Raw genomic sequence first — 72,089 nt, 5'->3', positions numbered from 1 at the left:
GGAACATGTACAGTGGATACAGCCAAAGGTGATGGCTAGTGGCCCGGTATTTCTTTAAAATGTACAGTGGGCACGGATGAAGGCCGTGGCCATGGCCAAAGATCATGGCCAGTGGCCCATAAAAAAAAGATGGTATAACAAAACCCTTGAAATTTACAGAAAAAACGTTAGTTAAAGTGAAGTTAGGTTGACTAGATTTAACACAACAAACCCTTGAAATTCAGCATATGTGGGAAGTCATGGCAGGCTTAACTCGGAATGTTACCATTTTAAAGTCCATGAGCACATACATATTATAAGACAAGCGATTCTCAATCACAAATGAAATGGAATTATGGGGGATATAGCATTATGGGAACATCAACGGGGAATGTGCTGAGTTAAGTTGGCCCTGAGTTTCCACATCCACTGAATTTCAAGGGTTTTGTTGCATTAAATATGGTCATCTTAACTGCATGTTAAGGAAGGATTTTTGTCAGTGTCTATTTAGATGTACATCATAGGGTGCTGATAGACACACTATATTTAAGGTGAGTCGGACTCCCCTAGGAACCCCTTAATTTTCTATTGTTAATAACCTTTGATTCAAGTAACGGATTTGACAGAAATTTTTAAAGTGATTAGGGACTCGCGGGTCCCCCCAGACTGCACAGTTTCATAAAGATAAGTTGAAAAATAAAGAAATTTTCCCATAGACAAAGAAGCTACATTTTTGCCAAAGTAGACAGTCCAAACCGCTGGACGGATTTTGGACTAGGTCCAAAACAACTTGCGCACGAAGCGTTAACTTGTGATCCATGCTTGGTTTTGGGTTATTCTGCGCAGTAGGTATTTAAATATTTGACGGAGAAGGGGGTGCCCCTTTCTCAAAAACAGATACCTATATCTTGGGGATCTACCCAAAACTGGATATTTTTAGAAATGAAACAGCCGCCATCTTGTTTTTCTTTCAATGCGAGATATGTTTAAGGTTATAGCCGAGGATATGGGTAAACGAAATGTTGCAAAAAGCCATTTGCAGGTCAAAAAGCATGCACATGCCATCAGGTTAAAGGTGGGGGGTGGCAATAGGGCACCAATTGAAATTTGGGAGTTGGAGGGAGTCTAGGGACCGAGTTTGCAACACAAAGCTTTATGTAGCCTCTCCTATAGTCGCAAATAGTCTACATCTCAAAGCAAACTGCATCACAGAAACAGTGTTTGTTGTGGGGGGAAGGGGAGAAGGCAGGGGAGGTGGGACAGCCATCTGGGGAGTGGAGGGGGCTGGCACAGCTGAGGGGCGCACTTGGTCAGGGGAAAGCATTTTTTATTCCAGCCACATTTCATATATTGGTGTCTGTGAAGGACGACGGAAAGCCGGGTGTATGTGCAGTTTAGTACCAGCAGTTGCCTTTTTTTTAAAGATACTTTTACAGCTACAGTAACAGATCCCGCTTAGCTTCAAAGTGAGGAAGGGACCAGCCTCCTCAGGCCATGTTGCCAATAAACAGGCCAAAGTTACAAGACCACTTAGCGAAACTGGCCGGCCCATTCCTTGCTTTGAAGTTTAATAGGATCAGTCTTGCTTCAGAGCTAAGTAGGATCAGTCCCGGTTACTGGCCATCCAAATTTTATATTTTTTTAAACTGTGTTACTGTCAGTCCTTGAAAGGTTTGCACTCAGAGACCAATATTTGCCTTTGGCTGAATTGCATTCTGACATTTCTAGTGTCCCAGTCAAGATAGGGGGAATAATGCTACAATTGTATACTTTATGCCTTGCATAGTTCTATGAGAATGAGTACATTTCAGTGACACTGTGGTATGTGTACTTTTCAAGGTAGCTTTATAAAGCAGAGTACTGCTCAAAGCCAGACATGGGGGTGAGGAGGGGAAATGATGAGAGGTCATGTAAGTCATGAGTATTTGCCCACAATGTGGCAAGAGAGTTTGCAATCCTGGACACTGGTGCAATTATTTTCCCCTGATTGTGGCTGTTTATAAAGGCACCAGTAAAGGACACATGTGGGTGGACATTGTAACTTTTTTTAAGGGGGTCAGACGCAACCCGTTGTTTTTTGTTTAGGTTGGCAAGCTTGCTCATGTATTTGGTTACCATGATGTTACTCAGTTCTGCCATGTTCCCAGTGCAGACACCTAACCAGAAGACAACAAGCACTTGTTTGTATTGGGATTTTGTTTTCCATGGAGTATTTCACGACAGATTGCTGGGTTTAAAAGGTGAGTTCCTTTAATACTTTACCAGCATATTCATTGGAGGATTTCCTCTTTCAGGTTATTTTTCTGGTGTTCATTACTGTAAGTCCAATGCTATTTTGTCTTGCGCACTTTCTTCTAAGGAGAAGGTCAATATACCTTAGTATATTTCACTTTAAAATATGTGGTCACTTACTGTGCATATATTCATGTGTGTTATCTTTTGATTTTCGCTATGGGGGCAAAAGTACCTGGGCATATATTACTCTTGCAGCTGATCACTTTTTTTACCCTATACCGTGCTGCTTAAATGCGGTTAGTTGGGGTTGTTTGATGTATCACAACAGTCACCAAGAGACCAGCCATAAAATAAGGGGCTTGTAGCACACTGCTTAACCAAAGTGTATGATCTTCGGCAAATAATTTAATCTCACTGCGCATTGACTAAACACATTGTGAGTTCTCAAAGCCTGCAATCCTTTATACATAATAAAAAAAATAATACATATGTTTCAGTTACAGTGGGTTTACCATTCGTGCAGTAATCAGGACCAACCCTGCTTAGTTTAAAAGTAATGAAGGGGTCAGCCCCCTCAGGCCATGTTTCCTAATAAATGAGCGCTCCTTACAAGGCCACTTAGAGCATAATGGCCTGAGAGGGCTGGCTCCTTCCTCAATTTGAAGCTAAGCAGGTTCAGTTCCAGTTACTGCATGGATGGGAGACAGTCCACAGTCCTGAATGCCGTGTGTTTTCCAAGTTAGAAATATCTCATAACACCCGACATGTGCATTATTTTTTTTTTACTGTGCTACTGTCAGTCCCTGAAGGTTTTGCACTCAGAGATGATTGTTTTGCCTTTTGCTGAATTGCATTCTGGTATTTGTAGTCTCCCAGTCAAGATGGGGGCAACAATGCTACAATTGTACACTTTTTACCTAACATAGTTCTATAACGAGTTATATATTTGATTGACACTATGGTATGTTTAATTTTCCAGTTATCATTATAAAGCAGACAACTGTGAAAGGCAGACATTGGGGGGGTGGGAGGAATGATGAGATGGCAAGTAAGTTATGAGTATTTGCCCTGGATGTGGCGAGAGAGTTTGGAATCCTGGGCACTGGTGCATTTATTTTCCCGTAATTGTGACTGCTTTTCTGGGCACAGGTAAAGGACACAATTGTGTGGACAGAGTAACATTTCTTCAGAGGGCGGACGCAACCCCTTGTTTTTTTGAGGTTGTCAAGCTTGCTCAAGGATTATACACAGGTTGTCGTGTTCCCAGTGCTGACTACTACTCACAAGACCACAAACACTTGTTTCGTATTGGGATTTAGTTTCCAGGGAATATTTCATGACAGATTTCGGGGTTTAAAAGGTGAGCTCAATTTATAGTTTTACAGCATATTTACTGGATCATTTCCTCTCTCGTTTTTTTTTTTCTAGTGTTCATTACATTTTTTTAAAGTCCATTGCTAGTTAGTCTTGCTTACTTTCGTCTAAGGAGGGCTTAGAACTACAATTGTATGTTTCACTTTAAAATCACTTACTGTGCATATATTCATGGGTGCCAGCTTTCGGTTTAAGATACTTGAGACCAAACCCTAAGGAAAGTACTTTAAGAACATACAAGATGGTTAAGATCTAGATATATAACACATTTTCAATGTTCATATTCTGGAGGTCAGTGACGTAGATATGTCAGTGAACAAAAATAAGTGGCCCCGATATGTGATGTCAGCAGTGATGTCATCAATTACATTTCTGTTGTCATCTGTGATGTCCTAGGTCTTAGTCTTAGCAGTGCACAGTGGTGGCACAAGTTATTGTTGCTTAGCTTACCATAACTGGTGAATTTCTAAGGTTTTTCAGTTTTACCTTTAACCATAACGTCCCTTTAACAAAGTTTTTTAATTGACTTGCATAGGTTTTTATCATTGTAACTTAACCATAACATCTCTTTAACAACGTTTTTTCAGTGAATGTCATGGGTTTGTATTAGTGCAACCTAACCATAATGCCCCTTTAACAACGTTTTTCCAGTTAATTTAATAGGTTTTTATTGGTTCAACTTAACCATAATGCCCCTGTAACAAGGTTTTGTTCAATGAATTTCAGGGTTTTTACCAGTGCATGCTAATTTCCTGCACATTAGTAATATCATACTTACCTAAATATAGCAACATGTTTGTCCAATTTGCAAAGTGTCACATTAAAACTGCAATGTCCCACCTTCTAGCATCATTTTTAACACTACTGTACACTTTTTGCAACTTTTTCCACAGTTTTTGCATCCATCGACAGCCACAAATGTCTGATGTCATTTCAGACTTTTCCGACAGGGTCAAATGACAACACGTGCGCACGAACAGCATGATGATGTGGCCGCTAATGCGTCCATACTTTGTGAACGGGGCTGTTCTTCAAGAACAATTTAGAACTGCTTTTTCTGCTGATCTAAGAAGTTTCAAACTCCAAACATACCCTTGCACAGCTCCTACACCTATTCGTATTCATTGTCCATTAACATTCTAGCACAGAGCAAATACTTGGAAGAATATTGGCAAAACTGCTATTTATCTTAAAATTGGCATCAGCTATTGCCATCCCTCCTCCTCAAGAGCCACCACCATCACCAGCACGAGGATCTACACAAAAGAAAAAGCACAGTACTTCCAAAGACAATGAAGAGAACCAAGAAGATGAGGTGGAGGAAGTGCCTACCTTTATCAGGCAGAGAGAATCATGGGTGTGGCAGTTTTTTACCACTGTTGGGAATGTACCAAAGGCTAAAGCTACCAAAGTGAAATGCACTGAGTGCAACATTAGTTGCAGACTACCTGGATAGTACTCCTATGGGACCACCTCCATGCACTGCCACACTAAATCCAACCACTGCAATGCTCTCAGAAAGGCTGTTCCTTTCTGAGCAAGTAGTAGGCTGTCTTCCTCCAGCTCATCTTCCTCAACCAATACTGTAACCAGACAGCCTACTTCTGTTGGACACAAAATCCCACCAGCTACCTTGCAAGCGATAAAATAGGCTGTTGATTCATATCTTTCGACGACAACAGTCATCTGTATATATTGCAACACACCACTCTGCAGGGGCGAGCAATTTCGAAGTGCTTTTGAAACTGTAATCAAGGAGCATGAGAAACATTTCCCCCTATCTTAGAAACAACACACGTGCAACATCTTCCGCTGTTCACCTGCCCCTCCATATTAGTGCTTAGTGCCTCTTCCCACATTTACCTCCCCACCTTACTTTCTGTGCTCTCAGGCAAAAAAAAAGAAAAACAAGCAACAAAAAAAAAGAAAAACAAAAAAGGTTCCTTTAGGAACCACCTTTCACAGTTAAAAAATAGAACTAAAAAAAAATATCTTATAGACTCCATCTACTTTACAATTCTCAGTAAAGTAGATAGACTCAATAAGATTTTCCAACATTTCCATTAGCATTTTGTGGTATGCTAATGGGAATAATGTGGTGTTTTTATCCCCCATTCCAGGGGCAGAAATAGGGGATAACGTCCTTGCAGCCCAATCTATCAGCCCAAGGACTCTGGACCGTTATTCCCCATCCCAGCCCCTGCAATGAGGGATGAAGGCCATTAGCACCCATGTTCCCAAAGCGATAACATGGGGTGCTAATAAAAGGATTTTCCTTCCTACAGCAAGACGTTTTCCAAGATGGTCACCATGGAAAGGGAAGGCAGGGCTCCGTAGAGAGCCCCTCTTCCCTTTCCATGGTGGCCTGCGGGAGGCAAAGAGAAGGAGCGAATGCAGCAGCGGCACCTGCTGCCGGCAAAATATGGTAAGTATGGGAGGTGGTGGGTGAAAATAAAAAATAATGGGACGGAGGGTGGGGAGGAAGATGAATGCAGGGGGAGCCAGCCATCAGGTGACTTGGAACGCGGGCTTCAACCCACGGTTCAAGCCTGCCTTCCTAGCCACCCGATTGGCTGGATCCCCTGCCCAGAGTGCTAATGTACTATTGTATATTAGAAAAAAATATAAAATGACAGAAACAATTTTCTGTCCCAAATACTTTTCCCTAGCATACAATAAGGACCATAATTGATGGACCTTTATAACTATCCACAGTCTCCACAGACCCTTTCCACACCGTGGGCCTCATTATGAGTCCGGTGGTAACCTGCCGTTTTTTCCGGCTCAGTTACCGCCGGACTCGTATTACCATTCCGCCTCTGTGATTTCCAGAATTGCCGGGGCATTACAACCCCAGTGACCCAGGAATTCCGGAGGTGGGACTCAATGGGAATGGGGATTTACCGAATTCCCATACTCTGAAAAGTGCTAAGTGCATAGTTCCTGACTCAGTGTTCAGACAGTACTGCCAGAATTCCATACATTTAATTTTATCGTATTGGTGTACGTATTAATAAAATAAGGTCATGTAAACAGACCCTAAGCAAGGACATTCTGTAAGCACATGTCTGACAGTTTCAATGTTGTTAACATTTTTGCACATGCAACATGTTCTTTGATCAGTGGCCAGCTGCCACTTACCATCACATAGGGCACGAACTGGAAGTTGGTGCGCATTAGCAGCCTAAACTTTCATACTGCTGGGTCAGGACAAATAACTAGGTAAATTTGGGGGCTGAGATAGGAATGCACTATGGCTTCTATGTGGAAAAAATTGTGTAATTCACTTAAGTGGGTATAGTTGTTGACCCAATACCACTTCTTAACCTTGTGAGTGAATGCTTTTTAAGATTTGGCATAATTACCCAGCAAACAGGGCTTGGCGTCCAATTAACTTCAGTGAGGTCTTTGCCAATTGATCGTCCATATCCATCTGGGTTTTTGTTGTTATTGCTGATGTTAGTTATTGCACCCACAATCCGGAGCACTGGGGATAATGGATGTGTTAATGCTTTTAGGTATAGAAGGCCACGACACAGTGCAAACATGGCTTTAAGAGAGGTTAGTCCAAGTTCCAACCTCACATAATAATAATAATTAGGCATTCATATAGCACTACAAACCCTTAGGTATCTGAGCGCTGCTTATTATTACCCATGGTGTGTGGTGCTCATTTATCGACATCGGAAGGATAAAAGGCTGAGTTTGGCCCCGCCGGGATTTGAACCTGCGTTAACAGGCTCTGCACAGATTACAAAGCGAGCGCTCTACTCGCTGTGCCACTTGACCAGCTCAGCTGTTTTATATTGGATAGAACAGTTATGGGGCTGGTTAAGAACAGTGTGCCAGAAAAAAAACTTCAATTCTGTCGATCCACCTCAGCTCAGTAATGGCAAGTGCTTCCAGCCCGTGGGCAATGACTGGTATAAACCATTGTTTGTATAGTATCACTATACCAGCCAATGAGTATCCAGTATGTCCTGTAACAAATCCACGTAGCATCATGGTAATTTGCTTTTATATTTGTAACACTTCCTTAAATGCCTGCTTTTAAACAGTCACACATCCATACACCAATCACTTCCAAAAACTGTACATATAACCACACGGCCATAGTAAGCTTCCACACACCAACTGCCACTTAACAATCTTTTACAAATCTTTTGCATCTGCATTTCCCTTACTTATACAAAAATATTGTCCACAATGCTGCTATAAATGCACTTATGCATTGTGCAGTGGGAGAAGTGCATAAATAGAAGAGGTAGTACGGATGGACAAGTGCTCATGACAACCCAGGTGGCAAATGCCAGGGTATGCCAAGGTGGGACGCCACTGGGTAACTACTGGAGTAGAGGAGTCCTCAGGGTGGGATCTATCTTAACCATAGCATCCCTTTCCCAAAGATTTTCTGTCAATTTAATAGATTTTTATACGTGGAAATGTTTCATGGTGTTACATCACTGTATATAAGTCATTATTAAGTCCACTTTTCATATATATAAGAAAGAACTATAAACCTCCTTTAAGAAACATATTTTTTGCAACATATACTTATGTCTGTCGTTATCAGCAGTGCATGTTAGGGATGGAAATAATTGTTCAGCTGCCTACGGCATAAGGCTCCACCATGACCCCAGACGAACCAAACCAACCCTCTTATTCACTGCACCCTAGCTAAGCGACTGCTATTCCCTAATAATGTATCCAATGGCCTGTGCTCATGGCTTGCAGCCATGGCCAGTCTCCAAATCCATGGAGTACAGGCTTTGGCTATGCAGCATTCCCCAATGATCAAATCAGAGTAAACATTTGCCTTTGCCGAGAGCCAGGCCGACTACCCAGACACCAGATGAATATCACTAGTTTTTCTACTTACATTCTTACACTTTCAAAAAATAAAACATAAGGCATGTTTCCCAAAACATGCTTTCAGGTTCTTGCTAATGCTCATTGCGCAACTTTGTTGAAATCTGATCCACGACTTCAGGCTATAACAGCAAGCTGAATATTTGTTCCCATTCAAACGTACTGCTTCGGCCATGCCACATGCCCCAATAAGCAAATTACAGTACACATTTCTCCTTGCTCACGGCCAGGCCCATTGCCCAGACAACAATGTTATATCACTGTGTTGGGTACTTATATTTTACACTTAAAAAAAAGCAACAAAGGACATATTTACAAAACTACGCTTTCCAGTTCTTGCTGACCCTCCTCATACATATTTGCTGCAATCCCATCCAGCACTTCAACCTGTACCCACGAGTAAAGGTATATCACAATTCTTTATACCTACATTATGGCACGTTTCAAAAAATAAAACGCGAACACATTTGCAAAACCATGCTTTCAGGTCCTTGACACCAAATATATATCACTAGTTTTCTACTTACATGCTTACACTTTTGAAAAATAAAACACAAGACATATTTCCCAAAAATGCTTTCAAGTCCTTGCTAATGCTCATTGTGCAAGTTTGTTGTAATCAAGTCCCCACTTCAGGCTGTAACCGTAAGCAGAACATATTTTCCTATTCAATCGTACCGTTTCGGCCATGCTGCATGCTCCAATAAGCAAATTACAGTACACATTTCTCTTTGCTGACAGCCAGGCCCATTGCCCAGACACCAATAGTACTTCACTGTGTTGTGTACTTGCATTTTACACTTAAAAAATAATGCTTTCCAGTTCTTCCTGACCCTCCTTGTGCATATTTTCTGCAATTCCATACAGCACTTCAATCTGTACCCACAATCACATCTGTTTTCCCTTTCAAACCTATCCCAGTTTCGAAAAACTTGACCACATTGCCGATCCCAGGTAGTCATGGCCACTTATCCCCATTGCTGGTCCATCGTGGTCATGGCCTGAAGCCCGATTGTCTGGGTCATGGCAATCTGGCCACTGCCCATGGCCACAGGCTATACCTCAGTCACCAAAGGTATATCACTATTTCTATTACCTAAATTATGACACTTTTCAAAAAATAAAACAAGGACACATTTGCAAAACCATGCTTTCAGGTGCTTGCATATGCTCCTTACATGAGTTTGCTGCAAATGCGCCCATGTTTTATTTTTTCAAAAGTGTCAAAATGTACATACATACAATAGTCATAAAGCTTAGCCCCCACTTGACGAAATCCGTTGAGACTTTGCACAAACATTTAACATTGGGTCTATAATATTTTTGAAAACCTTGTGCACATTCGTCAAACATCAACAAAGTTATAAGCCTCTGTCTTGACAAAATCCAACCACACTTTGAAAACACATTCATATCTAGATTTAAAACTTTTTTGCACAGTTTTGTGCAGATTCATCAAATTATACCACATTTATAAACCTTCACAATATTTTGGGACCCCTCTTCTAATTGTGTTGCCTCTTGACAAAACAGCACCACACTTTGCAAAGCCATTCAGGATCAGGTCTACAATTAAATTCCAAAAATTAATGCAGTTTCATTGAGTGGTACAAAAGTTATAAACCATCCAAAAACTGCTTTTCACCAACCCTGTAATTCAGAAATAGGCATAGATGCCCCCGAACATCTCAGGTGTTCGCGAACATTACATGACTGCCCTGGCCTATTCACCGATATCGGAGAAGAAAAACACAATTTTTTGGGCTTTTTAAGGCCATATCCCATCCCATCCTCATCACCTCCCACCAGATTGTTTCATTTGTTTGCCAAGTACAATGCTGTGTTTTTAAATATGTTCTTATTGTGGTGTTCACGGACATCGGCTGCTGTCTGCAAATCTAACATGGTGGGTGTTTCTGAAACGTTTGGTTCCCCTGCCAACATTGCAGTTAGAGGTCCATTCATGCCCTTTCTGCAATGTGTTTCTTGTGTCTCCTACTCCAGGATCCCGATGCAGTCTGCCACCGCTGCCCTACTATGAGGACAGATACTATTTAGTAGCACACAAAGATTGAGCTTGTCCTGAAAAAGATGGTCGGTAATCACTAACAAACCATCGAAACCGGTCGACCTGACCTGTTGTGGCTCCACCACAACATTTTATGATACCCCCAAGACCAACAGGGGCTACTGCACGAAATTGCACTAAAAAACCCAGAAAGCATGTTTTTTTCAGCACATACCTTAGTTAGTGGGACAGTGCATTTTTAGTAAAAACTTGTTATCACTCAATCTACACTCTGGGCAACCATCCATCTGCAAGGAACTTTCGAGCCACCAGGGTGAATAAAATCATAAGGAAATCCCGATGCCTCCATTTTTGCACTTGTCATTCCTAGTCCTTTAGGTCCAAGACCACGAGATTTAACCCCCCTCTCGTACTTTGTTATAACAGTGCTGGTTGCCCGACTTCCCATCCCCTTTTCTCCCATCATCTGTCAGGCTGTTGGTGACTCAAACCACACACACTAGCTAGACTGCCCTCCAGTCAGGCAGTATGTCCATCACCGCCTGTGGTTAGATATCCCACACGACACCTCCCCCTACCCCCGGCTCTCCACCGGTGGGGTCCGGGCGTCTCAACAGAGCACCAGATCAGCTTCCTATCCTGTGTCCAAGTGAGCAGGATTATCGCTTAAGCACTACCATCAGTTGTTTTGTCTTGCCTTGATTGGCAAGCTGACAAACTTTTTCCCCAGAAAACCGTCCCTTGTGTACCAGTATTCCCCTACGGTTTGGGAAGGCAGTTGCCACTCCGGCTCTTTGAGCCTTAATTTACCCTGTTGTTATTTTTTGGGTGTTTCTGAAAATCAGACACACCTCCAATCAGAAGACATCACACCACCCTCTGGACCAGTCAGAGGCCCGTACCCGAACTGAACAGGTAAGTGAGTCTGCGGACGGAACACAGATAATAACAAATTTGTTTGTTAACTGCTTTTTGGTCATTTAAAAAAAACTACTCTAGGGATTTACACCAAATTTACAAAACATGCGTTTGGGGCCAAGCCACCACTCCTGGTGAAAATCCATCCAGCGGCTTGGGATGTAGGCGTGAGCAATTTATTTTTTCCATTGCGTCTATGGGAAAAACAACAAATGTTGGGGCCCCTCTATAACTGTGCCCCCTTCACAAAACCTCACCAACCTTCACAGGATCAATCTGACTGGGCCATATACTTCTTTTGCAAAGTTTCATGAGGATTCATCCAGGAGGAGCGAAGTTATAAACCACCCAAAAAGTGCTCTTCCTACAGGTTGAGCAATTTAACCATAAGTACAGGGCTGCTCTCGCACTTGTGTATAGGCGCGTTACAAATGCCTTATCATATCATATATATACATGTGTATCCTGTAGTACGTGTAAGTTGTATTTTGCAAAAAAGAGTAAGAGAAAGTGGGAATAGGGTACAGAAGCATGAATACATTCTGTAATAGTAGAATTAGTGAATAAGGGTCAAAAGGGTGGGAATAGACTTGGTATGGGTATAAAGAGTGTGAGTATGGTGTACCTATAAGGGAAGAGTTGGTAGGGGCACAATGATGGTAGAAAAAGTGTCAGTAAGATGAGTGGGTGGGGGTAGTCAGGGTTAGATAAGATGGGTGAAGATACACAGGGGGGTTATGGAGGGTGGTAGCAGTATTTATTTATTTATTTATTTATTTATTTATTTATTTAGAATTGTTAGAAAGAGATGCATGCCCGTAGGCCTCAGCACACACAACAAACAAACAGACAACACAAGGTGAGGCTCAGAAGAGGAGAGTAGTAAGGAGCCGGGTGCTTAACCAGGGAGGATAAAGAGAACAGTTTTGATTGTCCTCTGAAACTTCACCAGAGAGAAAGTGGCATACAATATGTGCACACAAGTAAAGACATGAGCCATGGCCACAATAGTATGTCCACAGTGTCTGTTGAAAAATATATATATAATTATTTAGAGAAAATACTTTATGAAAAATACATACATTACATTTTTTGACCCCCATAAGTAGTAAATCGTATGCACCATCTTTTATACAGCATTTGTGGTTAGTACACTGTTATTGTCTTCACATAAAAAAATAATTGGGCCATTGGGGAAAAAATCAAAGATGGATTGATAAAACTCATACAAGAAAATCCATGCTATACATTTACAGTTTCTGAGAGTTCCTTGTGAAGGACCACAATTCTCAAAAAAGTGCAAATACATTAAATAGCAGTAGGATGGGTGGAGTGAAGGCATCAGGAAGTAGACCCAGACAACTGAATGAAGCTTGGTTACAAACTTCTATTAAGATAAAAAGATGGTTTGGAAAAGGTCTAACTTGCCCTATGCTAAGGGAGGATTTCCCTACCTAACTGAAACTAATGATAGTCTGTTTCAGGAAGACCAAAGCAAATGTTTGTATGTGTCCAAGACCTATACTTGCCCTCACATCTACTTGTATATAATGTGTAGGGATGTCAGCATCAAAATTAGAAGTGTTCAAATAAAAGTTCAGAGCTTCTTCCAGCTCTGGAAAAGGGGTTTTCCCTTCCCCAAGATTCAGGATTGTTCACATTGTCAAAAGGATGAGTTCCCTTCCCCAAGCTTTCAAGTCTCTCAATGGTCCAAAACAACACAATTCCTTGGGATACTTCAAAGCTTTTCTGGCCTTTCACCAATTTCACCAATATCACAGAGATCAGTTCATTAATATTAGATCACACAAGCTTTCATTAATCTTCAATCACAAGCTTACAGGTGAGTGAAGTGGCTTTTTCTTTAGGTGGGTGTAGTAAGTCTAGGCGATGTTGTCAGACCACACGGTTCACCCACGACAGGTCACGCAACGATACACCTTAATTGCTTCTTCTGCACAGTTACACTACCACTGTTTCAGCTTCACAGTGGTATTGTAAAAAGTATTCATGACATCAATGAAGAGTACTTTGCAATCCTCCTGCACGCGATGCTCAAGATTATTGTCAGATAATGTTCAATGAATTGTGCACCCAGAAGGATTTTCTGCACCTAATTAGAAACAACGCGCACCTTTTAACTAAGCCTGTCTCTCTGAGTAGATTTTCGTGCACAGACCTACCTTACCTTGAAATCAACTCAACTTAGGCAATTTGTAGAGCCATCTTCCCCTTGTCTGACTCCCACCTCCCCCAAAATGTATTTATTTATAAATGCTGTAGTTATTACAATATATATCTCTGGCTCCCCTATGGTTAACAAACCAATATATGAATGGAGACCAAAATGCTTGTGGAGGATAACATCCCTCCCAAAGGCCAAGACAGCAGGAATGTCAATATCTGTTGTATGATATGGGCTATAGAACGGTTTGATTTGGGGTTATAGTATAGACATTTTGTTATGTAAAGTTTATGTGGTTTACAATTTGCCAAGGTCTGTGACATTACCATGCTGTACTGTGCATTTGTATCAGTGTTCAGTAAAAAGCCTGTCTCCTGCACGAATGCCCCCTCCTCTCAAGCAACAGGACAATTTTCAAAGGACAGTGTAGCAAGATGAACCTGTGCCTCCTAAGAAGCAACTTGTGTTGTTTACAATAGATTGTCTCTTAATCTATGTTTTTCAACAGACTTATTTTAAGGTGACTGAAAATGCTGCAACTGATAGATCAATCCCTTTCCTGTAATACACTGCTTCCTTTGCATGACCAAAAGACAAACCACACCACATTGTCTCATCCATCCACACCACACCCTTCTCTGTGAAACAGCGCAAAATGAGAATGACATACAGTATTTAGAGCATGATTTGAGGTATTTCATAAGTGCTGTAGGCCTAAAATCCCTAAATAAATGAATAGAAGATGTATTAAAATAGGTTCATCACATTTTTGTTGCTGCCCCATTCATTGTAATGGCCACTGATAGAACCTATGTCTATTTCTTTTTATATATTGCTGATTCAAAAGGCACCAAACACAATGCAGGAGTGTTTTTGTGCCTCAGGAGGAAATGGAAAAAGGGTAACATAAAACAAAGGAATGGTAGATTTAAAAGGCCATTCACAGATCTTTGGATTCTCCTCTGGTTGATGACCATTTCTGAAATCAAGGCTCTTGCGGGGCATCCCAGGACCTTCAATGAACCACTGTTCTGGCAATTGATTCACTAGGGTTTATCTCTCACTCGGTTTGGCCCTGAAGTGAGGGAGATTGATGTAAACTCAATAGGTTTACTGTCCTATTTTTCCTATTGCTCACAGTCTCGTAAGCCTCTTCTGTGCTGCCTTTCCTCTGTGGACAGATGTTGGTTACTGTTTCTCCAGTAAAACAAAGACTCTTGCTGAAGTTCCAAGCTTTTCCCGAGTAAGGTCCAGAGAGTCTCCAAAATATGGTGGAGTCAAATCAGATCTCTAGAATATTGTCCATGTGCTATATGATTCTGTGTCACAGACGTGTGAGCCTATTATTCAAGCCCATCTCACTTTCATCCTTATGAGCTGACACTCAATCATGCCTGGAGGTCTTTAACTAGATCTCAGATCTTACCCTCAGTTTGTCTGTTGGCAAAACTCTCCGCCATTCTACCACAAGCTCTGTCCTCATCCCACTTCCCCAAGACAACCCATGGAGGACATTGTCCCCCTGGCATTCTGTTACTGGCCCTGTAACTTGAGGTAACTTCCTAACACCCTTTTGCCTAGTTCTTCATTTTTCTCCTCCAAATAAGTGCCTGTCTACCTCGTATACATTCTTGTTGACAACCTGCATTGTCGCTATCTCTTTCTTACTCTTTCCACCTACTTTCCTGTGCTTGGTTCTCTCAGCCCCCTCCTGCTATTCCTACCTCCACCCTATCCTCTTTTCTTAACTTTTACTGGATTGTCCCACATTGCTTCAGGTTTCCCACTTCATCCCCATTATTTCTCTCCTTCTACCACTCCTGCATTCTCTTCTCCTTCCTGATATTCTCTTACTTCAATCTTTGCACTTTCCCCGCCTCCTTAATCTTCTCCTTCCCAACATTTGTGCTGTTCCCTCCTCAAGGATAATCTAATCAATTTATCCCTCCTGCAGCCTTAATTTTCTCTGCACGTCCAACACCTTTTGATCCTCCAGCTCTATTTACATTCAACTCCACTTGCTTTTGGGGTTCTCTTGGCATCTCTACCACCTTCTACACTTTCATCTCGTTCTACACCTTCTACACTTCCTGCATCTTCAGCTCCCCCTCTATCTCCTCCATCTCTAGGATCTTCAGCTGTCTCTGAACCTTTGTCTGTCCATGCTTGTCACTCTGCTACTCCAAATACCCACAATCACTATAATTCTCCTCACACTTTTATGAACTCCCAATCCTTTCCCCCTCCCCGGCTTAATCTCTAGGAGGAGTGAAACCAATGTGAAGGTCCCCTGTCCCAGTCCCGTGTTTTTGTGAAGGGACCAGGGAATCATTCTTATACCAGCGCTGGTCCTCCATTATGCAGCAAGTGGTGCACCACAGCCACCCCCACACACAAGACTTTCCACCCTGTGATGTGGTGACAGGGTTTCAGCTTCATGATAAGTCTCACAGATTTATTCTGTATTATTTGAAGTCGGCATGCTAGATGCTTTGGGTGTACACAAAGTTAAAATATTAGATTCTTGCCAGCTCTAGTTGCTTCTACGTTATGATGAATGCTAAGGAAAAGTAAATGTTATACCCTCTGGGCGTGGGTGATGCTGTTTTCTTTAGGCTACCTAATCTGACTGCTGAGGGTCAGTTTATTGCCACCCGGGTTTTTGGCCTCAGCAACAGGAATATCAGGCAGGTGGGTAATGATTGGTGACCCCTTGAGGGGAGGGAGGCAGCGTTCTGGTAATGCCCAGATACCAGAAGTTAATTTCCATTTTAGATACATTCAGAGGCAATGGTCATACAGCCAGTCTTCAATCACTAGCAGTCAGAAGGAGATATTATGCAATGTTTCAGACAGGTTCTACTGTTTGAAGGACATTAGTAAATCATCCGCTTACTTTTGGAAAGATTTTGAGCAATATTATAAGGATTGTGCAGATATTTCATATGTCAAATGAAGAGCCATGGAGATAAGACTGAACATTCGGGGGCATCATGCGAAGTAGTGAAAGGCTTACCCCAAAAAGTGCTTATCTTAAAGTTTCAATCTGTCTTGTAAGATGGTTGTGATTCATTTAAGAGGCATGTCATGAATACCCTGAGTATGCTGAAGTCTCTGACAAAAGAACCAATAACTTATCATGACAAATTCCTCTGCTAAAATGAATAGAAAAAGACTGCTGGGCTATTTTCCTCAAGAATTGTCAGCAGCACTTTCTTCCTTTTAGTACATAGTATTCAGTGCCATTCGAGGGTCTCAACCCCGTAACCCTGGTTGATTGGTGTGAAACATATAGTTATGATATGATATGATATGGTATTTGTAACGCGCCTATACACAAGTGTTTCAAGGCGCGACGAGGCAGGGAGGGAGGGAAACAGGGGGAAGACAGACAAACGATCCTACTAGGCCAGGTGTCATTCAGATCGCGCAAGTGCAGAGGTAGGGGGAAAAGGAGAAAGTGCAGGGGGAGGAGGTGGGGGGAAAGTGCAGTACACGGTAAGTAGCGTAATAAAATAATAAATAATAAATAATAAATAAAAGGGATAGCTGGTGGCAAGTGCGAGGTAAGTGCAGAGCAAGTGCTAGGAAGGGGGCTGTAGGGATACAGTGACAGTCCCACAGTGCAGGGGGAGCCAGGGAGGCAGTGCAAGTGGAGAGTGGCTGGGCCCTGGACCGAGGTCGCTGAGAGTGGCCAAGATGCAGGTTTAGTGCAGAATTTCAGTGGGGAGTTAAGCAGGTTTAGCAGGGGAGAGGGAGAGAAAAGGCAGAAGCGAAGAGGAAGGTTTTGAGGTGCTTCCGGAACCGGAGATGGTTCTCCTCAAGTTTCAGGGAGGCAGGAAGGCTGTTCCAGAGGGAGGCCCCTGCTGCGGAGAGAGATCTACCCCCAGCTCGTTGCTTCGAGAAGCGGCTGACCATGAGGGAGTTGGAGACGGATGAGCGAAGGGCTCGTGAAGGAAGATATTTAGGAAGAGAGAGTTGAAGGTATTTAGGCCCCAGGCCCCAGAAGGCCTTGTGGACAATGCAGAGGGTTTTGAACTTAATCCTCGCAGCCACTGGGAGCCAGTGAAGAGATTTCAGTCCTGGAGAGATACGGTCCCTGGGCTTGAGGCCAAGTCTCGCAGTTCTGTTCTGGATAAGTTGCAGAGGGCGGAGAGTGGAGGCAGGCAGATTAAGATAGAGGCTGTTACAGTAGTCCAGCCTTGAGAGAACCAGGGCTCGGGAGACAGTGAGCTTCTGGGGGAAGGAGAGGAAGGGAAGAATACCTCTGAGGAGGTGCAGCTGGTAGTGTGACTTCTTAGAGACGTCAGATATATGAGGAGAGAAGGAGAGTGTGGAGTCGAAGATGACCCCAAGGTTTTTAGCCTTGCAGGTAGGAGCAGGAAGGGGGCCAAGGGAGGCCGGCCAGAGAGCTGCAGGGAAGGAGGGAGTGGGTGTGCCGATGAGTAGAATCTCAGTCTTACTGGCGTTAAGGCAGAGGTCATTGGCGGCACACCATTCCTGGATAGCAGACAGACAGTCGGAGATGAGGGAAGAAGAGGAGGAGGCCGAGGGTAGCCTGAAAATGAGCTGGGTATCGTCCGCATAGCACTGGAAGTGGGGGCAGAGAGCGGCGATGCGGTGGGCAAGGAGTGCCAGATACTGGTTGAAAAGCCAGGGAGAGAGGTTGGATCCCTGGGGGACACCACAGGTGGAGAAAAAGATGTCGGAGAGGAAGGAGCCCATTTGGACCAGTTGGTTTGCTGTATACCATGAGTTGTTATTCAGTCACTTTCTCCTGGATCTAGTCTAGTCAGTTCAGCTGATATTTCTTTACAAGGATGATATAGCTGCCTTTTTGAGTCCCTGTGTAATTTTACTGTGAATGAAGGAATTGTTCATAAACGTCGGAAGAACTGGTACTAAAGTGATAATATTTTCTTTGAAGGTAGTGAGGGATAAGGGTGGTGTTGGTCTGAGGAGGAATTCATTATACATACTTTCTTAATGAGGTCTCCCCAAAGGGACATGAACATGATGTTTTGCAGGGTGCGATTGCAACGGATGTTAATGAGGGGTCTATGAAACCTAAGATGGGTCACAATGTTGATGAATAGTTCTTTAAAAGAATCTGGGATAAAAGTTCCCAGATTGTCAGACAGTTTCTGGGATTTGGCATTTGTGTTTTATTTTATATTGTGATATGGTTCTTAAATAAAACCTTACTCAAACAAATTATCAGTTAATTTACAACATGCCAATCATATACAATTCCTATGAATGTATTTCTAAAATTCAAATAAGAATACATGACATAGTAAATAGAGAAATTCTAAAAATCTACTTTAATTCATATAATTGTTTTAAAAATCCATAAATTGCAATCATCATAGAGGTACATTCTCCCTTCATCAATTGGATCCACAGTCTTTCCCCTGCTTCAGTAAAAATGCATTCCAAAAATCTCTTAAAGTGCTTGTGCTTAAATGTAAGGTTTGAGGACAAATTATAACAAGGTGTTTTATAGTTTCATACATTTCCTTATTACAAGTATGTCAGTCCGGAATTAACGTGCCTGTAATTTTATTTATTTGCACGCTTCCAAAATGGTATACCACATGTTTGTTGGTGGGGGGGGTCTGAATTACCACCAGTCAAGAGCTGGAGGTAAGTCAGCCATCCCACTGACAAAAAACAGCTGGTATTCCTGGCACCAGTATTACCAGTGCTGGTAATATCCACAATCCTCCCATGGAGTCCTTTGGACTCCATGGAATGGCAATGAACATATAAGGTGCCAGCACCTGTAATCTACTGGTAATTCTGGCAGATCACAAGCCAGTAACAGTATTACCATTTGCTGGTATCCCACTGGATTTACCGGCGGAATACCGGCAAACCCATAATGAGGCCCATTGACTTGTGCCCACATAACCTACATATTCTTTCTTCTTTGATTATATACATTCTGGGCCCTAAGTATTCCAAGGTAGGCGCCTAGTTTAGCTTCAATCTCAAATTATAATCCCTAGCAATATTGCACCGAAATAGGTACATATACCTGGATAGCTTGGTTCTCCTCTAAGAAAATGTACAATACTTCTGATATAAGCAATACAAGTTAAGTTGTTCTTCAGTTACTCTCCAATCGTTCTTGTATACTTTCTTCTTGACATAAGTGGGATTGTTGATTAATTCCTCCAAATGTCAACCTGTTTCACTCAATATCATGTTCAAATACCATGCATAGGTTGTTAAGGAGGGAATCATATATCTTTTAAAGCCTTCTTAAAATCAACAAAGAAAGAATTCTCATGTGGGTTCAATATTTTAGCGTACAAATTGAGTTTTTTCTAAATGATGTCTGTATCCATTGAGAATAATCCTAATTCATGCCTCATAATACAATTGGGTAAGGATATGGCTAAACCTATGTTTTTCCCTACTGTGCCCTCAACGGATTTTCTAGATAGATCACCTAAAGTATGGATCTCACTCCTATATTCATTTAATTGTACAGATATATATTCTTCTTTATTAATTCAATTCATTTGTTAAAAACATATATTCAAAATCTAATATATTAGACAACAATACATATACATTTGAAAAGCAAGCACAGTTTCAACATTTTTTCATATCTCCCCACACAATTTTGGAGACACAGGAATTAGATAGACAACAAATATATCTGCTGATCAACATTACCATGCTTGATTTGTCAGGGACAATCCTAGTACACCTTATGCCTTACAATTCTGCTAATTATACAATGTATACAAAGAACACTGTCTGAAAGAACACCATAGTGTTTCGGCCTCATGAGCCCCTATTCTTTCATTTTCTCTGCCTTCATCAGGACAAATATCGCGTATAAATCTCCCAGCTCTGGGTTCCTGTGTTTTTGATACACAATCAATGCTTGCAAAAGTGTTTTACCTCTCAACACTTCTCAAGGACTCCTGCTTCGCTCGGGCTCAGATTGTACTACTAGTGCACGCTTTTCCTATAACAGAAATGTAAACACCCATCTTCATTACTGTTCTAGAACTCACTGCCTATTTAGATTGATTCAAGTTCAATTTAATGGTCAGCCCTTTTTCTTTGTATTCCTGATATGTACTTATCCCAATTGGATGCATCACAATTACACCTTCAATTTCTCTTTTTCTACAAATAAGGATAAATGTGTCCTATTTTGTATCCTTCCAGAGCCATCTGGCTCCCACATACTAATGTCTCTGAATATTTCCCCCTTCTTCTAAGTTTCAACCAATTGCTATACTTTTTCTCATCACACTAATTCAAATATGTCACGCATCACCAAACCTCGGGTGCGCGGCAGACACCATCCCTTCAATTCAAATACATGGTGCATCTGCAATCTCTCACCCTACACTGTTTGCTAGATACAGCAACCTTGTAATGTCCTGCTCGACATATGGCTTAACGTACACTGTTATGAATCAACTCTATTAGGGTCTAGAATCCCTCTATGTTGAAGTAATTCCCTGGATAAGGTATTTCCCCACTAAGTAACCAATAATATATTACTGGTCTCAACTTGTCATGGATAAAGTCTTCCTGCTGCATGATTTCACTCAGCAGCAACCATGTATGACAGCATTTACTGTCATGAAAGACAGACTAAGATTCTATAGTTATTATTGTTGCTGTGGCCATCTGTGATGGTCCATATCATGCTTACACATGTATGAGTCGACTCTAGTCACCCATGGCACCTAACTCTTGTATGTCGGCCATTGAAAAAGGTCCCTGACATCATATAAAGACAGGTTCAAATTCTATAGTTAGGTATTTGGCACAGTAGTTTTTGATGGTCCATATCACATTCACAAAGTTGTGATTAGACATAAACAACTCTTAAATCCTCACTGTAATTAATTTACACACATACGGTTCAGATCTGGTGACCCATGGCACCTCACTGCTGTATAGCTCAGTGGTAGCCATTTTTAAAAGGACCCTGACTTCATGTAAAGATGGGTTAGGAATTATAATTATTTTTGTGACAACAGCTGTAGTTGATCGTATTCTCAAAGTTGTGAATAGACACAAACAACCCATAGTGTCTCACTGATTTAGTAAGCTGGCAGCAATTGTCAAAGGTCCCTAACTTCGTTTTAGATGGTATTAAGGGCCATCCTGCAAGTGCCGCCATTTTCATATTAAACAAAACTGCATGACAGCGCCGTAGCCCCTTATGAAGAGCAACCACTTTCTTGTTCCTCTTTCTGGCTTTACAAAGAGCTCCCCAACTGTCCTTGTTAACGCGGGAGACCGGAGGGGCATGGGGCAGTCACCGGGAAGTGTGATGAGGCGAATGTCGGGGTGTAACAGTGTATTAGTGGAGAAAATGTACGACTAAGTACATAGTTCCACCTTATATTAGTCCCCTCACTGTCCCCCTATTAGAAGGAGTAATAAACACCAGCATAGGTTGTTGAAACAGCACTGGAAATGAATATTCAATCTTGAAAAGGATTGTAGAATAGTCACCCAAACCATTACAGTGCATATTTAAGGAAGAGCATCTTGCAAGTAAATTAATTGAGACAAACACATGGTCAATCCATGAAAAACTTTCCCTCTTTCCCATGAGATGGTCTTAGTGGGTAGTGGGTTATGGTCAGGCAATAATAGCCCTAGCCCACAAAATTCCGTAAAACTTACCCAGGATTCGCCTCCAGACTTACTGCTGGGATTCCAATATTAGGTAAATGTGTTTGCTCTTTCAATATTATTATTATAGAATTGCCTGAACAAGATTATTAAACTCTCCCACTACCACTATGTTTTTTTTTCGTGTCCATTCATAGCCAAGTAGATAACATCTCATCTTGGTCATCAAATAAAGTATGCATATTTATTAAAGATTTTGGGATTCAAATAAATATTCACTAATACAATTTCCACGGGATACTTTTTACCTACCAAATGTAGGCTAACCACCAAAATAGCATCACTCACTATGTCTGTTAAAACTGGTATGATATCTAAATTTAAATCAATAGCTGTCTTCAGGACTCCAGCCTGTCTTCCTCCAATACCTTTTTTGCCTCTCTACTAAGGGTTCTATACCCACACATACACACAGATTCAGTTAGGATAGTCTCTAGAAGCATGATGATATCAATATTTTAAAATGTTTGTTTTTGAAACATAGAATTCTGAATGTTCTTGTAGACACAACTATTCCATGATTAAATATTTACAGCTTTAGAGCTTAGACAATGTATAGTTCCATTGCACTTACAGTTTTAGAGAGAAAAGCGGGAAGCCATGTACAATCATCCTGATCCCGCAAATCTGCAGTATCTTCCATAGGGTTCATCAACGTTCTGGAATTCATTATTGTCACATTTATTTCATTTTTAACGGGAACAGTTGATTGACACAGTAGTGCCCAATCTATTTTTCAGAACATTCTGTATTTGTGTAGAAATGTTCAAATTAAATATGTCAAATTCCATTGATCTTAGATTATCTATTTGTTCCCATACCATGTGAGCAACATTTTTTTTTTAAGTGCACTACTTTTCCGTCATTTCCCACTTCGGGTATTTGAACTAAGTCAATAACTCTCAAGAGAAAGAGGCGAAGTGCTGGTATCATTACAAATATTTGTATCAATTCTGAGTGATTTAATAAATTACTATCATTTATTTGTCTAATATTGTCAAAGCCACTAATTTTGTCATTAAATGTCTTCATATCAGACATTAAGGATTGAGGCAACCTTTGTTCTTGTATAGTTTCATGATCCTTGTTGATTGTGAACAGGAGATCATCCTCTTCATTTCAAGGACAATTGTTAATACTTTCATTTCTTTGTTACTCCCTCCTTGCAAACGTTTGTTTTTGGAACATAATCATCCTATAGTGTGTGATCGTAAGGCAAAGAGATCCATGAGGTAGGGTTTGTGAATTGGGCAGTACACATTTGGTGATTATTTGTGTGTGTTCCGCTTAGAGGTATTGCCATTTTTTTATTGTTTTAGTCATTTTAATATTAGAACATACTCTGTATTTTGACGTCATGTGGTCAGAGATCAGCTCAATGAATTCATCTAATGGAGTAGTTTGAGAGATCAAATCAATAACTTGATCAACCAAGGAAATATTCCTTAGGAACTTTTTTGAGGGACACTTTCTATTCAATTTCTTTGGAGCTAATTTCTTCAGTTTTCTTTGGATTTTGCAGGATTCTTATTTGTATTCCTCCCAGCTCGGTTATTTGATAATGACTATTGGTAACCATTAGAATTATTTTGAGTCTCTGTATCAATACCAAGATCCTGATTGTCCAAGTTAGAACATGGAAAAAGATCTGGTGTCACACTCACCCTTTCTTACCTATACATTTCATGCCTATCTATTTTATTTATAGAGATCAAGCACTGAGTGGGCGAAGATTGATGAGACCTAATTACCTCCAATGTTTCCAAATAGAATTCATTAAAAAATAGACCTGTTATCATATCTCAAGCAAAGACAATTATTAGCATTTACCTTTTTTACAAATGAGAATAATAAGGTTGAATTCATTTGGACCTAATCTTTTATGTTGTCACACAATCTAACCATGGATTGCAGAGCAAGATGAAGGGTCAACATTGAATAAGGTCCTAATTTATCCAATCGGGGTTCATTATTAATACTATGACTTTCAATGATAGTACCCAGGGTTTTGAAATGATTATCATGTTTAAAGTGTAAATGCTCAGGGGCAAAAGACACCTGTGCTTGCGAGTGGAAACATTATTAGCCTTATTTATTTGATTATGCATATTAGTATAAGATTATTCACCTGCACTTGACAAATTCACAAGAAGAACTCATCAAAAACAATTCAGTCCATGTGAGAAATAGATGTAATGGTGGTATTACTACTTAATATTTGGTTGAAGAAATTGGGTGATCTTGCCCTGCGTACCGCTCCCTATTGCTATAGCAGAATTACTTGGGGAAGTTTGCAGGGAGGGAATTACAGATTCAGTTTGCCGCTGCTGTTCCTCACTAATAGTGTCTGTCGAAGTTCTTTCTTCATGATCCTCAATAAGATTATTAAGGACAGAATGCATCTACATATTAGTACTCCTTAAATTATATTTAATCATTGAGGGAGTAGCCATAGTGCACAGGTCCAGATGTGGTCACACTAGTAAAGTCACAGATAAAATGCTCTTACCAGTACATTTATGTTGATAGAAAGAATGAACAAACCTTCAGCTTTCCACGCCTTGTTTCACCCTGCTGACCACAGCAAACCACAATTTCCCAGAACACTTTCGCCCTGCGTTCCGAGTGGTGTCTCTGTTTTTGCAAGCTGCGGGTGCAGCAGTGATTGTCCTCCTCCAGTAAACAAATGATTAGCCACAGCAGACCACACTTTCCTAACACATTTATGTACCGAACTCTGTGCGATGTAACAGTTTATGCAAGCCGCGGGTGCAGCTGTGATTGTCCTCCTGCAGGAAACAAATGATTAGCCACAGCAGAACACACTTTCCTGGCACACTTCAGGATGTGGCAATTGTAGACCAGCATTGTGATGGCTTCCTGAGTTCCTTGCAGATTTTGAAGACCTCATCAGATTTGTAAGCGCTTGTGCAGTATGATTGTGAAAAATGCTTTATTTTTTCTGTTGCATAGGTACTGGTTGCCTTTTTGTTTGGAAGTGTCTTGTGGTGCCTGTGGAACACTTTGTTTATACTCTGGGTTTGAGCATGATTGAAGCATTAACTCATACTGAAGGAACAACTGAGCTCTTTCAGCAAAGTTGAATATTTTTCTGATTTCTAACATTCATGCATTCTGCTCACCTGTGATATGGCTGCATGCCCTCGTTGGGGGGCACTTAAACTATGCCCTCGGCTAAGTGTAGGAAAATGTTAGGTATGGTCTTGCATGTAAATGGAATACTTTGTTTGCACTCCTGGCTGTAAGGTTCTTGGCAACAACACGTTCTGAGCTCCTGCTACAACTGCATGCGCTTATGTCCGTAGCAAAGTGTGGTGGAGTCTAAAGAAGTGAGTTGCATGTTTGCAAATTAACTCACACTGAAGGTTTTAACAGATTTCAGAGAGCCAAGTAGACTGGTTTCTGGCAACAACAGTTTTGATCAACTGTGCTATGGCTGCATGCATACACTGAGGGGGACATAAACTATGCCCCAGTGAAATATAGCAAATTGGTATGAAATATCATGTGGTGTCTGTGGAATACTGAAGGCTCAAATCTGACCTGTGGCAAACACTGGAGTGGCTAGCTGACTTTCTCCTCTTCAGTTTCCAGCACCACCATTCTGAGGTGGGTGGAAGGATTGGAGGGGAGCTGTCGTCCTTTCTAACTGCTTAACATTTTTCACTTTGGGAGCAACGTGTTCACCATTGCCACTCTGAGGATTTCTAAAAGGTCTGTCACTTTTCATATTTACTTTACATGCTCACACTTATTTCATGACACCTGTTTGTTCTGGTCAGTTTGTTGCCTTGAACCGTTTGGATTTCCAGACTACTTGGCAGTACCACCACTCGTACCTTGGGTCATATGGATGTGGGGTTAAGCTCTTTTACTTGTGTTGGACGCGATGTTCACAACTGTTTCCTACCTTTTGTTTTGGTGGTTACCTGCCTCAAATGCTTCCTCTTCCAAGCCTTCAGCTGCAATCTGACTCCTCTTCACTACTGTGTGACAAAATTGCTGAATTCCTTATCTGTTTTGCCCCCACTTTCTCTTCACATCACCTCATCACCTCTTTTCTCTTGCACGCCTGCTGCCTGTTCGATGCAACACATAGCTAAACCTCAGTTTTCCTCCATTCTCTCAACTGAATCTCTGTCAGCCTCTCTTTTATTCATCTTCTGATCTCCACTCTTTTCTCATTCATTTGAACTCATTTGAACTCTTGCCTCTCCTACCCATGCCTCCCCCACCTTTACTGTGTGTCCTTTCCCAATTTCATTCCTCTCATCCTATTCACTCTTCTTTCACCTTGCTCCACTCTTCCCTCTATCAACTCCACTCTTCTCTACCAGCTTTGTTCCACTCTGCAACTTCGCTCCCCTTTCTCACTCCTTCACTAATCTCACTATTCTCTTTTCTCCTCTCTCTGCCCACTTGTTCCTCCTTTTCCAATCACCTTCACTGCACCAAAGTACTCTCTCTAAATTCCTGACTATCACAATGCTATACATATATTGGCTCAGCTCCTCCCTACATCTTCCCTGCTCTTTCACCCTCTCCTACTCCAGTTTTGCTCTCCCTTCACTTTCTATCTTCTCCACACTTACATGCTCCAATCTCCTCTCTCCAAACTCTTGACTCACACAATGCTAGACATCCTGCTCTACTTTTACATAGGTCTAAGGCCAGGTCTGTGTTCCGGAATCACACAAGTGTGTTCAGTTGTGATTGGTGTGTGTAATGAAAGGTGCTTGGGTAACATTTGTATGGTTTCTAAAGTTGGGAGGTGCTATCACTCAGTTAATAGACTGCATCACAGCTTCACTAACTGATATGATAGAATACTCATTTGTTATGAGCTGACTGCAATTGTGTCTTACTGCACTTTGGTACAACTCTTCAGGACACTGACAGCTCATGAGAGTGTGAACATGTGCACGGCCTATTGGTCGCTGGGTGACACACTTCATTCCATAAAGGTCTAACTATCAAGTAAAACACATGGACTCTTGGTGACGAATCATCAGTTAACATGTCCTGGTGTTAAGATGTACATACTGGGTGGACTAACATTGGAGGTTTTGATTGGCAGCCTTTCTATTGACCAACCTTGGAAAACTGACAAGTCCTCAAGACATGAGCGAGAGAGGAGTAGTGGGAGAGAGGCCCATGGACTGCTTTCCCTTCAAAAGAAGATACTGTCTCCTATTCCTAGGCCATCAGCTTGAGTAATTTCTTTGTATTTGACCTTGTGCGGCACCTTGTGTCTGGGAATATGCGCGAGGAGTGAGGCAGGTGTCCTATCTATGTTTGTTACTAATAAATAGACAGTGTTCTTCAATTATTGGTCATGTGTGTTTGGAATTATTTTACCTTGCATTTATTGTGATTTTAACTAATATAAGTGTGTGGGTCCTGGTTCCTTTTACCAGTGAGGACACTCTTGGGTTATTCTTCATGGAGTCCTTTGGCTCCTTGTTCTCCTGTATCTGACTTACAAAGGCTGGTTGTCTTTTTAATTAATCTATGAATAAATGGCTTGTGTTTTGGGAATCGTTATCTTGTGCTTTCACTGCAATGTTCGGACCTGCCCTAAGTTCTCAGTAACCTTGGCTTGGGTTGCTAGCTACCATCTGAGCTCTGCACAGATCTGTATTTTGTAATTTCAGCATTTTGGGTTCTCGTGAAGGCTTAAGGCCTTTCATTTACTTAGAAGTGTGCTTGTGCTTCCATTTTAGAAAAGATGACTGCCCTTTACTCTCACATTTCTATGTCAGTGAGTGATATTCATGTATCCTTTATTTTGCATTCAGTTTATATATTACTTATGTTAGTATTCTTCATGTCTTTATGATTGCCATGTTGATATTCTTCATATATAAATGCATAATATTGCAAATATTACCTCGTATTTACATTCTTCATGTTGATTGCACATGTGTCTAATAATCTATTGTTTCAGAGTTTGTTTATTCTTGCCATCTCAAGCTTTAAATCATGTCCTTTTCCTCTTGTACCTGCCTGGGATATGGGCTGTAGGGTTTCCTTAGTGAGAAACGTTTCTTACCTGTGTAGTATTGATCCGGGGGAGGTGCAGTATATGGATGACATAACTATCTGCCTCCCAACACTGGTGTTGTGCCTTGTGGCCCATGATGTAACTTATCTCTGTGCTGGCCAAGGTAGTTGGGGACGCACTGCTGTGGAGAGTGCACAAGGCTATGGGCCTCATTACGACCCTGGCAGAATGGGTTTAACAGCGCTGGTAATGGTGCCGGTGCCATTAAATCCATTCTGCCCTATTACGAGGTTCCCTTGCGGGACTCGCTCTGGACGTCTGGTCAGACCAGGCGTCCTTTGCGGCTCCGGCAAGGGGACCAGGGAGATAACCGCGGGCCCGTTATTTACGGGCCCGTTGTTAGCTCCCTCCCCATTCCCATTGAGCCCTTTGGGGGTGAGTACATTGAATTAGGAATTACCGGGTCCACTAAGGTTGGAATGGCCCGGTAATTCCTCATTCAAGGAACCCAGACCCGAGTTTGGAGGCAGCCATTGCCTCCAAACTCGTAGTGAGGCCCTATATGTTGGTCCGGGGAGCCTGGGAGGATCCCTAGTACATTTCTCTCTGGGGCCCAAGGCAATGAGTACGTGGAGGCCCCATGCCCCCATGATCACTCTAGTCCCATGCAACAGCCTCGAGCATGGTACATATGCAAGCGAAAAGGCATCGGAAACATGCAAATACAATTGCAACCTTTTTGAGAATCCGTGTCATAGTGTGATGTTAGCTTCGACATTACATGTTTTCTATGTTTGCTTTTTTTGTTTTTGAACTGTACCAATACATTTGCAATATTTTCGATTTGATAGCTGTGATTCATTTATATCCACACCCAAGAATGTGAAAGAAGCCACAATTACTTTCTCTCTTCCTTTTTAGAGAAAACAAAATGGGAAACTGAGGGTGCGTCCTACAGTTCCACATTCCCAGCTCATTTTGCCTCAGGTGGTCACAATGTCGCAGATGATTCACACGCATTGCTTCGGGGCTTTTCATATTGCACCGATTTGCGATCAGGGGAAAAAAACATTTTCCTTCTCGCAGAAACTGATTTACAGATAGCTCACAGGTGCGGCCAGGAATCTCTGTGAAGGGCTGCAAGGCATAAGATGAGAAGCAGCTGGCACCAAAGTATGGATATGCTCGCTGAGCTGCACCACATGATCTGTAATATTCACCTCTGCATTTCGCTGTCATAAGCCTCCTTGTTGGGTGAGTTGTCCTGTTCATCTCTGTCTTTGAAGGCCCAACAGTTTCTGTGACGGAGCTGATACTGGCCCTTTTGCCATCAAATTCTGTATGCTATGATAGGTTGTTTATAACGAGCTTAAAACCTAGACGTTTCTAAGCGTGACCCGGGGATGGAACCTGTGTTGCTCCGTGTCGTCCTGCTTTCAAGGCGAGCACGTTGCTGCTGAGCTATCCTCTGAGCCAAGTATGCAGACTGTATGCAAATCAGTTCTGTTATCTGTGAGCTAGGTATTGTTATTAATATTAATTATATCTGTATGATTGTTTTTGATTCAATACTATTAATAATATTCATTATTATTATTATTATTATTATTGTTATTAGAAGAAGATAAAGAGGAAGAATCCCATGATGGTGCCAAATAGGTCCCAACGGAACTATTGTTCCAAAACCCTTAGGTTTTTCCCATTGGAAGTGAACATCACATTTAGAATATCCGTCTCGACATAAAGTTCCCTCCAAATGATGGCCATCCACGCAGGATGGAGATCCCATGATATCTTAAAATTTGGATATGCAGCTCTCAAATACAAAAACAGTGAGATGTAGCCTGACCCTTCTGCAGAATGGCGTCTTCTAAGAAGAATTCCTTCTCCTTAGCATTGTGCTCACTGCTTCCGCTATAACAATTCAAAGCGACCTGAACACCATCTGCTTCAAACAATGAACACAATGTTTTACAGATGAAAATGCCATTAACACATGGGCATGGTGTGCTGCACCCCCACCTTCAGCCTGCACTTACGGATTCATGCTGCAGTCTTCACGCCTTGAGCAAAGGCATTGGCTATGGAAAGCTTTTCCTCCCTGCAGCTCTCATCTCCATCCCACTGGGAAGTTATAGTACGGCTCTGATTATGAGTTTGGCATAGTGAGAAAACATCCAGTAATCACAATCCACATTTTGTTAAGTCCTCAATCATGTCCTAATATCCCACTGCCATGCCACAGCAAATATAGGCCTGAAACCAAACCCTGAATCAAGCAACACCAGTACATTTTGTTTCTAAAACATTGACCGTAATCACTGGCGCTGGACTGGGGAGGAAATGGCGTGCTTCATTTTCATCCTCTGACAAAATTGCCTGCCGCCTGCTCCAAAGGCAATACCGTCTCTCCGTTCTCACCAAGAAGGGAGCCCTTATCCAAGCCTGCATCTCTGCGGCATCTAACAACTCGGCCGAACTCTTTACAATCTGCAAGGAGCTTGCCAACCCTGCTGCAGTCTCTACCTCTCCTGTCCCCTCCCAGGCCCTCTGCACTGCACTGGCCTCTCACTTCATCTCTAAAACTCAGGACATCCTGTCCTCACTCTCCTCCTATCACCTCCCTCCCTCTCTTCCGGCTCTTCCCCTGGCCCTGCTGCAGCCACCCCTCCTCCCTCCTTCTCTGCCTTTCCCCCTTTTTCTGCTGACGATGTTTCCAGACAAGTCCGATCTATGAAAGTCTCGTCTAAACAGGTTCACCCCTGTTCCTCCAAAACTATCAAGGACCACATCGACTCCCTGGCTCCTGCCCTGGCTGACTTTTGCAACCACTCCTTCGCCTCTGGAGTCTTCCCTTCCCCCCTCAAGCACTCCCTTGTGCACCCTCTTCTTAAGAAACCCTCTTCCGACCCCTCCTGCCAGGCTAACTATCGCCCAATCTCCATCACTCCCTTCCTGGGCAACCTCCTGGAGAAACTGGCCATCTCCCAGGTTAACCTCCATGCTGAATCTGTTGGTAGTCTTCATGACCATCAATCTGGCTTCAGAGCTGCCAGAAGCACGGAAACTGCTCTCCTGAACATCCGTGAGGACCTGCTCTTGAACCTCGACTCCAACACTCTGTGTGTTCTCATTCTGCTCGATCTCTCTTCTGCCTTTGACACTGTCAACCATGCCATCCTGCTCAACCGTCTCCGTGATAACCTGGGTATCACTGGTCAGGCTCTGGCGTGGCTGACCTCTTTCCTTTCCAATCCACCCTCCCAGGTCCAACTGGGGTCCTTCCTCTCTGACATCTTTTTCTCCACCTGTGGTGTCCCCCAGGGATCTAATCTCTCTCCCTGGCTGTTCAACCAGTATCTGCACTCCTTGCCCACCGCATCGCCGCTCTCTGCCCCAACTTTCAGTGCTATGCGGACGATACCCAGCTAATTTTCAGGCTACCCTCGGCCTCCTCCTCTCCTTCCCTCATCTCTGACTGTCTGTCCGCTATCCAGGAATGGTGTGCTGCCAATGACCTCTGCCTTAATGCCAGTAAGACTGAGATTCTACTCATCGGCACACCCACTCCCTCCTTCCCTGCAGCCCTCTGGCCAGCCTCTCTTGGCCCTCTTCCTGCTCCTACCTGCAAGGCAAAAAACCTTGGGGTCATCTTCGACTCCACACCCTCCTTCTCTCCTCATATATCTGACGTCTCTAAGAAGTCACACTACCAACTGCACCTCCTCAGAGGTATTCTTCCCTTCCTCTCCTTCCCCCAGAAGCTCACTGTCTCCCCATCCCTCGTTCTCTCGAAGCTGGACTACTGTAACAGCCTCTATCTTAATCTGCCTGCCTCCACTCTCCGCCCTCTGCAACTCATCCAGAACAGAACTGCGAGACTTGTCCTTGGCCTCAAGCCCAGGGACCGTATCTCTCCAGGACTGAAATCTGTACACTGGCTCCCAGTGGCTGCGAGGATAAAGTTCAAAACCCTCAGCATTGTCCACAAGGCCTTCTGGGGCCTGGGGCCTAAATACCTTCAACTCTGTCTTCCTAAATATCTTCCTTCCCGAGCCCTTCGCTCATCCGTCTCCAACTCCCTCAGGGGCAGCCGCTTCTCGAAGCAACGAGCTGGGGGTAGATCTCTCTCCGCGGCAGGGGCCTCCCCCTGGAACAGCCTTCCTGCCTCCCTGAAACTTGAGGAGAACCATCTCCGGTTCCGGAAGCTCCTCAAAACCTTCCTCTTTGCTTCTGCTTTCTCGCTCCCTCTCCCCTGCTAAATTCTTCACTGAAACTGCTCTGAATCTGCAACTGGGCCACTCTCACCGACCTCGGTCCTGGGCCCAGCCACTCTCCACTTGCACTGCCTCCCTGGCAACACCTGCACTGAGGGACTGTCTCTGTATCCCTACAGCCCCCCCCCCCCTCTCAGCACTTGTTTGCACTTACCTTGCATTTGCCACCAGCTGGCCCTATGTATTTATTTATTTTTATTCTACTTACTTTGTACTGCACTTCCCCCCCACCCCTCCCCTTGCACTTTCTCCCTTCCTCCTACCCCTGCACTTGCACGATCTGAATGACACCTGGCCTAGTAGGATCATTGTCTGTCTTCCCCTTGTTCCCCCCTCCCTGCCTCGTCGCGCCTTGAAACACTTGTGTATAGGCGCGTTACAAATGCCATATCATATCATATCATATATCATATCATATCATATCATATCACGTGCCGTTGGTGCCACCCAATGCCACTAAGCAGTTGAACTGTGACAAGAAACAGCAGCACACACTGAACCTGCAACTGACCTGAAAAGGGACCATTACACACAGTTTTGCATGCTTCTCAGTATCAACACATGACTCGATGACCCTCTCCAACCATATCCTGCCAGTTTACATGGCCATGCACAGGAGACACATGGCATGGCTGTTAGGCAAGTAAATGTCATTAAGTAGTGGGGTGAAAAGTATGGTCAATGTGGGAATGTTGAACAGAGGGATTGCCAGCAAGTCTATACAGGTGTGAAAATATCTGCTACATCATGCACCCCATAATGACAGGAGCTACGCACCATAGCATATGAAATGTCTATATTGTAAAATGACATGGACTAGCAATTATTGTAATTATGTCTGTGGGGGAGTAGCTGCAGTACTGCCTTGCTGGCCTTCTGTGGCTGAGTCAGCATAGCTGTAAAGATGGGCTATGTGGCTTGCAAGGGTCTTGCCGCGCCTGCAACGGGTGCCTCAGATATTGTTGGCCGTAGAGCTGGTAGGGGTGGTTGTATTTTATTTTGTATTCTATTCGTATTTATTAAGTGCTATGCTATTCTATATTATAGAAACACACTGCAAATTAAAAGAAGAATGACATCAAAAAACAAAATGTAATTATAGTATATGAGCTTTAAGGGCAGATCGAAAAAAAGAGGATATGAAGAAGTAGAGCAGAGACAGAGCAGGAGGGAGTTCCAATGAAGCAGCCAAAAGAGAAAATTAGCAAAAGCGTGACTGGGCAAAAGGTGTGTGAGGACCCGTTAGGACAAAAAAAGACTTAGGGCAAAGGGTGCGAGAGGGAAAATAAAATGACACCAGGGAAGAAAGATAAGGGAGCAAGATTATGACCATACAAAGTAAGTGGAATTTAAGAAGTGAGTGAAAGGTGAGCCATTTAAGAGAAGATAGAACAGAAGAAATAGAATCCCAAGGAAAGAGGGAACCGAGGTGACTAAAAGAGGTGTCAAAAATAGACTTGAGAGGACTAAGGCGAGAGGATGGGCAGGGAGGCCAAAGAGGGCCCTGGAATAGTAAAAATAGGTAAGAAAAGATCAAGAAAGAGATTAGTAATTTAGATGCCTGGAAAGTAAGAAAGGGCCTCTCTTTACAAATGTTGAATTGGTGGCCCCTGAAAGTATGAGAAAATGACAAAGACATATGGAGAGAGAAGGAAAGAGAGGACTCTTAGTTTACGTCAAAATTGCGACCAGAAAGAGAAATAGGAAGAGGGGAAGGGAGAAGAAATAGATGCAGGCGGGAGAGGGTAGGGGGAAAGGAAGAAGCCGGAAAAAAACATTTGGTCTTTAAAGTATTTTGAAAGAGGAAGAGATCTGACATCCCAGATATGATGGCCATAAAACATGAAGTTAAAGTAGTGTGGATAGAGGTGGAAAAAGAAGAAAAGCATAGCAACACTGGGTGCCGGCAGCATAGAGGTGATGGGACAGCCCAAAAGAAGAGATGATTGAGGCAAGAGAAAAAGGGCAGAAGGAGATGAGAAGCAGTCTGATTACTTAACTTTGAGGTACACCGTGGTGGAGAGGAAAAGTAAGAGAGGATTTGTCAGCCCAAGAAACACAGTAGGTGTGATTGGACATATAGGACTGTAACCAATGAAGGACAGACCCAAAACCCATAAGAAGAAAGAACAAGAGATTGGTCAACAGTGTTGAAGGTGACTGACAAATCAAGAACAATTAGAAGAGAACAGTTTTTTGTATAGTGGGCAGGGTCGGACTGGGACAAGAAATAGGCCCCGATACCCACAAAAAAGTGGCCCACCCCTCGCCTCAAAAAAGTGTCCGACCCCTCGGCTTAAAAAAGTGGCCTTCAAACCATCATCCGTGAATCAGTTTAATTCACGGCTTTACAGAAAATGCTATCCCAAAAACTCACACCTGGATAAATTGCCCGTTGCGATAGGGTGGCCGACTTTTCAAAATGGCTTTGCAGCACACTTTACGTGCGGAGGCTCAAAAATGGTTTGTAGCACGCAAGATTTTATACAGCGCCATTTGTTCGCTCCAACATATGGATACTTTTGTTTACATATGACTGTTGTGATGTTTAAATGTCCTATCCTCTCTGGGTGCAGAGCAGTCTACCATGGACTGATGACTGCACACCTAGTGCACATTATTTTATAGAATTAGCCATTCTTGTATGTCACATGTATTTTAGACCTGAATGTTTCAGGTCTGTTTTTGGTCTTGTTTTGCCATAATGTGTCCATGGGTGTGCAAATACATGGAAGGGGGCATTAATGCCTGTACCCTCCGGACTTGTGCCACCCCACAACTCCAGGGGGAACCTGAGGCAAAACGGTGTTGCCCCGGCACCCTGATCCGCCAGAGAGAGAGTGTGGTTGTGTGTGCGTGGCAGAGAGGGGGTGGGCCATATGATTTGAGTACTTAGCATAGCATACACTGTCCATATCTCATGTGCTTTGAGCACCTGGCCATTTGATGACAACACCTGGGAAGACAGAAAACAATTCCTCTATGCATAAGATGTTTTATCAAAATTGTTTACTGAAAGTTTATCGGAAGTTAATAAACCAAACTACTCAATAGTGCTCTTTTCAATGCATCCAGTTGGACTGCTTGGCTAACATAATTTGTATTGTCAGAACTTGAAACATCCAGCAACCAGTGGTCGAAGTGTCCAAAAAGAAGTAGTGGAACTATGTTCCCTACTGGCCGGCACCACTCCCCACAATCACCACCGCCACCCCCACCACTCACATACACAATACAAACCCCAAAATACATGTGCCTGCTGTTTCGGGAAACGTTCCGTGCAGTGCACTGAAAGTGCAAGTTTCAACTTCTTCCTACACTTTTATTTTAAAACGAAAACATTCTGGAGCAGTTTCTTTTTAAAATAAAAGCATAGAAACAGAACAGTAAAACTAAAGTAAAAGAAAAATGCATACCGCTTACCAATAGTGACGGTGACAGCGTCAGCAGCTCCAGAATCCAGACCATGGCAGCTCCAACAGACAGCAGCAGGCTCCAGATGATGCAATGGCAGCTCCGGCTCCTCAAGATGTCGTGGGCTAAAGGCAGGCCAGCCACCCTTAAGAAGGCCTGCTGTCCTGGTGTCCTGGGTGCACCACAAAGGTGAATGGGGGATAGCCAGAATCAATAAGGGAAACATGGCTGGAGGTATGGTGGAAAGGTGTTTGGTTTATATACCAATGATGGTGTCCCAATTCAGCTATTCAGATTTGCACCTACAAGAAACAAATGGATCTTCATGATTGGCTTATTTGTGACCTCCTTTTGAACCCTTCTGGAGCCTGAATGCAATGAAATGAGGCTGAGGATTTCACTGATCCCTTGCTATGGCTGGCATCAACAAGGGGGGGCATCAACAACAGAGGATGTGGCTTGCACTTGCTGGATGAAACATCTGTAGGCGCTATACGTTTCTGAGTTTCATTGTGTTAGATGTATTTAAAGGTTGTTCCGTGACAATACTAAAATGAAACTGTTTAAGTAAAAGCATTGTGATTTATTTAACAGTTCCCATTTCACTGGCCCTGTCACGTCTGTCTCTTTATGTCTGTTTATTTTTTAAAACAATCAATATTTTGCAGGCTGAGACTTGTAGTTCTTTTACAGTTATTGTTGGTGGTCCTTGCCCCACATGAAGAGGGCCGGTGCAGTTTAAATGTCGGGGTCTTTGTTATCTCTGTTTGCACTCCTTGAGTGCTTTGAAACACTTGCTTGTGTGTAGGCGCTATATAAATAAAAAATACCATACCAATACCATACCATGTAAAAGGCAGTGTCAGAATGAATGTGAGAGGAGTCTCTTGCCTGACCCTTGTCTACTTTCCCCCGGCCCTCCTACAACATGCACATTACGATTCATGGTCTCCAGTGTGACTGGAATTATATGGTTAGTTGTGTGTTTGGGGGTTTGTGTTTACCAGGCCCTAAACCTGCTGTGCTGTCACAATGCCAACCTGCACACCTTGGGATTGGGCGCTATGTTCTAGTGTGTGTTAATATGTGCATTTCATGCTCTGGCTGGGGTTAGTGAGGGGGCTGCCCCTGCAATCGTGTGATTGGAGTGTTGTGGTTGGCCTCTGTGCACTGGGCAACCCAGGTTAGTAATTTGCAGGATAGAGTGAGATAGAAGAGAGAAGGAATGTGGAATCTAACTCTTTGCCGCTCTCTTTCAGCTGCCTGCTGAGCATCTGGATTCGGCTGCCCAGCGCCACCACTCTGGGGCCCACGCTGGCTCCCAGCACAATGGTGACACACAGCAAGTTCCCGGGAATGAGCCGCCCGCCTGACTGCACCCTGCCCCTCAAGACCTTCCCTTCCAGGAGCGAGTACCAGCTGGTGATCAGTGCGTGTGTAAGCTGCAGGACAGCGGCTTTTACTGGGGCAGTGCCATGGGTGGGCAGGCCAATCTGCTGCTGAGCAGCCAGTGCACAGGCACCTTCCTCATCCGTAACAGCTCGGACCGGCGCCAGTTCTTAACACTCAGTGTCAAAACCAAACTGGGCACCAAAAACCTGCACATCAAGTGCGAGCAGTGCAGCTTCTTCCTATAGACTGACCCCCGCAGCATGCAGCCCATGCCACATTTTGACTGTGTCCTCAAGCTGGTACAACACTCCAGCGCTGACAATCCTGCAGCGTGATGATGTAGTGGAGGCAGAGCCAAAAGAGAGTTTATGGTGACAATGAGCTGCTCTGCCCCCCTACTCCATGCAGTTGCAGGTGCTTTTTTGTGCTTTTCTTTTTTCTTCTCGCTCGCCTTGCTCAAACAGGCCTAGGCATGGGCAGAAACCATCCCCCTGGGAGTCACCCGCATAAAATTGATTTTGGCCCGCCCATGGGCCGAGTGGCCGATGGGCGATTCCGACCCTCGTAGTGGGCAGAAAAAAGAGAGTACCAGACAGAGAGTTATGAAGTCTCTGTGGAGTGATGGGAGCAGAAACCAGATTGGAAGTGGGGGAGAATGGACTTAGTAGACATAAAAGGAGGGACTTGGGAATTGACAAGACTTTACAAGAGCTTGGAGAGATTGTAGGTAAAGACCTAAAACCCAGTTGATAAAAAATAACTCCACAAGGGGTCTAATAATCAGTGCAACAGTTTTGCAAAGAAAACACGGTTCATTGCATGCAAAATGTGTCAGACAGTCTCATCGAACTGAACTGAAATGGGCCTCAAAATGCCCAGCGGGGCTACATCTTTTATAGTGCAGAACCGCTGATTAACATAAACTATGCTTAGTTACAACATTATCCCACGGTCCCCATTGGCTAACACCTATTCAAAAATCTAAATGTCCCTTATAGTCCATTACCCTATGGGTTACATTTATCTGAATACATTCCCCTAAAAAATTTACTTATACATAGTCATCAACAGTACTGCGAGATTATTGGGTCACCTGTAAAAAGAACTTAATTACAACAATGCAGATATTTCATTTTCTGGAGGGATCTTGACCCCCAAATGATGTGCATCTCCCCAACAAGGTCCAATCAGAGAGTAGGTGAGAGTATGAGGTCAACCCTGATTGGTAATACAATAACCTTTTTATTATACCAGATGTGATGGCGTGCACGGTCAGTTCCTCTAATCATGTAACCAAATGTATTGGCTTCACCTCTGCTCCTCCTGTCTCAAATCACAATACGACCCTATGGAGTGTCCAGGGCACTGCTCTTAGGCCAGGACTTTGGTTATTTATTCATCCCCATGGTACGCCATCTACAATTTACCCCTTGCAAAACTCCTGGTGCCGCTAACCAGCATGTCCTGCTCTCATAAAATCAACCTTCAAAAGCACTGGCTAGCTCTATTTCCTGGACCCAGCATTCTAGTCCTATTTCCTCAGGGCCCTGCAGCTTGACCCAATCAGCTATCATCTGCTCAGCACATCTGCCTGGGGTCCTCACGGCCTCTTTGGGGGGAAGGAGGGTTTGTCGTTCACATGAACTCAACCGACTCCTATATGTTGGAGGGCTGAGATTGCGCAGTGTTTGATACCAGCAGTGTGCCAATACTGCAGCTGATATTCGAAAGAGGTTACCCACTGAGAAAACCATATCAAATATATCCCAGAAGAGACGACAATCTGAGGGAGGAACTCCCTCAAGGAATATGAAAAGGAACAAAGAGAGAAGCTAGTGACATCACAAGAAACATGCATGACGCCCCGAGAAAACTGGCTGAAGAGAATGCATGGAACTTACAGAACTGATGACGAAGTTAAGAATCGAGTAAACTTTCATATGCGAAAAGAAGATTCCACGTGTGTGAAGTGCCACATAAAACCAATTGTACAGATGCTGAAATGCAAGTAGACTAAGTCATCATAGAAGCTGCCTATACATAGTGAATAGACTGCAGGCAAGTCCAACATTAAATAGAAGCTGAACATCAGTGTCATGAATTTAGTATGCCAGACCCATGGAGAGGAAAGGCTGAGAATTGTGTCGCAGCAAGAATAAGCTGAGATTGTGGAAGCATCTGGAGAGTTTGTCTGGTCTGGTGTCAAAACTGAAGCAGCCAAGGTTGGTTATCTATTTTTTAAAGCAGTGAATGTACGAAGGATGAATCATCCCTTGTTAAGGTGCAAAGAAAGAACACAAATAGTGCCAAGTTTTATCCATTTAAGACATTTAAAAGCTGAATAATGGACCAAATCGTCTCCTGTCACATGAGCCAATGAGGGAACAGAGCCTGCACTCCCATATATTGCCACAGACAAGGATACTTTGCAAGGCCAAGTTCAAGGATAATCTTCATGGCAGAAGGCATGGGTGATGAGAGATGTTGGGCTAATTGGGTGGGGTGATAAAGTCAAAGCCACCTCCTGTGAACCTGGTTCTGCTAAGTGAACTAAATGTTCCAGACATGACACAAGAGTGCCAGCCAATTGTAGAGGGCTGTATAACGAAGGGCCTTATAGTTTGAAGACCAATGATAAACTGTGTACTTAATAGTGGTGAAGATGACATGTTTTAGCGGTAGGGATACGTTGCAGCCAATCACAATCCTAGTCCCTATAGAAAGTATATTTAGATATTTACCATAGCCAATCACAACCCTTGATAGGTTTTCTATTATTTGCCACATAGTATGGCATCACCTCTGATGTATTTTCTGCAAATAAGGATGTTTTTATGAGAACATTGTTGAGAGACTGAGCAAACGTCCGTTGATGTCTGTGGTAACCTCCCTGTTTTAGATAATTGTTAATAAAACAGACTCTTTGCCATCTTCCTGAGTTGGATCAATTATTTGGACTCAGAATTACTCTGCAATCCCATCCATTGCATGTACATTACTAAAGAGCCATAAGGATCGAGGCTTCAACAGAGGGCCTTCATCTGTACTTTCAAAACAAATCTTATAACTTTGCTTGAAATCCAACAACAGTGAGGCCATTGCTACCTAGGCTGACAGCACTCTCAATGACCATAACACCCCCCTGACTCCCTTCCTCGCAGCTACCCATTTCCCACTACCGGCTTGCCCCCCATAGCACAACATTGGCCCCTACTACTAAACACGAAAACCTAAATGCTTTGCATTCCCCTAACTTAAACCTCAGCATCCACAACATCATGATATTGTTGCTCTTGACATACAGCTTTTTGATGCTTCTAATGTGTGTCAAAGATAACCACAAAGCACACATGTAAAAATTACTGCACCCAACAGTAAAATGCTAACATGAAATGCCTACTAATACAGTGTATGCAGCCTGAACCATTTTCCCTGCTTAGGACCTTGCACTTGCATCCCAACAAGGTAGGGAACAGGAGATATAGGCTGGACATTTGAAGGGAGAGAAGGTTCAAGAGAAGTTTTTTGTAGGATGGGAAGGTTTGTGGCATGCTTAATCAAAGAAGGAACAGTTGAAAAGAGAAGGGATGTCTTAAAGAGAGAGGTATGGTAAGACAATTGAGAAGGATAGACTTTAGAAATCAAAGATGAAGGAATAGGGACCTGCTGGCATCTGCTGTGGCCTGGATTATTTGCACTTTGGCTTGGGTGTTGATGTCTGGCCTTTCCCTTTCTGGACTGTTGCTGCTGGGGTTCCAGATGTCTTTGTTGTCGACTTCTTCTCAGTGGCCCCTTTGCTGCCTACAGTGGGTGCACCTGAGGGCCCTGTAGCTGTTGTGCCTTTAATTTGAGCCCTTGCCGTTCCAGTCCATCACTGTAATTCCCTTTTGTGGATGTAAATAAGTGACATCTAGTTACCTTTGTTTTTAGACTTTTGTGAATGGGCATGTGACATGATTCACATTACTTGAATACTTGAGTACAGTGGTGGAGTGTGTTTTGTGTACCGGCTTGCCCTGAACCAATATGGGTTGTCCAGTGGCGAGTAAGGATGATTTGACCTGTTGGGTTGTTCAATTGACTGCATGTTGGGCGCATGAAGGTTAGTACAAATGTTCCACAGGACATGTTAGTTGTGGTTTGGGCTGCATATGACCTTTGAATAATGACTCCTTTTCAAAGGGGATGGGGCCTCATGGGGCATGGTTGGTTGGCTTAGCACATGTAAGCTTGATTTGTTAAGGATCTGGGTACGATTTTGCACACAACTTAATCTGTATCATGTAGCAAGAATGCCCTACCATTTCATGTGATTGTGCCTCCCCTTGTCTGTGGGTTGTGTTCTGTTGCACACACATTTCATGCAGTTCACAGTAAAGGTGTAATCACCGCAAACTACTTGAGTTCATGCTCCAACCTCTGCATCCCCTGTTAATGTGATCCCAGTTATGGCTATCTAATGAGTTCATGTATGGGTCTGTTACTCCACCCCCTCCAGCGTCTTTGCACTCCTACCTGCGTTTAGAGATGACTGTGCACACACCACACTGTAGGTCACCCCACTGCCTTTGTAGACCTTGCATAGGAAGACATTGCCTTGTGGGATGTATTGACCCACTAGTCACCAGAACCAACAGAATGGCCGCAAAAAGCCCTGTGCTCACTAAAACTGCTGAGAAGTGCACAGTGAAACTGGAAAAATTGGATGCCAATCTACTTTGCCTGTGTCAGTGGTAGAACAGGAGACAACACTGCCAAAACCTGTCATTTGGGCTGCCACAGACGGAAAATGGAAACTACTGAAAGGCAGTGCTTTATTGCCAGGAAAACCAAAGGTGCTCTAAAATCCATTTTACCTTGGCCGTTGAAATTGCAAAATAATGGTTCCCAGACCTCAGAAAAGATCCAACATCCTTACTGGGTTTTAACCATCACCTTATTTAAAGAATCCACCTAGGCACACAATATCAGGAGAAGCAGATGTCATCACAAGAATATCCACATTAAAAAAGGTGCTTGCCTGGGAAAATCTGTCAGATATGGGTGCAGTACCGCTGGCCGCCTGTATCAAAGATGTCATTTACTTACACTGGGAGTTTAAACTTGTACATTAAAATCAAATTGTGGAAAAGAAGTGACTTGCCATCAAAAGCAATATAGGTTGCCACTATTCAATCTCTATGTTGTAAAAAGACTGCAATTAGAGATCTGTGTGTCTATTTTTGAAAATGTAAAGTTTATTTTAGCAAAGAAAATTTTAAACAAAGTGTGTTAAAGTAACCTCTGATGCAAGCCACAGAACTTCAAAGGCAAATTCCACAGTGTGCCCCAACAAAGGTGCCTTCCTTTTGCTCTTTGCCCCAGGAACTCTCATTCAGATGCTATTGAAAAGGGGAGGGGATTTTGCTCTGCTGCTCTGGGGGTAGACAATAGACTTCCTGTATTGAAAGGGTATGCAAATTCAAGTGTCAACAAGAACTCCTGCCAGCAGGAAGAGAGGCCTGGATTGCTCTTGGCACACCAAAACTTTGGGGGCGAGCCAGACAGATATGTGTATCCTTAAACATTAAGAAAGTATCTTTTTGAAAAATACTCACAGAGAACTGTGCAAAATTGTAAAATATAGTATTTTTAACATGAAAATCCTGGTCACATTTTGAAACTACCCATAACTCTGTGCTATGTTCAGAGACATGACTACAGAAATTGTGAGTTTGTAGCAATTGTGATGATGCTAGAAATATGAAACTTCACAGGATTATGCCCAGATATCATGTGCATATATGTATAAAAACGTGGACAAATCTAACATTGGGTACCCAAACAAAAGCGTGAAAAACTGTCAAATCTGAACTAAATCTCTCACCGAGATGAAACTCGGATGAATACTTGCTCCACTAAATCTGTGATGTAAATATGTTATTGCTAGCAAGTTGGTAATATTGTAAATATGATTTATATGAAAAATAGATTTACTGTGCAGAAACAAAGGGGAGGTTTTCCCTGGATTGTAAAACACAGCATCATCATGACACCAGATTTCCTTCTAAAATCAGGAGAGAAGACAAAACCTAACCAATAGGATTCCTTGAGGGTGTGCTGAGTATAACTCAGCCTACCCACCCCTTTGGGAAATACATAAATAGAGACAGCTTAGGACCTAGAAGGACACAGACAGTCACCCATCAACTGATTGCTGGCGGAGCACTTTGCAAGAAAAATCTATATCCTGACTCCAGAACTTTGAAAGCAGAGAGGCCCAATTCCAAAGCTGAATCCTTCTCAGCTTGGCCTGTTAAAATCTTGAAACCAGATTTTACCCCAGACCTCCAAGGGGAAACCAACCAAAAAGAACAGCCTGGCTGTGCTGTTTCTGCTTTCTTGCTAAGAATTCTTGCTAGAATCCAGAGATCCAAACCAGTAGAGCAGAGATGTAACCAGATAGCTGCAACCCAGAACCAACCCATCAGATCCAGTCCAGAGTGCCGTGCAGTGTCCAGAGTGCCGTGCTGAGTGCAGAACCTGAGTGCCCTGAATTCCGTCCAGTGGGCTAGCAGAATTCCAGTCCAGAAATCTTTGACCAGATCCCTGACGGGCCCATTCCAAACAGTAGTAGTGAGTATCTATAGCATAGGATTGTCACTAGCATATGCCTTATCAATAAGTAATCCTATCCAAACCATTTTATTATATCCAGAACTGCATTGCAGAACATCTTTTGTGTTACCTGAATCTTTCTCTCATCTTTCTCTCATCCATATAGTCCTTTGATAAAAGTAGTGTTAAAATCATCTTTGCGCTAATATATTTGCTGAAGAAAGAAAGACAAGCGTCTCGACAGGTAGAAACCATCCGGAGACGTCGCTGGATTGGTGGCTGTGCTGTCGTGTAGCTAGTGTAAATAAAATCTTGTTCTAAATTCAAAATCGCATCTTTCATTTGAAAATTTTGACTCTTTCTGAGAAAAACCGACCTCTACTAAAACCTCCCTAACTTCTGTACCATGTATGTTAGAAACGTGTGTCAAATTGAAGCTAACATCCTCAGCTTTCCAATGAATCCAAAACCGCATTCCAACTCCTTCTAGTTTTTCCGCAATCGCGCTTCTCGTGCACAGAAAAGTTTGCCGTAACTTTTTCGTTTGGCTCAATTTCATCAAGTGTAAAACAGCTGTTCTTTGCATCCGACTTCAGAATTAAGTGTTTAATCTGCTAGTGACTCAATAATCATTGCCAGTGTTTATATGAAACTATACAAAGCGGGTCCCACTAGTTTTGAATCCAATTTAGTGAATTAAATCAATTTTTCGCTGTTTTTAACCATTCATTCAAAGCCACATTCAAAGCATTTGACCCATTTGCAATCATTCTTGTTTCTCTCTGAGTTTGTTGGGGGAAATTAGGATTGAACTGTATTTGTTGAGTTGGTATTCTTGAAACCTGTTTGCTCTCCTTCCATATATATTTCTTGCATATTGGGGGGAATGAGTAGTGTGCAGGAGGAAATAGTGACATTGCATTTGACTGAACCCACACAAAGTACTATTCTATGCTGCATTATTTTTCCTATCCATACTCCTTCTGATTAAAGAGATTGTTGATTGTAACATCACCCCTTGGTGATCATTGTATAAATATTAAATAGTGTGATATATATTGTGAAATCCATAAATAAATCTTTTAACTTTGCAAATAGCCTGCGTCCTGGTTCAGTGAGACCGGGGGGATTCAAAGAGAGGGGCATGATATAAGGGTACATTATTCAGAAATAAAAGAACTTATAGACAAAAATATATAATTAAGGGTTTCAATTGTGCATCCCACGCTAGGCTTTGACTTAGGTGAAGTGCTGGGTTGAAATCACTTACAGCCTGCACGTTGTCGCACCCCTGACCTCACAGTTGTGCACTTTTGAGTGTCTGCTCACTGAAGTTAGGCTTCTGATGCCTGCCGTTACTTCCCTGTCCTCCACTAGCCATCTTCCTTGCTGATCAATGTGGGTGGATGGGTGATTTTGCCTGTGATTCAGAGTGGATTGTGTCCCTGTTCCCACGGCCACCTCGTGTGTAGTATTGCGGCAGTCTGGTATTTACAGATCCAGTTACTGTATTACCAGTCACAGTGGTGTATTTACAGTATTGCCAGAGGCAGTGTTTGTCATACATTGCATGTGGTACTTACCATAAATACAAGTTTGGTTCTAATTCCATCATCGCTGTTCTGTCCATTTTTGCCAAATATGGACATTATATTTACCAGATGCTGTTTTACCGGGAGAAATACCACCAAATTCATAATCAGACCATAAGTGTCCTCTCGTTAGTTCAATGATATCAATACTTGGTTGCCCTTTGATTATTATTATTCTTATATTTATTGTAATTATAATTGTCAGAGCATGTCCGTAGGTTAAACAGTAGCACATGCCACAATCTCTCTTTTGGATCTATTCTCCCAGTGACAGTAAGGAACATTAATTTACACTAGCCGTTCCAGGCATAACATGCGCCATTCTAGCAGATCTTAAAGGTCATTCATTATAAGTCAGTAATTCATAGGGTCACTTCTGTCCCCCTTTTTAAATATTGGAATTACCACTGATTGCTTCCAGGAAGTGGGTGTAGGTCCCTGTGACTTATTAATGGTCATTGAAAATGCTAAATGTAAAGGTAATTGTCTTCTTTTGAATGTGAAAGGCATATTTGTATCAGATGGAATGAGAGGTATGCACAGAATAAGAACAGTATCTAAGTTCTACTGATTACACGGGCCTCTATGATGTGTCTTTGTAGACATTTAATTGTCAACCTTGTTTCATTACAGACTCCCTGTGATGTCATAACATTGTGTAGTAGCATTATTACAGCGCCTGTCAGTTTTAGCTTGTGAGGAGGCTTTTGCCTACAGCGTTTCGCTCTTTAGAGACTGCAGCGTTGAGCTGGTAATTAACTGTTCATTGAAACTGGAACCGCCGTACCCTGTGTGAAGAGAAGGGGGACTGGAAAGAAGTAGCTTGACATTATTCTGAATGTTTTTGATAGTGGAAGGTGAAGGTGACCGAGCTCATTCAGGTTGTTAAAATTATAGTTGTTGCGGAAGTAGAAGGGCACACAGAGGTGCACATTGCCATTTGGACAGCATGGGTCAACCTAACACTGATGAATTGTATCAGCTGAGTACTGAAACATACCTAAGCGTTTCATATATAACACTGAAAATACTTTATTAAAGGGACTTTAATGTTAAGTAACCTATGAAATTCAATGAAAAAACTTTGTTTAAGGGACATTATGCTTACAAGAAAAACCGAGAAAGAAAACGGAAATTTGCCACTCATGGTAAACTAAGCAACTATAACTCGTGCCACCACCGTGCACTGCTAAGACCAAGACCAAGAACATGAGAGATGACATGACAAATGTCATTGATGACATCACTGATGGCATCACATAATCAATTAATTTTAATAAACAGTCCCTACAAGGGGTTGAGTTTTTAATTCTGGAAAGAAGATGTTAGGGGTGATTGGGAGTCCTATCATGAACTACTTAATGTATTAAAGCCCTGGGATTGTATCTCTCCAGATCTGAAATCTCTCCACTGGTTCCCAGTGGATGCAAGGATTACATTCAAAACCCTCTGTATTGTCCACAAGGCTTTCTGGGGCCTGGGTCCAAAATACCTTCAGCTATCCCTCCGCAAATACCTCCCCTGTTGAGCTCTTCGCTCCTCTACCTCCAACTCACTCAGGGTCAGTTGTTTTTCTAAGAAACAAGCTGGGGGTAGATCTCCGTCTTCGGCTGTGGCCTCCCTCTGGAACAGCCTCCCTGCCACTCTAAAACCTGAGGAGAACCATCTCCCTTTCCGGAAGCACCTCAAGACATTCCTCTTTTGTTCTGCCTTCGCTCCCCCTCTCCCCTGCTGATCTGTTCTCTCTTGGCACCGTGCACCTGGCCACCCTCTGTCTTTTGGGCCCAGGTTCCTGCTCATCCTGCCACCCTCCCGCACTGCCTTCAGGCCACCCCTTGCACTGGGGTCTGTATCTGTACCCATGCAGCCCTCCCTTTTTCTTCCTGCACTTATCGGACCTACCCTGTCTGCTGCCTTAAACCTAGCACTTGCAAATTGCTGGCTGCATTACCACTGTTTGTTGCCTTTATTATTTATTTATTGTTATTTATCTGTTTCTCCTGTGTTTCGCACTTTCCACCTCTCCCCTCTTCCATTCACTTTTCCCCTCCCCCCTCTCCCATGCACTTGCGCGTTCTCAATGTCACTGGGCCTAGTAAGATCGCTGTTTTGTTCTCCCGTGTTCCCCTACCTTGCCTTGTCGCGCTCTGAAACACTTGTGTACGAGCGCGATAGGAATAAAATATCAATCAATCAATCAATCAAAGAATGTACTCATGCAAGCAAATCATTATATCTAGTGTTGTTGTTTGTAGAGGAACCTAATCATGCATACATATAGACAATGGCTGCATCATAACCCCAGCCAAACCAATTGACCCCTATTATTCAATGCCCACTATACCCTAATAATGTAACCAATGGCCAGTGCTTATGGCTTGCAGCCATGGCCAGACTCCAAATCCATGTGGCATATGATATGATATATGACATGATATGACATGATGTGGCATTTATAACGTGCCTATACACAGGTATTTCAAGGCGCGAATAGGCTTTGGCCATACAGCCTTCCCCAATAAGCAAATTCAGAGTACACATTTGCGTTTGCTGAGAGCCCGGCCCACTACCCACGCACCAAATGTATATCACTAGTTGTTCTACTTACAATCTTATACTTTTGAAAAATTAAACACAAGATATATTTTCCAAAAAATATGCTTTCAAGTCCTTGATAATGCTCATTGTGCAAGTTTGTTGTAATCTAGTCCACCACTTCAGGCTGTAACTGCAAGCAGAACATTTTTTACCATTGAAACCTACCGCTTTGCCCATGCCCCAAAAAGCAAATCACAGTACACATTTCTCCTTGCTGATGGCCCAGCCCTTTGACCAGACACCAATGTTATTTCACTGTGGTGTGTACTTACATTTTATACTTTTGAAAAAAATAAAACACAGGACATATTTGCAAAACCATACTTTCAAGTTCTTGCTGACACTCCTCGTGCATATTGCACTGATCCCATGCAGCACTTCAACCTGTACCCACAAGCAGATTTTTATTTTCATTCAAACCTATCGCAATATGGAAAATCTTTACCACGTAGCCAGTACCTGGTGGCCATGCCCACTTTTAGCCCATTGCTGGTCCCTTGTGGTCAGGGCCAGTAGCCAGTTTGTCCGGGTCATGGCCTTAGGCCATGCCCCAGACAATCTGGCCATTGCCCATGGCCACAGGCTCAGTCACGAAAGGTATATCACTATTTATTGTACCTACATTATGATGATTTTCAAAAAATAAAACATGGGTACATTTGCAAAACCATGCTTTCAGGTCCTTGCCAATGTTCCTTAAACGGGTTTGGTGCAAATCTGCCCATGTTTTATTTTTTCAAAAGTGTCAAAATGCACCTACATAAAATAGTCATATAACTTAACCCCCACTTGCAAAATCCATTCAGACTTTGCACACACATACAAGTTTAGGTCTATAATCTTTCTGAAAACTTGTGTTCACATTCGTCAAACGGTAGCAAACGTATAAGCCATTTAATAATGTTGAGACCCCCTCTAATTTTGCCCCCTCTTCACAAAATCCCACCAAACCTTGCAAAAACATTGATATCTAGGATGACAATCTTTCTGCAAACTGATGTGCAGATTTGTGAAATGGCACCACATTTATAAGCCTTTAAAATATTTTGGGACGCCCCTCTTATTTTGGTCCCTCTTGACAAGACAGCACCACACTTTGCAGAACCATTCAGAGTCAGGTCTATAATGACATTCCCAAATTTCATGCAGTTTCATTGAGTGGCACCAAAGTTAAAAGCCATCCAAAAATAATTTTCACCAGCCCTATAATGCACAAATAATCATAGATGTCCCCGAACTTCTCCTATGTTTGTGAACATCACTGGACTGCCCCGGACTGTTTGTGGACATTGGAGAAGAAACACACCCGTTTTTTGGGTTTTTATGGCCATATCCTATCCCATCCTCATCGCCCCTCACCACACCAGAGATTATTACATTAGTTGGACAAGTGAAATGTTGTGTTTCTTAATATGTTTTCACTGCGGTGTTCGCAGACAATGACGGCAGTTTGCAGATTCAACATGGTGGGCGTTTCCAAAAATCTGGCACACCTCACACTTGTCACCATCCAATCAGTGGGTGCATCCGATGACAGCAGAACTCACGCAACCCTCTGGACCTGAGTCCACACACCAAACCCAGATATCACTAATTTGTTTTACCTACTTTTTGGTTGTTTAAAAAAAAAACAACTTGATGTATTTACACCATATTTACAAAAAGCAGAACCAAGCCAGCGCTCCTGTTGCAAATTTGGTGAAAATCCGTCCAGCGGTTTGGGATGTAGGCATGATCAAAATGTTTTTTTCCATTGCGTCTATGTGAAAAACTACACATTTTGGGACCCCCTTATAACTTTGCCCCCCTTAACGAAACTCCACCCAATTTTGTAAAAGCAATTTGACTGGACCAAATACTTCTTTTCCAGGGTTCTGTGAGTATTCGTCTAGGGGAGGGGAGGCAGAGTTATAATTCGCCCACAATGTGCCCTTCCTATGGGTTGAGCATCTTAACCATAACTACAACAAAGCCGCTCCAGCAGGCCCTGTAATATATATATATATATATATATATATATATATATATATATGGTAGGAGGCATAGAATGGAGTCTATCAGATTTATTTTACTTAGTTTTTTCTAGTTTCTTGTAACATGGTAGACATGTTGTCAAATTGTTGCTTAAAACCATGTAGATTTATGCCAGTTCAAGTAGGTCATAAAATATCCTATTGTCACACATTCATGTTACCTATGGATGTTAAAGTGTGTATGTTGCCCAAGCATGTTACTTTATAGAATTTGAACTTGCCCTCCATAGGATTTCCACTTATTCGAGCTGTCTTGTCTTGTCCTCAGGAATAACGGAGAGATTTTCCCAATTCTGGTACTGAACATTGCATTTGAATATCGTTGACTTCAGATTGTTTCTTAAGAATAAAAAAGAACATGCTGTGGTATTGATCATTTCTCAGGGCGCGAGGGATCATGAGAGTTCACAAGTTGGGGTCCTTGTAGTTTGTTAAGCTTTTTTCTATGTTTGTCATTTCAGAACCTGAGTCAGGCTTCTTCTAGCCACAGCAGATAGGAACCCAGTGTTAGGAAAGATTCTCTTTACTGCACCTTTCCTTCCATCTTTATGGAACCCCCAAACTTTTTGCTTTGATTTTTCAATCTGACCTGTACTTTTTGCAGTACAGTGAAGCCTTAAGCTACACTGTACTGGCCTTTGCTCACATGTTATGGGGAAACTGATGTGTCCTTAAGGCTATCAGTACTGGGAAACAGTGTTTCCCTTAGTCTTGTGACTATGTTGCTACTTGTGGTTACTTTTGTATCACATGTGGTACCTTTTTATCATTGCACACAGCAGCTTGCACTGCAGTGCAATAGGGTTCATTTTTGTTTTGCCCTAGACTAACACTCAAAGGATTTCTTGGTAATTCTGAGGTGCTTAAAAGATGGGCTGGTGGCCGCAGTGACTTTTTCCCACTTTTTGGGGAATTTCATTTTAGCTTAACCGCGTTTATCTCGTTTTGCTACTTACTGTGGCTACTGGCCAAACATGGCCGTGCCACAAGGTTTTTCGCCCATTCCTTTTGCATCTTGTTGTTTATCCTTCTTCCTGCCCTGAGAGGTCATAAAGATCCTTATAAGGACTTTCAGTGCCCGGGAAAGACGGAGCTTTTGGCGGGCTCCTGGAGGGCTTTGTGTGTTTGCAGGCAGGATGTGGGCTGGGTCAGTGTGACCCCAATACACATCCTGATTTCTGTGTGTCTTAGTGGTATGCATGAGTGTTCCCACCAGTGGACCTGATTAGACCACTGTGAGGTGTGTGTGTGGGGGCTAGTTCTGCCATTGGTTAGTGGGAGTTTCGACTCCTACCTGGCTTTTAGGATAAGAAGAGGGCACCTGCATCCAATTCTGAGAGATCCTGGAAGAACATGAAGGAGCCAAGAATCCGTCCAGCTGAGAAGACCCACAATGAAACCTGTAACCTGTCTGAAAGAGGCCTGGCAACCAACTTCTGCTACAGTCCTGGTGGAGCCCTGTCTGTCTCTTGATCTCCAGAAGGCCTGCGAAGGTGCTATGACCCCAGGAGTGGAGGGACCATCCATTCCCGAAGCCTACTCGGTGCCCAGTGCAAAAACTGCCTTTGAAAGTGCCCAGGAATCGTCCTGTGGCTGACCAGCTTTGTTTTTGGGCTACCGGGATATCTTTGTTGCCGTTTGGAGTTTCCACCTGAAACTTGGCACACCCTCACCTGGCACTGCAACTACACCCTCTGCCAAATGTCAGCATCCTAGCACCAAGGGGACCTGAGAAAGACTGGAATGTCCGACCGCGGCTACTGAGTCCTGCTGCATCACTGTGTGCAGCGGGTACAGTCCGGAACCTGCTTTTCTGACCCACCTCCCATCCCGAGAAGGGAACTGCATTGTTTGTTTCTGCATTTCTTCATCAAGAGTCCTTGCACCAGCAAAGATCCTAACCGAGAATCACTCAAACCTGCAACCTGTGAAAATCGAGGACCACGGAATTCAGTGGGAAAAGCAAGCCAGGACACCCTTCCTTTGTTCTGGAAAGTCTTGGGAAGATTCGGAGTGAGCGGGTAAGTTATTGAGTTTCTAACATACCCCTACACTCCCATTGTAAGTCAATGGATTTATAATATTCTTTATCTTAAACCTATTGGCTTTGGACTCTGTCTATCTTGAACCCTGGCTCTAAGAATCCATCACTGGACCCCAGAGACCCTACCTACATTTTGTCCTGCCTGCTGAGTGCTGTGTCTTTGTATAATGAACAATAGGGCACAAGGCCCCAGGCAATTTAGGGTTGGACAATATTAGTTAAGGGTAATTCTCTGTGGACCTTTTTGTGTGTAATACTCATCTGTTCATTCCCTTGCAGGAGTATCTTGAATTGTATTATGCACTTGAACCTGTGATTGTATATATATATATATATATATGCGCCCAGATGTTTCCAAACCCCTGTCTTTCCCGCCCTCCGAAGCAATGGCTGATTCAAACCTGGTGGCCTCCCCTAATCCCACTCAAGACTCTTGGTCGAGGGTTCCCAGATTCCGGAAGAGGAAATAGCCGGATGCGACCCCATGATGGAGCTTCCACCTCGACCCCGGCTCGCAGCCCGGCACCATGATCCGATCTGCATCCCCAGGAACACAGATAAGCTTCATTCTTTAAGCAGCGGGCATTATTCCACGGCCCATGCACGGTTCCAAGGCACAGTCCATCTACGAGTCCTTGGAACAAACCACTAAGATTACCTATAAGGTTAGCCATGTTGGCTACACACTGTTCTATGGCCCTGTTGGCCAAGGGAAGCATTAGACCCGCAAAAGGTCAGCAACCCTCAGTTAAAACTTGGTCCTACCATTGGCAGCCCAATAAAAAAAAACACAGGCAGGTTGGGGAATGGCTACACACTCCGCGACATGATGGCTGATCCCCTCTCCCCCAGGACTCGTCAACCTCCCCGGACCTAGCCCCGGAACATCAAACTCTGAGGTTCATCTCCCTGAATGTCAAGGGACTAAATTCACCGGCCAAACGCAAGTCCATCCTACAGAAGCTTCAGAACGACGGTGCAGCTGTGGCTATGCTACAAGAAATCCATCTGCTGCCGGCAGACCATAGCCGAATGCGCTCCCGAAACTTTCCGAAGAAACTTTTCGAGTCTGGGAACTCCAAGAGGAGTGGCACAGCTATCCTATGTGGGAGGGGTCTGAACCCTCAAATTCTAGACTCTATAAGCTGCCCGGAGGGGCGTTACATGGTGGTGAAATGCCTACTACTAGGACAACTCTATTCTATAATCTCCGTATACGCACCCAACTCAGGCCAGGCGCTGTTCTATGAATCCCTGAGTACAACTCTCTCCCCGTTTTTGGAAGGCCAGATAGTGATTGGAGGGGACTTCAATGGGGTCCCGGACCCCACGAAAGACAAGTCACACCCACCCAGTGCCAGAGACCTCACCATAGCCCTGGCTCTCCTACAACTATTCAGAACTTTGGGGGTGGTGGATTCATGGAGGGTACTCCACCCATCCGAAAGAGACTTTTCCTTTTATTCTTATGTCCACAGAACCTTCTCCAGGATAGATCTTCTCCTAGTGTCCCCACAAATCTTCACGTTTACTAACAATGTGACAATTGGCTCCAGAATCTTGTCTGATCATGCTCCGGTGACCCTGGAAATTCGAGTGCAGGAACCAGCTAACCCCCAACAGCGCAGATGGACTCTATATGATCCGATTCTCAATGAGATGCCACTCAGGGACGCAATTGCAGCCACGATCACCAACTTCTTTAAGGAGAACCCCAGTGAGGATACCTCTACCGCCAACACTTGGGACACAATGAAGGCAGTAGTGCGGGCTGAACTGATTGCGCAAGAAGCGGCCTATCATAGACACAAGCGTCAAACTCGCCAGGGCCTTGAGGAAGACCTTAAAAATGCAGAAAGGACCCATAAGGAGAAGGGCTGGACCCCTAAAACTCAGCGGGCCATCCGGATAGCACAAAAAAAAGATTGAGGCCCACTATGCCGAACACACTGCCCACCAAATGGCAAAAGCAAAACAGTTTTAATATGCTAAAAACAACAAAGCTACTAGTGCCAAACTTGCCAAGGAGAAGAGGAACAATACAATTGTGGGCCTGTGGGACCAACGAGGCAAGGTCCATTACGTTGACCAGGACAAACTGCAGCTCGCTGCGGCCCACCTGACTCAGGTGATGACCGCTCCAGCGCGGGACATGGAGGAACAAAAGGAATACTTACAGGGTGCTGCGCTTCCCCGTCTAAAAAGAACAGCCCGTGACTCTCTGGAGGCGCCGATTACTGACGAAGAAGTGGACGAGGCAATAAAAGCTCTTAAATCCCGAGCCCCTGGCCCTGATGGGTATACAACCAGGTTTTACAAGATTTTCAAACCCCAACTATTAGCTCCTTTGGTACAGTTGTTTAACTCATTCAGGACCACGGGCACTGTAACCCCGTCCATGCAGGAGTCAATTACGGTCTTACTACCTAAACCTGGAGGCGATCCGAAGAACCCAGCATCATATAGACCCATTGCCCTGCTCAACATAGATGCTAATATTTACTCTAAAATCCTGGCATCACGTCTGTCTCGATTCTTGCCGGAGATAATCAGTGCGGATCAGAGTGGCTTCCTCAGACACCGCTCCACGGCCGACAACATTCGAAGAGCCTTGGATCTGGTGGAACTCGCCTCCCGAGATTCCAGGGAATTGTTGCTCCTGGCCCTGGACGCAACCAAGGCGTTTTACAAAGTGGATTGGACTTTCATGAGGCTCACCCTGGAGGCTTTTGGATTTGGCCCGGAGTTCTGCACTATGATGCTGGCAAATTACAAAGCCCCCAAAACCCTTCTCAGAGTTAATGGCACCCTTTCCTCCCCCATCAACCTAACTTGTGGAACCCGACAGGGATGCCCGCTGTCGCCACTTCTCTTCGCTCTAATTATGGAACTGTTTGCCCAGCGGATCAGGTTGAACCCTGCAGTCGAAGGATTTCAATCAGGCCCGGCACACCACAAGCTGGCCCTCTATGCAGATGATGTCCTCCTGACTATCACGAAACCCCCGCTCCTCCCTCTCTCAAGCCCTGACTGAGATAACGAGCTATGGCAGGGTCACAGGCTTCCCAGTCAACTACCGGAAATCAGTCACCATGTGAGTGGGTTTGACCCGAGAAGACCGAGAAGCCCTGGTTCCGCTGTGCCCAATACAATGGACGACCAAAGAAATTAGCTACTTGGGAGTTCAGATCCCGGCCAACCCAAGCGAGACCTATCGGGCTAATTTTTCCCCATTATTTACAAACTTGGAGGCAGAATTGAGACGCTGGGCGACACAGGAGATATCGCTGATGGGCCGTATTACAGCCTGTAAAATGAACTTACTACCGAGATTTCTGCATGCATGCTCCACACTCCCAGTGCAGGTTCCGGCGCCAGCCCTTCAACGCTTACAGAAGAAAATGCTGCAGTTTATTTGGAGGGGGGAAAAAGCCCAGGATCCCTAAATCCACGATGCTGGGCAATGCAAAACTGGGTGGGCTCGGGGTCCCTGACTTGCAGAAATACCAAATGGCAGCTCACCTGTCTTGTATCCAATCATGGCAAGTCCTCACCAACCGCCCTAGATGGGTGGACCTCAAACAAGCGCAGTTACCCCTCCCGCTATGCTTTCTCCCACATGTCCCCCCTCCGGAACGGCGACAGTGGCGGAATCTTCTGGCATCCACCAAACACACCATTTCGGTGTGGGACAAGGCGTTGAAACAGAAGAGGATCCCAACGGGTCTCAGCCCCCTCTCCCCAGTGTTTATGAACCCAACCTTCTCTCCTGGTCTGTCTCCCCGGAATTTTAAGGCCTGGATTGCAGGAGGCCTAGAGACCCTGGGTCAACTTTTTGAAGGGGGCCAACCCTGCACCTTTGAGCGATGCAAAGAACTCTTTAGGGTCCAGGACCAAGATAGATTCACATATACCCAGCTACACCATTGGTGCACGCACCCACAGACTCGCCAGGTGGCTACTCGTCCCCCCACAGCCATCGAATTGACTCTTAATTAGCTCCCGCCCAGAGGAAGAATCTCCACTTTATACAGGCACCTCCAAACAGACTTCCTAACCTCCAAGACCCGGTATATGGCCCTATGGGAGGCAGACCTGGGCCATCCGATTGAAGACCAACAGTGGGTTGACACCTGGTCCCGGGCTCAAACCTCCTCATCATGCATCACGAATAGAGAGTGTGCCTAAAAGATTCTTCTCCGGTGGTACTACCCTCCCCTAAGACTCCACCACATGAACTCCACGATCAACCCTCAATGCTGGAGGCATTGCGGCCAAATAGGCTCCTTCTTCCACATGTGGTGGTCCTGCCCCAAGGCTCAAGCCTTTTGGAAACAATGCCTGGCGACGATAGCGGACATTACTCAGGTGCGACTGCCCTTGGCCCCTGAACCTATCCTCCTTGGAGCACCGATACCCGGGATCGACCCAAGGTCTGGCCCCAAGACCAAACTATTATCGCAATGCCTACTTGCGGGCAGGAACGTGATAGCCCGCACCTGGAAAACGACAGAAGGCCCTCTCATGCCTTTCTGGTGGATGAAAGTCTGGGACATCCTGATCGCCGAGAAGGTGACGGCTGCCGGGGCAGGCACTTTGCATCGCTTTCGCAACATCTGGGGCACGGTATTGGAGTTTGACCAAAGGTTCCCAGCCCTGACTTTCAAGCCCCAATTGGCCAGGAGAATAATTCAGGATGGAGATCCCCTACGGGGACGTGAAGAAGGAACTTGAGAACGAAGGGTGGGGTGAGAGGAGCGTCAAATGGTATTACTGTATGCTACATGTCGCAAGTGATCAAGCTTTGTATTGCCATAACCTGCCTGTTTAAAATAAACACTTTTAAAATTAAAAGATGGGATGGTGGCAGCAGTGACTTTTTCCCACTTTTTGGGGAATTCCGTTTTAGAGTAACCGCGTTTACCGCGTTTGGCTACTTACTGTGGCTACTGGCCAAACATGGCCGTGCCACAAGGTTTTGCGCCATTCTTTTTACATCTTGTTGTTTAGCCTTCTTCCTGGCCTCAGACGTCAGAAAGATCCTTATAAGGACTTCCAGTGCCCAGGAAAGCAAGAGGTTCTGTCAGGCTACTGGAGGGCTTTGTGTGTTTGCAGGCAGGATGTGGGCTGGGTCAGTCTGACCCCAATACACATCCTGGTTTAAGTTGTCTGAGTGGTATGCATGAGTGTTCCCACCAGTGGACCTGATTGGACCACTGTGGGGTGTGTGTGTGGACTAGTTCTGCCATTGGCTAGAGGGCGTTTCGACTCCTACCTGGCTTTTAGGATAAGAAGAGGGCCCCTGAATGCAATTCTGAGAGATCCTGGAAGAACCCGAAGGAGCCAAGAATCTGTCCAGCTGAGGAGACCCGCAAAGAAACCTGTAACCTGGCTGAATGAGGCCTGGCAACCAACTTCTGCTACAGTCCTGGTGGAGCCCTTTCCGTCTCTTGATCTCCAGAAGGCTTGCGAAGGTGCTATGACCCCAGGAGTGGAGGGACCATCCTTTCCCGAAGCCTACTCAGTGCCCAGTGCAAGAACCACCTTTGGAAGTGCCCGGGAATCATCCTGTGGCTGACCAGCTTTGTTTTTGGGCTACCGGGTTATCTTCATTGCTGTTCCGAGTTTCTGCCTGAAACTTGCCACACCCTCAGCTGCCACTGCAACGACACCCTCTGCCAAATTTCGGCATCCTAGCACCAAGGGGACCCTAGAAAGACCAGAAAGTCTGACCACAGCTACTGAGTCCTGCTGCATCGCTGTGCGCTATGTGCACGGTCCGAAACCTGCTTTTCTGCCCCACCTCCAGTCCCGAGAAGGGTACTGCATTGTTTGTTTCTACATTTCTTCATCAAGAGTTCTTGCACCAGCAAAAGATCCTAACCAGAGAATCACTCGAACCTGCAAATACCCCTACACTCCCATTGTAAGTCAATTGACTTATTATATTCTTTATCTTAAACCTATTGGCTTTGCCAATACTTGCCTTGGCAAGACTTCTAACTGTTGGGGGGAATTTTGGACTATGTCTATCTTGAACCCTGGCTCTAAGAATCCAACACTGGACCCCAGAGACCCTACCTACATGTTCTCCTGCCTCCTGAGTGCTGTATCTGTGTATCCTGAATAATAGGGCACAAGGCCCCAGGCAACTTAGGGTTGGACAATATTAGTTAGGGGTTAATTCTCTGTGGACCTTTTTGTGTGTAATACTCATCTGTTCATTCCCTTGCAGGAGTATCTTGAGTTGTATTATGCACTTGAACCTGTGATTGTATATATGTATTTTAGTTTGATGGCATTGGTTGATAAGTCTACATGCTTGTGTTCATTTTTCTTATAATGTATTTGGCCATAATTAAATAACTGTATTTTTATACATCCTGTCTAAGGGTAATTTGTGACTCCCATTGTGTGACCTCATTGTGGACCCTTTACAATCTCACCCCTCTGAAGATCTTAGCCTAGTTCGCTTGTCACTGCTACCTTAAACTGGTTTGGCTACAGCTTCCCAGAGTTGCCCCTGTCACAATATAGGTTGGCTTCTATACATCTGTCCACCAGGCCAGAGTATAGGAAATCAGAGTCTTAACACCCAGTCAAGATCCCCAGAAATCTTAGGAAAGAGCATTTCTTTGGTCTTAATGTATCAATGGCTTCCTTGCCACCCCCGCTGTCTCTTCCTTGTCTATCTTGCCCTATCCTCCTTCCTCTTCTGCCCTCCCTCGGGCTGCTTCTACACCTCTGGAGGGCATACCTCTGATTTGTACCTCTCCCCGTAAGTCTTTCAAGGATGGCAACCTTCTCCACATTGCCACTCTAAACTCTCGCTCTGCTATCAAACACTCCTCTGACATCTGCCGCCACCTGGAGGAACTTGATCTCGATGTCCTTGGTCTCACCGAGACATGGTTTGCGGCCAGCTCTGTCACAAGCTTTGACATTCTTCTTCCTGGTGGTTACAAGTTCCTCTATGACCCCCAGGTCCAACCGCCCCAGAGGGGGTGTAGCCCTGATCTTCCCTGAGTGGTTTCCTGACTCTGTAATTCCTACGCAGGCCTACTCCTCTTTCGAATGCCTCGTCTGCAGGCCCCCTCTCCTGGCCATTCCCTTACTGTGGCTACCATGTATCAGCCACAAGATTAGACCTCCTCCTTCCTCTCTGAGTGGCCAGAACTCTCCTCTTCCCTCCTGGTCCCAACCGCTCAACTCCTCCTTCTTGGAGACTTCAACATCCACATGGATGCTTCCTGTCCTTCCACTGGACTCTTCCGTAACCTTTGCAACACTCTTTCACTCTCTATTCTCTCCTCTGGCCCATCTTACTCTGCAGGGCATACTCTGCATGTTCTGATCTCTTCAGACCTTCCCCTTTCGACCCCTCTTACCACTCCTCTCTCCTGGAGTGTCCACTTTCTCCTTTCCTCCCATCCTCTCTACCCCTCAGGCCAAGCCAACCCCAGCACTGCCACCTACCTTCTCGGTTGTCAAACCCATGAAGCGTGCGTCAGTCGAGGCTTTCACTGCCACTTTCTCATCTCCGCCTCCCCCCTTGGCTGACTCACACCCTGACACAACCCTCTCCATGCTCCTCCCTGCTATATCTGATAGTCTTGATGTTCTTGCCCCTGTCATGAGGATCTGCTTGAAGCCCAGAAACAAGTGCAACTCTTGGCACGACTCAGACCTCGTCACCCTTAAATGCAAGAGCAGGGTGGGTGAGAGGAAATGGCGTGCTTCTGGTACATCCTCTGACAAACTGGCCTGCCGCTAGCACCAAGGGCAATACTGGCTCTTCGTCCGCACCAAGAAGAGAGCCCTCATCCAAGCCCATGTTTCTGTGGCATCTAACAACTCGGCTGAACTCTTTAAAATCTGCAAGAAGCTGGGCAATCCTGATGCTGTTACTATCTCTCCTGTCCCCTCCCAGGCCCTATGCACAGCCCTGGCTTCGAATTTCATCTCTAAAACTCAGGACATCCTGTCCTATCTCTATTCCTCTCCTCCTCCTGCTTCTACTGCCTGCTCCTCCTCTGGCCCTTCTTTGGCCACCTCTCCTCCCTGCTTCTCTGCCTTTCCCCAGTTCACCTCAGACAGGTTTCTAGACAAGTCTGATCTTTAAAAGTCTGGTAAAAACAGGTTCACCCTGTTCCTCCAAAACCATCAAGGACCACATTGACACCCTGGATCCTGCTCTAGCTGATTTCTGCAACCACTCCTTCACCACTGGAGTCTTCCCCTGCCCCCTGAAGCACTCCCTTATGCACCCACTTCTTAAGAAACCCTCTGTCGACCCTTCCTGTCCGGCTAACTTTTGTGCAATCTCCATCACTCCTTTCCCGTGCAATCTCCTGGAAAAGCTGGCCATCTCCCGGCTTAATCTTCACTCTGAATCTGTTGGCTGTCTCTATGACCATCAGTCTGGCTTCAAAGCTGCCAGAAGCACGGAAACTACTCTACTGAACATCCACAAAGACCTACTCTCCAACATTGATTCCAAACCCCCTGTATCCTCATCTTACTTGATCTCTCTTCTGCATTTGACCTTACCAACCATACCATCCTGCTCAAACGTCTCCGTGATAACCTTGGTATCACCAATCAGGCCCTGGCTTCTCTGAACTTCTTCCTCTCCGATCAACCCTCCCTGGTCCAACTTGAATCCTTCCTCGCCTCTATTTCTATCTCTACCTGTGGTGTTCCCCAGGGGCCTAACCTCTCTCCCTGGTTGTTCAACCAATACTTGGCACTTCTTGCCCACCACATTGCTGCTCACTGCTGCAACTTCCAGTGCTATGTGGATGACACTCAGCTCATGTTCAGGCTACCCTCAGCCACCTCTTCTCCCTCTCTCATTTCTGACTGTCTGTCCGCCATCCAGGAGTGGTGTGCCGCCAATGACCTCTGCCTTGATGCCAGTAAGACTGAGATTCTCCTCATCGGTACACCCGCTCCCTTCTTTCCTGTCACTTTCTGTCTGGCCTCTCTTGGCCCTCTTCCTGCTCCCACCTGCGAGGCTAAAAACCTTGTGGTCATCTTCAACTCCTCACTCTCCTTCTCTCATCACATCTCTGACGTCTGTAAGAAGTCACACTACCAGCTGCACCTCCTCAGAGGTATTCTTCCTTTCCTCTCCTTCCCCCAGAACCTCACTGTCGCCTGAGCTCTGGTTCTCTCTAGGCTGGACTATTGCAACAGCCTCTTTCTAAATCTGCCTGCTTCTACTCACCGCCCTCTGCAACTCATCCAGAACAGGACTGTGAGAATTGTACATGGCCTCAAGCCCAGGGATCGTATCTCTTCAGGACTGAAATCTAAGCATTGGCTCCCAGTGGCTGCGAGGATTAATTTCAAAACCCTCTGCATTGTCCACAAGGCCTTCTGGGGTTTGGGGCCTCAATTCCTTCAACTCTTTCTTCCTAAATATCCTCCTTCTCGAGCCCTTCGCTCATCCGCCTCCAACTCTCTCAGGGTCAGTCGCTTCTCCAAGCAACAAGTTGGTGGTAGATCTCTTTGTTCGGCCGGGGCCTCCCTCTGGAACATCCTCCCTGCCTCCCTGAAACTTGAGGAGAACCATCATGGTTCCGGAAGCACCTCAAAACCTTTCTCTTTGCTTCTGCTTTCACTCCTCTCACCTGCTGAATTGCCTGGCTGAAAATAAAACTGCACTGGTTACATGGCCACTCGCTGATCTCAGGCCCAGGGCCCCTCCCCCACCAGTCGCACACCTGCACTGCCTCCCTGGAATGGCAACCCCTGCACTGGGGACAGTTTTCTGTATCCCTACAGTCCCCCACCAGCACTTGACACCTGATGTCTGCACTTACCCTTGCACTTGCCACCATGTGGCCGTACTTTTACTTATTGTTTATTTATTATATTTATCCCTTTTACTGCACTGTCCCACCCGCACTTTCCCCCTTCTCACTTCCCATGCACTTGCACGATCTGAATGACACCTGGCCTAGTAGGATTGCTGTCTCTGTCTTCCCACTGTTCCCTCTTCCTTGCCTCATCGCGCCTTGAAACACTTGTGTATAGGCGTGTTATAAATGCCATATCATATCATATCAGATCATACATGGAAATCATTGAATTCACCACTGTATTCCCCGATGGGCAGCAGTTTGGGTACAATGCCAAAAGAAATTTGCCAAAGCCTACTTGTGATATTTACAAGTGCAAATAAAACAGTCTTATGTGATGTTGATCAAATACATTGATTTTGCAACACCCAATCTGGACTCTAGTGCAATGTGAGTTTTAGAATTGACACTTCCTTACCCATTACTGCCCCCCCACCCCACACTTCCACCTAATAACTTGTCCTTTGGCCACTTCTCCAGGGGACACTCCTGGATCACACTCAGTCCCTTCCCTCGTGACCTAAATTTCACCACCCACCAATACCACAGGCACCTATTCTGAGGACAACTCAGAAAATTCCATCACTTCCCACCTCCCCATCCCCCTTCTCCCTCTTGCTTTTCCTCACCAGTCCACTTGCCCCCTCTCCCAATCCCATTTCCCGTACTCACCTCCTCTTTCCCACTAAGTGGCCAGGACTGGCCACCTAGAAAGAACATTCCTCATTGGATTACGTGTGAAACGTTCTTTCGACAATCCGTACCTACGAGTCCAATAATCCAAAGGTAAGCAGCAGCCTTTTTGGGTTGTGGTGTATTTAAAGACGTGATTCGGAGAAACAACATATGAGAGTGCGCAAATCTAGAGAAACTATATGTATTACTTTAAAGTGGTTATTGCAAGACATTTTAGAAAATTCCTGGATTCTGGAATTCATTGATCATGATTCTAAAAAAATTGGATTCATTGCTGAATTAGAAAACATACTGAATCCGCAATCAGAACTCTGCAGTAAAGTGAGTTGTTTTGCATATTGGAAAATATAAACTTATACATCATCGGATGCACCTCATTTGTAATGCAAGTACACTAGATGTGCTTGTGTTTCAGGCCAAACCAAAACTGTCACAGGACCTCTTTAGGGATTGCTCCCATTCACTCCTTGAAAGGATGATGCCACTAGTGGACCACTTGAGGAATGTCTGATTGTGTCTGTTTCCTCCATTCCCACATTGCATGGCAGCTTTCTGTGAGCCCACACAACTGACAATGCATTTCCATGTCTGATGGTGGCTTGCAAACAGGATGTGATGAAAATGCCCCCTTTCACCCTTTCATGCTCATTCAATGTATCCTCAACCCCATAGACACCATAGGACACATTCTTGATTGACTACTGAATCAAAGTTGAAATGCTGCCTTCCACTCGAATGCCACCTGCCCATGGTCAGACTACCATATTTATTTATATTTATATTTAAAATGTATAAAGCGCAACTAAGGCCCAAAAAGGGTGTTTAGGTGCTAAACAGGAGCAGGTGAGGCAGACACAAAGTACTATTTGTCAGTAGATTAGCAGGAAGGAAGGAAACGATTAAACAGATATGTCTTCAGGACTCTCCGAAAAATAGAATAGTCCGACAAAGTTCTTAAATCAACAGGGAGGGCATTCCACAAACTCGGTGCCAGCACAGAAAAAGAGCGACCGTTTAAGCATTTCTGACAAAATGTAGGGATCCTAAGGAGTTGATGAGAGTCGGAGAACAAGTGTCTTGTTGGGCAGTATTTGTGCAATTTATTTTTCAGGAAATGAGGGCCTACATTATGAAAGGCTCGGTGGACTACACATAGAGTCTTGAACTCTATGCGGGCCGCCACAGGAAGCCAATGCAGGTGACGTAGCAAAGGCATAGAGGGAGTCAAACAAGGTACCCCAAGCGCCAGACAAGATGCAGCATTCTGCAACACCTGTATCCGCTTGATATGGTACTTGGGTTGGCCCAGATAGATGCCATTACAATAGTCCAATGAACTAATTATGGTATATGTCACCAGGGTTATTGGTTGCAATCCAAATTGCCACCTTCTCAAGACAGTCTTGTAGCCTTTCAGGCAGAGCAGTCTGCAGGGAGTCAAGGAGGAATATAAGCTGAGTATCATCTGCATAGGAGTAAAAAAGAACTCCAAGTGCAGTTATAAGGTGAGCCAACCGCTGTACATACAAATTAAAAAGGAGAGGAGAAAGAGCCAACCCTTGGGGGACTCCACAAAATAACTCTGTGCGAGAAGAGCAAAAAACCTGAAAAGAGACAGTTTGAGAATGGCCTGTCAAGAAAGAGCTAAACCAAGCAAGAGTGGATCCCGAAATGGCGGCCTGCTCGAGCCTGGTCAGTAAGATCTCATATTCCACAGTATCAAAGGCCGCAGAGAGATCAAGGAGAATAAGGACTCCAGTCTCTCTGCGGTCCTGAAGCAGCGCAAGGTCATTGATTAGGGAGATATAATTACATATTCCATCCCCATCGCAAGCAGGGCATCGATACCAGCTCAAACACGGTCCCCATTATCTCCCGACTCTTGTACAAAGCTCCCACAACCTAACCAGTGCTCACGTCGTCTCACTGCTAAACCCCCTGTTGCCACCCTTACGGGAAGCCATCGCCCTGGTGGACCATTACACCGCTATCATATTCAATGCAGTTGACAACCTAGCCCCACTCAAAATATGTAAAGTCAAAAGTATCAAACATTACAAAATCTGGTTCACTTCTGACCTCTGTGCATTTTGCACACAGAAAGGAGGAGCTGAGGCCACCTGGCAGAAGGACCCCACTACCTCAAACAAAGTGGCGTTTGCAGACATCGCCAGAGATTACAAGCACATCATTCACACAGCAAAAGCCACTACCTACAACAACAGAATTGCTAAGGGTCCATCCAGTGCACACATACTATTTGTAATCCTTTGTGAGCTTCAAACTCCCATCAACCCCCCAGCACTAGTGGTAAAGACAACACATGGTGTGGCAACGTCCAAGACACCATTACAGGGTAAATTACACAGCTCCAAGCCTGAATCACCACCAAGTGCTCCTGAACAACAGAGACCTTGCCAATGCCTCCTCTACCAGACATCCACAAATACCCAATTTTTCCAATTCCAACCTATCCCAGTCCCTGACATAGCTGCTATAATCAAGGGTCTTAAATCATCCCGATGCAAAGGCAACATCTGCCCAGCATTCCTTGTAAAAGATGGCACTGAACCACTGCTTCCACTTATAACTGCTATCACCAACGCCTCCTTTGCATCCTGCTCTGTCCCCACCACCCTTAAAGAATCTTGGATTTCCCCACTACTCAAAAAATCATCCTTAGACCCAACAACCCCAGCCAACTGCCTACCACCCTACAACCACTGTCCCCTTCCTCTTGAAAATGATACAGGGTTGCCTACCTCCAAATTCAAGACTTCCTCGATTCCCACCACATTTTATGCACCAGGCAATGAGGCTTCTGCCCCAGACATGGAATCGAGATGGCTTTTTTGGATCTAAATAAACAACTGGTTGACGAAATTAATGCCCGTAAGCTTGGCCTCCTCTTCCTCAACCTTTCAGCAGCCTTTGACCTTGTCGACCACCAGACAGTGCCATCACCTCACGACCTCTGCCCATTTCTCTCCCAACATGCCAAATAGCTCTCTTCCTTCTTATCTGACAGAACCTCCAGAGTCTTTGCAGGTAACACAATGGCTGCCCCCATACCTATCTCCTATGGTATTTCCCAAGGCTCCTGTTTATCACCCACCCTCTATAACATATACACAAAGCCTCTAATCAACCTTCTTGACTGCCTTGGCAAATCATGCACACACTAAGCTGATGATACACAAATTCCCATCCCGTTATACGGTGACTACACTCAAGACACGATCAAGGTAAATACCATCTACGAAAACATTCAAACATGTATGGCCTTGCATAGTCTTTGCTTAAACAATGAAAACACAGAGCTGCTGATCACTGGCTCTCAAGCCCGCCTTTCCAAACAAGAAAACACTTTCAAATCATTCACAATTGATGGCCATAAAATCCTGCTCTCCACCACAGTAAAAACCTTGGGTGTCTACCTAGATGCCAGCCTCAACATGACACGGCAGATCAATCACATTACCTCGATCTCAGGCTGCACCACCAAGCTCATCTCTGCAAGCAAACCATTCCTCTCTACGGGAAATCAGCTCACTACTCTGCAGCACTTCAGAAAAATACCTGAAGAAACTAGAAGTCACACAGAACAATGCCCTTAAGGCCACGATGGACTCTGGTAAACATGCCCACATCTCCAAAGCCAGGAGACCTGCTCATTGGCTCCCTATCAGAGATAGAGCCAAGTTCAAGACCCTTTGCATCGCTCATCGCTGCTTATCCAACCATGCACCAATTTACCTTTCCCAGATAGTAAAAAGACAAGCTCATGAGGCGCCAGCAAGCAAACTGCCTACAAACATTGCCTGGCTATACAAGATGCAACCGCAAAAGAGCAGGAGGCTCCAGCTTCCTTGTGTACGCCCCTATCCTCTGGAATAACCTTCTCCATCTGCTGTGGGCTGAACCATGCTACCAATAATTCAGAAAGAAGCACACAACACACCTCTTCAATTAATGATTGGTACTTTCTTTCTCTCTGTCTTCAACCTTTGCATGTAACTAGCGCCTAGATGCCTGCGTGCTTTGCGCGCTGCTTTAAATGCATAAATAAACAAATACTTACATTCTTGTAACAGAGTGGTGTGAATGTTAAGCGATTAAGAAAACAGATTTTTCAAGATTACATTATGCTCATGAGTTGCATTATTTAGTAAGATATTTCATATTCATTAAGATGCATTACATTACTTGTCCTCCCTTATTCTTGATCTATTTTGCCTTTTTTTTCCAAATCAGTTGAAACATGATAAATAGGCATATTTTGAAATATGTCAATAAATATGACGTACCAAATTACTTCTTAACGGCTTTACTATCATGGCAATTGCTTTTGAAGTGCCATATAGTAGCCAGGACTCACTGGCGTAACAGGGGCCCCACACAAAAAAAGGAAAGAAAATGTTTAAATTTTTTTTTCTTTTAACATTTCTTTTTTAATTCACTCCTCTGCATTCATAAAGAAATAATTTCTGTAACAAAAATAATTTCTTTATAAAGGCAGAGTGAATCCAAAAAGAAACTTTCTTTTTGAAGTCCCGGAGCTAATCCCACCACATGAGATTAAGACCCTAGGCTAGAGGCCTCAAAGTCATGGGGTGGAGGCAGCCCTAAGACTTCAAAAATAAATAGTTTATTTTTGAAGTCACTCTGCCTTCATAAAGAAATGATTGCCGTTATGGTTCGGTCCTTAACGGAAATAATTTCTTTATGAAGTCAGAGTGATTTCATAAAGAAACAATTTATTTTTGAAGTATTATGGCTCCCCTCAACCCCATGATGTGTGCGTGTGTGAGTTTATGGGGAAAGAGTGCACAGAAATGTATGGGTGGCTGGGTATGCGTGTGTACAGTGAAAGGATGCACACTTAAATGTATGGGCGGCTGCTTTGGTGTGCCTGTATGGTGAAAGGGTGCACACTTAAATGTATGGGCGGCTGCTTTGGTGTGCCTGTATATGGTGAAAGGGTGCACACTTAAATGTATAGGTGGCTGCTTGTGTGAGTGTATGGCGAAAGGGTGAACACTACTTAAATGTATATGTGGCTGCCTGTGTGAGTGAATGGTGAAAGGGTGCACACAAATGTATGGATGGCTGGGTGTGCATGTACGGTGAAAGGGTGCACACTTAAATGTATGGATGGCTGGGTGTGTGTGTGTATATATGGTAATTGGTGTGTGTGCTTGTGTTCAGGAGTGCAACAAAATGTACATTTCAGGGGGGCTAACCCTTCAAATGTTGGGAGAGGTGCTAACTTCACATTTGGTGGGGAAGAGCAAACGTATTTGTGTGGGGGGCATCCAACTTCTTTATGCATTTAATGAGACTATTTTAGTGCAGCCTCAATGTTACAAGCAGTTAACTCTCTCCTTTAAGTCTGAAAGCACCCACTTATGGACTGCTGTGAGAATAACTTGTCTCTTGTACCCGCTCTACCCTTCCAATCACTCCCCTGGCATGCAAGTACTAAACCCACATCACAATTTCAATTGCCTAAAAAAATTGGCATTTGAATGCAGGTACTAACAGTGAAATGATGTACGTTAGTAATTGCTGGGCCGGGCCCTTGTTAACAGCAAAACCCAGGTGCTGTTTAACATCTGTGTTCTTTTCTGTCCGGCAACTGCTCTGTAGGTCAGCCAGGTCAAGTCAACATAGCACACATTTCAGGGTGGGTGGGGGAGTGCTGAAGCCCAGTCAGCTCTATGGTGTTGTACCACTACTTGTGTTTGATGCCATCATTACGTATTGGTAATCTGCATTAGTCCTAGCCCTATTCTTCCTCATCCCTGTACTTGTGTAGGAAGCAGTACTTGTGTACGAGTCACTATGCCTCATACACAAGGACTGGGATGAGGTAGAGGTACATAAAGATAATGCCTGACTTAGCTACCTGTAATCTTCATTACTCCTAGTCCCACTCTTCCTCATCCCAGTGCTTACCTATGAGGCAAGGAGCCTCATACGTAAGCACTGGTACAGGAAGAGGGACATGGAGGTTACTCTGGGGCAATGAGCTGATTTTGGAGGTTGAGGTAGGGGATGGAGGGCGAGAGGGGATGTGTGGGGGGTGGGATTGTGCAATACATCATAATGGTCGACAATGTCCATGCTAAGCAGGCATGATATGTGGTATTAGTGGCTAGAGAGGCATTTTGGTGCAGCCAGTCTAGTTATTCCTCAGTTTGGTATGACTTTTTTTAACTGGGCATTTCTGATAAAGCAGTCCTGCTAAGTATAATTACCTGGCTAGACTCGAATTGGGGTTCTGCCAGTCTAGCCATTTCTTAATGCGGCATTTCATATTTTTCTGGGCATCTGTGATAAAATTATGATATGATAAGTCATATATAACACACCTGTACACAAGTGTTTTTAGGCACGACAAGACAAGGGAAGGAAAATAGAGGGAGGACAAGACAAATTATCTTACTAGGCCTTGTGTCATTCAGTTTGTGCAAGTGCGAGAATGAGAAGTGCAAGGGGAAAGGGGGGAGTGCAAGGGAGAGGGGAGGGGACAACAGGGCAGCAATGCTCTGAGCAAGTGAAGCCAGGGCAGCGCGGCTCTGGGTAGAGGGACTGTAGGGTTACAGTTGCAGCCCCTAAGTGCGTGGTAGGCCCAGAGGCAGGGCAAGGGTGACTGATCAAGAAAGATCCTGGACTCAGTGAGACTGAGGGGAGGGAGAGAGAAAGCAGAGGAGAAGAGGAATGTTTTGAGCTGCTTCTGGAACTTCAGGTGGTCCGGCTAAAGTTTGGGAGGGGCAGGGAGGCCATTCCAGAGGGATGGACCTGCAGAGCAGAGAGATCTACCCCCCCGTTAGTTGCCTGGAGAAGCATCTAACCCTTAGGGCCTGAGAAGGAAGGTATTTTGGAAGAGAGCATTGGATGTAGTGTGGATCTCAGCCCCAGAAAGTCTTGTGGACAATGCAAAGGGTCTTGAACTTGATCCTTGCAGCCACCGGGAGCCAGAGGAGACATTTCATGGATGGAGAGATCCGGTCCTTGGGCTTGAGGCCAAGGATACGTCTCGCAGTCCTGTTCTGGATTAGTTGCAGAGGGCAGACAGTAGAGGAAGGCAGATTGAGAAAGTGGATGTTGCAGTAGTCCAGCATAGAGAGAACCATGGCTCTGAAGACAGTGAGCTTCTGGGGGAAAGTGAGAAAGGGAGGAGTCCCTTTGAGGAGGTGCAGCTGGTAGTGGGACTTCTTGGTGATGTCTGAGATGTGAGGAGAGAAAGAGAGAGTAGAGTTGAAGGTGACACCAGGGATGAGCGCGAGAGGAGAGGAGGCTGAGGGGAGCCTGAAGGAAAGCTAAGTGTCATCCGCATAACACTAAAAGTTAGAGGTAGAGATCAGGTGGGCCAAGGGGACCAAGTAGAGGTTGAATAACCAGGGTGAGAGGACAGAGCCCTGGGGAACATCACAGGTAGAGAGGTGGCGAAGAGAGAAAGGGACCAAATTGGACCTGGGAGGGGCAGTCCAAGAGGAAGGAGGTCAGCCACTCCAGGGCCTGATCCATGATGCCCAGGTTCTCACAGAGTCGATTGATCAGGATGGCGTGGTTGACCATGTCGAAAGCAGAGGAAAGTTTAAGGAGGATGAGGACAGAAGGAATGCTGGAATCGAGGTTAGAGATCAGATCTTCACAGGTGTTCAGGAGAGCAGTTTCCGTGCCTCTGGCAGCTCTTAAGCCAGACTGATGGTCATGGAGACAACCAACAGATTCAGTGTGGGGAGATGGACAGCTTTTCCAAGAGTTTGGGAGAGGGGAACGTTCCAGTGGGAAAAGAATGATTACAGCAATGGGCCAAGGCTGGAGCAAGGGTGTCAATATGGTCCTTGGTGGTTCTGGAGGAGCAGGCAAGCACCTGTTTTGATGACACTTCCACAGATGGGACTTGTCTAGAAAGTTTGTCAGGTGTTAGAGAGAAAGAGGAGAAAGGAGGAGGAGAGGGAGAGATGGCCAAAAGGGGGCCGAGAGAGGTAGAGGAAGAGGAGATAGTGGACAGGATGTCCTGAGTTTTAGCAGAGAAGCAAGAGGCTAAAGCCATACAGAGGGCCTGTTGAGGGAATAGGAGAGGTAGAGACTGCAACAGGATTGGCCAGTTCCTTGTAGATTTTAAAGAGTTATGTCTAAATGTGGCCTGGCATGGCTTGCAGGGGGCCCCCCAGATCTTGTGTTATGCCACTGCCACGACTATAGAGGGGGGTTGGCCAAAATGTTTCCATCGATGTTCTTTGTAGGCAACCAACAGGGCTAACACAGGACATGGATAGCCAGGTCCTCTGCAAACAACTAGTTGATTGAACTACTTCATCGACATGTTTACTTCTAAGAGAGGTTAGAAAATCTACCCAATGATTTGCAGCATTTCATGACAAGGCACATTGGCATTTAATATTGCTACTGTGTTATTTGGTATCCTCATGCGGGCAAAGTAAGCTTTATGAGAGAGGTAGGCAGAGGTGGATGCGAAGAGGGCTGGGGGTGAGAAGTAGATGGGGAGTGTCATCATTAGCCCCCATAATAATGGCTACCTCCAAACTCGTAATGAGGCCCTATGTTTGCTAATCTACAAGAGTTGGGGATCAGTGCTTACCCGCAGAATGTGACACACTGTAGTGTTAGGTTTTCAGGGTCTGGTCTGCTCATGTAGAAGTTGCTATTGTATGTTGCCCCCCTGGGCTTTGGTCTCTTTTTGTCCACATATCAGTTGATTCCTTCTCCATTTGTCCTGGGTGGAAAGTCTGACTGCAGGCTGTTTTATACACCTCACAGACATGGGCTTGTTAGGTGCCAAGATTTCAGTGAACCCTCTTGGCTTTAAATCTCAGTGAGACTCCCAATCTAAATTCCCAACAAGCAAGCCTTTAGTTATTGTCCGTGGTGCCATGCCGGTCCCACTAGAATCTTGACTATGGCTCTCATCTAGCCTCTGTTTCCTTTTGTCTCTCTGTTCCTTGGCGTACTATGGACTTTTTGCCATACCAGACTCTTGTCCCAAGATAACAAATTTCAAATTTTTTATTTCTGGTATTCTGGCAACACCCCAGCTCATGCTCCACTGGTCTTGCCATTTACCTCCCAGCAGCCCATCTCAACGGGTGACCTCTTGACTTGGCAAATGTTGGTTTTCTGCTTGGATTTTTCTGTCCATTTTCTCCTCTGTGACTCTCCTCTGTCTTTAACCTATAACTGCCTCTGCTGACAACCCCGTTCCACTTTCGTTACTCCCACAAACCTGTTTCTATTTGACCACTTCTTCTTGT

This window comes from Ambystoma mexicanum, chromosome 12 (genome assembly GCF_040938575.1).
Source record: "Ambystoma mexicanum isolate Mex_15411 chromosome 12, UKY_AmexF1_1, whole genome shotgun sequence".
NCBI classification, from domain to species: domain Eukaryota; kingdom Metazoa; phylum Chordata; class Amphibia; order Caudata; family Ambystomatidae; genus Ambystoma; species Ambystoma mexicanum.
The sequence above is the reverse complement of the archived record's forward strand: the minus strand, read 5'-3'. Positions refer to the sequence as shown.